The 51,036-nt window shown below is 42.5% G+C and overlaps 1 protein-coding gene across 2 annotated transcripts; it reads right to left on the bottom strand.

Annotated features, from left to right (window-relative positions):
* Nucleotides 1-31,848: 31,848 nt before the first annotated feature.
* Nucleotides 31,849-50,426, bottom strand: HSDL2 (hydroxysteroid dehydrogenase like 2; the record flags this gene model as incomplete). Of its 2 annotated transcripts, none has more annotated exons than XM_080638175.1 (11): nucleotides 31,849-31,961; nucleotides 32,589-32,717; nucleotides 33,200-33,376; nucleotides 34,712-34,783; nucleotides 36,873-37,067; nucleotides 42,519-42,617; nucleotides 43,628-43,731; nucleotides 46,542-46,656; nucleotides 46,769-46,867; nucleotides 47,291-47,454; nucleotides 50,410-50,426. In XM_080638175.1, the coding sequence occupies 11 exons, from the start codon at nucleotides 50,424-50,426 to the stop codon at nucleotides 31,849-31,851; spliced, it is 1,284 nt and encodes a 427-aa protein (XP_080494301.1). The 2 variants fall into 2 exon arrangements, with proteins under 2 accessions (XP_080494301.1, XP_080494302.1); XM_080638176.1 differs by having other exon boundaries at nucleotides 33,200-33,364.
* Between the last annotated feature and the right edge of the window lie 610 nt (nucleotides 50,427-51,036).

Raw genomic sequence — 51,036 nt, 5'->3', positions numbered from 1 at the left:
AATCAGTATGTAACCTTCAAGTCACATATTTCCCATGTGCTGCAACAAGGAATGCAACATTCTGTGTATGCTGCTTCAGTAGTGAAGATGCAGAACCCTCAGTTACAGACTTCTCTATTTCTTCACTGGATCTGATGTGGCATGACTACCTACCATTCTGTGCTTTAGTTTACAAATTCATAAGACAGAAATTGTACTTACTATGAAACTCAGGGAAATTAATTTGTCTGAGAAAAAAGATGTTCAGTCTTTTCAGTGAGCTATTTAGCACCAGGTTTGCTTTTTTCTTATCAGGTTAACAAGTAAACAAAATACGACTTTCTTTTTTCCAGCATCTACTGTTTAAGTCACTCTAAACAATACATGTAATTACTTCAAATTATCAGCTTTCATGGCTATCTTCCAAATTGTACGGTTATCAGTAAATCAATAGCTTAGACATCTTTGTTACATTTGCTTTTTATTTTTGCCACCCAGATGTATCAAGTAATTGCTATATGAGTGCTAACTCATTGGAAGAAACTCATTAGCATATGGTTTTAACTTTTTTTTTTTTTTTTTTACATTAGTTAGTAATTGGCATCTAAAATGTCTTCTAAATCGCTTTTTATTTAATGGAGAAATACCATCTTCTCCATTTTTTTTAGCTCCTAGTTACTCAGAAATTTGATATGTTATTTTCTTCCACGTAATTCTCCTATTAGAAGTTCTCAGTTCTTTGTAACATGTTATGTGTACACAGTCAGATGTGCTATGCTTCTGGTAATGCAATACAATATAACTTCTAGTATGTTTGTTGGTTTTATTTTGTTTTGTTTTGTTTTTTTTTAGTTTCCTGGAAAAAGAAATAGAGCTTTCTTACGAGGTAGTCACTGAGTAGGACATTTGGTTTTGCTCTGACTTGATAACACAAGGCTTTCACTAGCAATTGTAGCTCACGAAGTAATAGTCCTGATAAAACCTGACAATTCACTGCAACTTTCCAGCTCTTCAGCTGTTCTGGCCCAACTACTTGGAAGATCATTCCACAAACTGGATTCGCTTCCTCCACTTTTTTGTGGGGATCAATCCAGTTGTCCGAAGTGGGGGTAGTGAACTCCAGTAGTGGGGCAGAGCATACACCTGGAGAGAGCAGCCGTGGACTTCCATCATCCAACCCTTCTCTGACTTACCATGCAAAGATACAGCTGCCAGCTCCATTTCGGGTATGGCCTCTGCACTAGACTGCCCACTGCACTATGGCTCAGCACTGCAAGTTGCAGCTTTGACTCTACTGGTCGCTTCTGGAGAGAAACTGAACAAGGCATTTTCTCTGAGCAAACCAATTCCCTTGAGCGAATCACTAGAAGTGACAGGTAGATACCATGATTTACCATTCCCTGTCTTTCACAAAGGGGCCTGATGCATTGCAGAAATGATGCAGAATCTTAGCAGAATTTTGCTGACAGTGAAAAAAAGGGAGAAATTGTTTTGCTAGGCTACTGAAAGCTGTTCATTCCAGAATGCTAAATTTAATTCAGACTGAAATCGCTGTGTGGCCATGGTTCAAGAGCAGTTATATCTTTTTTTTTTTTCCTGAGAAGTAAACTTGACAAATTTCCATTCAGCTGATAAGTGAGAGAATGTGTCAAAGTACATGATAACAGGTTACTACTATCGAATTTAGTTATAGCTGCTTCACTTTAAAGTCAGAAATATCCTCACATACAGAAAGTGTTCTTGTAGTTAGGACTTGGCTACCATTCAAGGTTATAGTTTGTCTCCTGATTTCAATGGAGAATCATTCTAAGACCACAGTAGACCTAAACAGCATTTGTTGACAAATGGCAGCAAATTAATATTTGTCTGTCTCAGGGAATTGCTAAGAGAACGAACTAATGATCAGTGATGGAAATGGCATATGTAACCTGTTAACTGTAGCCTTAAGTGGAGTGCATTGCACTAATTTAGTCTAGGGCTGCCAAGATCTAGGAATTCTTTGCAGACAACCAAGTCATGTAGGGTGGCAAAAACCCATGTGAGGACAGTAAAAGGCTTTGTCAGAGTTTGGATGTAAAGAGTGTTAGGGGTCATGTGTGATAGTCAGGAATGGCAGAAATTGAAATATACTTTTTTGTGCCTGTTGATACCAAAGTTTAATTTGTTACCAGAGCTTAAAGTTAACTTTGAAGCAAAATCTAGCAAACTTGAGATGTAAACTTATGCTCCAAAATCAGTATTTGTACATTTAGATAGAAATGCCAGAATATGTAGAGTTGTGAATGTACCCCCCTCCCCCCCCCAAGTATGGTAAATAAATTCTGGTTTAAAAGTTTATATTGGATATTAGGCAGTTCAGAGGAAACTAAGAATGTCAACAAAAATCCAGGTTTAAGTTCAGAGTTAGCCATTTGAATCACAGGGCAGGAGGGTCAGGCATCAAAAGACATGCACAAGATAAGAGCAGGACTTGTTTTTTCACCTCCACAGATAGTAATTTTTCATTGCTGGTAAGACAGTACTAAACACTTCCTGTTGTGTCTGACTGTTCTGAGACTGTTCTGTGAGAAAAGCAAAACATAATTCAATACGATCTATCCAGTAAGTATGGCAACTAAGATCTAATTCTTAGTCCCTTTTTTTGCCATTCTACCAGGATCCAATTGCTATGAATTCTTTGGGGTGTATGTACACATCACTAATACATCACTAATCTAGTGGCTGTTTTGGGGGTATGTGGCATGTTCTCAACCTAATTCATAATACATGCCTGGAAATGGCCAGTGAATATTAACCATTGCTTCTCATTGCATGTTTATTATGCTGAAGTGAGTTATTCACTGCCACCATTTAAAGTTACCAGATGTGGCAGAGGGGAGAAACATTCAAGCAAGTGCTCCTATTAAGGAGGTCTTCCAGAGGCAGAAGCTATTGCTGAAGCTGTAAGGACAAGTGAGACTCTCTTAGGAAGCCCAATCTCATTTTTCCATGGGATGTTCAGGTAGCAGCAAGAGGAGGCTGCTCCCCAAAGGAAGGGGAGAGGCAAGCAGCCATAGGGCAAGTCAGGTGGTGGCCTTGGCAGCACAAAGCAGTCCCATGGCACCAGTGGCAGGTGAGCAGAGCAGAGTGGTGACTGCAGCAGGTCCTATTGACACTCTGGTGAGCATCAGGTAAAGAGGAGGTAACATGCCTGGTCCAAGGTGAATCCAGGAAATACAAACAACGATGCAGGTACAGAGTTAGGGGCAAGCATATATGATGTAGTTCTGGCAGCAACTGGCATGAGGCCCGGGCATGAGGTTAAATGGAGATCTCAGTCAGAGGATGTAGGTGGAGGCTCTAGGAGAGGCTTGTCAGTGCAACCGAGGCCTATTCGTCACCTAGGTTCCTGACAGGGATTTGGCTGTGGGCTTTCTCACTGGCTCTGTGTAGATGAAAGGCAGAAAGAAGGTGGGATATCAAGACAGCCAGTAGAAAGGTGAAGAAGTGATAAACTGCTGTTTAGAAGGAAGCTGATGGTCAGGGCTTCTTTTGAGCAGAATGTCTGTTGGAAAAGTAGACACTGCTTTTGGGTGAAGAAATATTCCTACCTTTTTTTTTAAGTTTATTTATTCCCTGTGGGATACAGAGTGGTGTGAGCATCTTTTATTTAAAAATATCCCCCTCCAAGCCCACTGAGTAACACCAAAACACTGACTCATGTAGCCCATTTTTTTCCCCAGATTGAAGTGGTTTGACTATGTGATTTACTTTGTATTGGAACAGTACTTGGTGTCATGAGGTAACTAAGGAGAATATCCTGATGTAATAATTCTGATAACAGTAATGAATCTCTGAATGTTGGAGATCATTTGGTTTCTTAGTTGACATGGTTGTTGACTGAAGAGAAACATAGGGGTTTTTACTGTATTGTCTATTTTAAGCATCTTCTTTTCAGGACAGAGTCTTATTTCTTGTACTTACATCTCAGCATTCTCTGATCCACATTTCTAGTACAGCATCTGTTCAGTTCAGTAAAGTTACAAATTGTATTAAGATTTGTGTTCCTTTTCTTTCGAGTACTCTTTTTCTCAAAGACATAAATCTAAGTTTTTTGAATTTTTCTTCAACTGAGACCACTGCTGTGCCTAATAATGGATAAATGATCACATCTTTTCCATAGACAGGCCTTTGTGTTTCAGTATGGCAACAGCACCACATGGATGTAATAGATTTGTTACCTCCTCCGGATGCCTTCCTGGTGCAGCTTGACATCATAGGTGTATAACAGATTTGTTAGCACCTCCAGGTGTCTTTCTGTGAGAGCTTCATGTAACAGGACCCTCCAGTGGTAAACTTTATTTGTGTATTTATTTGAGTGTTTTGGAAATGCCAGGGAAACAGCAGAACTTCTGAGATGGCCAATTAGCTGGTAACTGTTACAGTGGAATCTTATTATCACACAACACCTTTTTTTCCTCCATGAAAAATTTCCTTGACATTCTTCCAGTGTTACAGATGAGTTTCTGGTAGTAAGTTTCATTAGTGGACTAAATTCCCCATCAGTATATTTCTTTAGTATATTGAAACACATCTTTATTTTACAGCTGTAGTGTACTTAGGTTCCTTCTTTTCTTTCAAAATATTCAAAACATACCTACTGCTTCTGGTAGGTAACTGCCAATTTCAATGTTCTTGATACAAGATTCTTCCTGTACAGACATTGATTAATCTTGCCTAGCATCATGTTTATGACTTGTTTCTTTCATACATTTTTCATTAGTTATTGTCCTTTAGCGATACTGGCCTAGATCCTCAAATGTGTTTAGGCACCTGTGTCAGGTTTCAAACACAGTTTTCAGAACTTGTCTAATATAAGGTAATAATACCCAGTCAGTTGCCAGCACCTATAATAAATGCTCGGAGCAATGTAGAGATATTCCAGCTGCTCCAGCCAATGAGCTGGCTTCATTTGGAGCTCAGCTCAGATGCCTCTATACAAACGCCCATAGCATTGGGAACAAACGAGGAATTAAAGATGTATGCATGTCTCCAGGGGTATGATACAATAGGCATCACAGAAACATGGTGGGATGGCTTCTATGACTGGAGTGTTGGAATGGAAAGTTACAGGCTCTTTAGAAAAGACAGGCGGGAAGGGAGAGTTGCTATTTATGTTAGGGATAGGCTGGAGAGTATGGAACTCTGTCTGGGGACGGGTGAGCAGTCAGCAGAGAGTTTGTGGATCAGGGTTAAAGGGAGAACAGCTATGGGGGATGTTACTGTGGGGATCTGTTACAGACCGCCTGATCAAGAGGACCCTGTAGATGAAGCACTCTATAGACAGATAGGAACAGCCTCAGGCTTGCAGGCCCTTGTTCTCATGGGGGACTTCAACCACCCTGATACTTGTTGGAGGGACGGTATGGCCCGGCACAAGCAATCCAGGAGGTTCCTCGACTGTGTGGAAGACAACTTCCTTCTGCAAGTAACAGAGGAGCCGACAAGGAGAGGTGCCGTGCTTGACCTCGTGCTCACCAACAGGGAAGGGCTGGCTGGAAATATCACCCTCCACAGCAGCCTTGGTTGCAGTGATCATGAGATGGTCGAGTTTGAGATCTTCAGGATAGTGAGAGGAGCGTGCAGCAGGCTCACTGCCCTGGACTTCAAGAGAGCAGACTTTGGCCTCTTCAGGAACCTGCTTAGTAGGGTTCCACGGGACACAGCCCTAGAGGGCAGGGGAGCCCAAGACAGTTGGTTGATATTCAAGGATCACCTACAACAAGCTCAGGAGTGTTGCATCCGGACTAGACGGAAGTGCAGCAGGAGGGCCAGGAGACCTCCTTGGATGGATAAGGAGCTGCTGAGGAAACTTCGAAGGAAAAAAGAGGCTTATAAAAGGTGAAAGCAAGGACAGGCGGCCTGGGAAGAATACAGGGATGTTGTCCAGGAAGCTAGGGACCAGGTTAGGAAAGCTAAGGCCCAGTTAGAATTAGACTTGGCTAGGGATGTTAAAGAGAACAGCAAGGGATTCTATAGGTACACTGCAAATAAAAGACAGACTAGGGAAAACGTGAGCCCTCTCCAGAAGCTGTCAGGAGAACTGGCTACCCTGGATTTGGAGAAGGCTGAGGTTCTTAATGACTTCGTTGCCTCAGTCTTCACTGGCAAATGCTCTGACCACACCACCCAAGTCTTAGAAGGCAGACGCAGGGACTGTGAGAATGAAGACCCTAGGCCAACTGTAGGAGAGGATCTGGTTTGTGACCATCTTAAGAACCTGAACGTGCACAAGTCCATGAGACCTGATGAAATCCATCCGTGGGTCCTGAAGGAGCTGGCAAATGAAGCTGCTAAGCCACTGTGCATCATATTTGAAAAATCATGGCAGTCAGGTGAAGTTCCCAATGACTGGAAAAAGGGAAATATAACCCCCATTTTCAAGAAGGGGAAAATGGATGACGCGGGGAATTACAGACCAGTCAGTCTCACCTCTGTGCCTGGGAAAATCTTGGAGCAGATTCTCCTGGAAGGCATGCTAAGGCGTGTGAAAAACAAGGAGGTGGTTGGTGACAGCCAGCATGGTTTCACTAAGGGGAAATCCTACCTGACCAATTTGGTGGCCTTCTATGATGGGGCTACAGAACTGATGGACAGGGGTAGAGCAGTAGATGTCATCTACCTGGACTTGCGCAAAACGTTCAACACTGTCCCACACAACATCCTTGTCTCTAAATTGGAGAGACATCAATTTGACAGACGGACCACTCAGTGGATAAAGAACTGGCTGGATGGCTGCACACAAAGAGTTGTGGTGAATGGCTCAATGTCCAGCTGGAGACCAGTAATGAGTGGTGTCCCTCAGGGATCGGTGTTGAGACCGGTCTTGTTCAACATCTTTGTCGGTGACATGGACAGTGGGATTGAGTGCGCCCTCAGCAAGTTTGCCAATGACACCAAGCTGCGTGGTTCGGTTGATACGCTGGAGGGAAGGGATGCCATCCAGAGGGACCTTGACACGCTTGTGAGGTGGGCAGATGCCAACCTGATGAAGTTTAACCATGCCAAGTGCAAGGTCCTGCACCTGGGTCGGAGCAATCCCAGGCACAGCTACAGGTTGGGCAGAGAAGAGATTCAGAGCAGCCCTGCAGAGAAGGACTTGGGGGTGTTGGTCGATGAGAAAAATGAACATGAGCCAGCTTCAGTGTGCGCTCGCAGCCCAGAAAGCCAACCGTATCCTGGGCTGCATCAAAAGGAGCGTGACCAGCAGATTGAATGAGGTAATCCTGCCCCTCTACTCTGCTCTCGTGAGACCTCACCTGGAGTATTGTGTGCAGTTCTGGTGTCCTCAACATAAAAAGGACATGGAACTGCTGGAACAAGTCCAGAGGAGGGCCACGAGGATGATCAGGGGACTGGAGCACCTCCCATATGAAGACAGGCTGAGAAAGTTGGGGCTGTTCAGCCTGGAGAAGAGAAGGCTGCGTGGAGACCTCATAGCAGCCTTCCAGTATCTGAAGGGGGCCTACAAGGATGCTGGGGAGGGACTCTTCATCAGGGACTCTAGTGATAAGACAAGGGGTGACAAGTTCAAACTTAAACAGGGGAAGTTTAGATTGGATATAAGGAGGAAGTTCTTTACTGAGAGGGTGGTGAGGCACTGGAATGGGTTGCCCAAGGAAGCTGTGAATGCTCCATCCCTGGCGTTGTTCAAGGCCAGGTTGGACAGAGTCTTGGGTCGCATGGTTTAGTGTGAGGTGTCCCTGCCCGTGGCAGGTGGGTTGAAACTAGATGATCTTAAGGTCCTTTCCAACCCTAACTATTCTATGATTCTTTGATTATATAAGATATGGACAGCTGTAGTACTGATGAATTTCCCTATTTTTGAGAAGGCTTTAAGGGGCATTGTGTCAGAATGAAGTTAATTAACTGTAAGTTCTGCTTATATGGTTGTAAAAGTGGACAAGAAATACCTTGGGGGTGGGGAAGAGAAGACTAAAGCAATGGTAGCCTAGAGTTATATGTTAAGAGAAACCGAGACAAATGGTCTACCCTTAATTTGTCATGTTCAGGAGGGAAGACCTGGTTATGTCTTTGGTTCTCTGCTGTCAAGAATATCAGTGCCTGTGTGATTTGTTAAACTTGCTTATTGGTGTTAAATAGAAACGAAAAGTATATGTTGAAAACATAAACGGAAAGATATTAAGCTACAGATACTACAACTAGTAATTTTTTTAAGCATTCTGTTCATTTTACTCACTGTGCAAGGTCCATCAAACACACCCTGCAAAAGTGCTGTCCTGGTTCAGCAGTAGCAGTCATTTTTTCTCCTTCTTAGTAGCTGGTGCAGCGCTGTGATTTTGACTTTCGGCCTGGGAACAGAGCTGATAACACCGATGTTTGGTCTGAACAAGGACTTTGTGAGCCTCATGCTCTGCCAGGGAGGAGGGGAAGCCGGGAGGAGGCAGAGACAGGACACCTGACCCAAACTAGCCAAAGAGGTATTCCATACCACAGCACGTCATGCCCAGGATGTAGAACGGAGAGTTCCCGGGAGGTCTAGTTCACGGCTGGGTGGCGGTGAGTTATTGGTCGGTGAGGTGTTGTATTCTCTTCCCTTGTTATTTCCTTTATCATTATTATTATTGGTGGTAGCAGTAGTGATTTGTGTTATACCTTAGTTACTAAGCTGTTCTTATCTCAACCCGTGGGAGTTGCATTCTTCCGATTCCCTTCCCTGTCCCTCCAGGAGCGGGGTGGGGGAGGGAAGTAGACTGCGTGGTTTTAATTTACAGCCTGGGCTTAAACCACAACAGTTCTTTTTTGGTGCCCAACTTAGGGCATGAAGGGTTGAGACAACGACAGATCTGACTGAGGCACAATGCTGATTTATTGGCTCTCAAAGTTGTTTCTCTTGATGTCACAGTTTCAGTATGCTGTAGCTTACTTAGAGCCAATATTTGCTGTGTTAGTGTTTATCAAGTGTGGGCCTTGGGCTAAGGTTCTTGTTTCATTGTATTTTATGGTAATGGACCATAATACGGGCGGGCTCCTGCAGCAGGGTGGGATGGACGTGGCCGTGGACTTGTACCTGGCCGTCCCGCTGCTCTTCACCGTCCTGGCCCTCGTCCTCGCCTCCGTCTTTGTGAGGCTGCGGGAAGCCGAGGGGAAGCGGCCCTGGCAGCTGGCGGCAGCCGAAGCGGCCCGGAAGAGTGGCCCCGGGGACCAAGCGGCGGCGGGAGCGGGGCCGGAGTCCGGGAAGGAGGCGGGCGGGAGGAGGTGGCGGAGGAGTGGAGCCCTGCGGCCGAGCCCAGCCCTCCGGTGGCCAAGAGCATTCCTCAGCAGCTGCCAGCCGAGCCCCGTTAGCCTGATCCCCAGGAGGATGCAGGAGAGCACACAGCATTTCCCAGCAAGGCAGAGGAGGAAGATCTGGACTCAGAAAAGAGAAGCTGATGGTGAGAAAGCCGGCAAGCACAACAGCTACAGCAGCCCCAGTGACAAGTGCAGCAGCAGCATTTGAGAGTTCTGAAGGTTTTGAATGGCCTTTGGGTACCCTTGAGACCTGCCTGCTGATTGTGATGGGGATCACTCACCATGTTGGCACACACACAGAGTGTGTTTTACCCATGACCATTTTGTCTGATCTCGAAAGTTAAGCAGAGTCAGGTTTGGGTCTTGTCTGGGGTTAGACGACGATATAGGAGGACCAAGAGGCTTTCTCCAAGGCTGGACAGTCATGAGTGGCAGGGTGTGTGGGACAGTACGGGCAAGCATCTGGTCCACTGGGCCCCTCCAGTGCTTTGGAAACGTCGGAGATGGAAGGCAGCTGTGTGGAGTCCCCAACAACAAGTTGCAGAAACTGCTGCAGGGGAGGGTGAATTATTTTGAGCCTAGTGGGCCCATGACACTTCAGGCCATCAGGGTAGAGATGCAACATAAAGATGGACTGATGATCGAGGGATGGACTTAGCAATAGACACTATTGCCCATGTTATTCATGAGTGTGAACACTGCACACAGCCTCTCCTGCTCTGAAAGACTGTTACAAGAGATGGAGCCCAACATAATGGACCGAATGGACTCAGCAGCTTTATAGGGATTGATCCGTGCACTAAGATAAGAGTGCACTGAGATGAGAGTGATGGTATATTGAAAATGTGGGATCTGAGCATGACGTGAATGGTATGGAATAAGGGGTGGATACTGTCCTGGTTCAGCAGTAGCAGTCATTTTTTCTCCTTCTTAGTAGCTGGTGCAGTGCTGTGGTTTTGACTTTCGGCCTGGGAACAGAGCTGATAACACCGATGTTTGGTCTGAACAAGGACTTTGTGAGCCTCATGCTCTGCCAGGGAGGAGGAGAAGCCGGGAGGAAGCAGGGACAGGACACCTGACCCAAACTAGCCAAAGAGGTATTCCATACCACAGCACGTCATGCCCAGGATGTAGAACTGAGAGTTCCCGGGAGGTCTAGTTCACGGCTGGGTGGCGGTGAGTTATTGGTCGGTGAGGTGTTGTATTCTCTTCCCTTGTTATTTCCTTTATCATTATTATTATTGGTGGTAGCAGCAGTGATTTGTTTTATACCTTAGTTACTAAGCTGTTCTTAACCCGTGGGAGTTGCATTCTTTCGATTCTCCTTCCCATCCCTCCAGGAGCAGGGGGAAGAAAGGGAGGGCAGGGAAGTAGACTGCGTGGTTCTAATTTACAGCCTGGGCTTAAGCCACGACAAGTGCTTTCACAAATTGCATGGAAACATATCTTCAAATTTCACAGTTCGAGTTGTAGCACAGGATAATACTATTTGTCCAAATTTAACTATATTGTAGAGGGAAAAAAAAAGGCAAAAAAAGCGCTAACTAGTAACTGCTGTAATCATTCTGAATCTACACAATAATGCCACATTTCAAGGGAATGAAGTAAGAAAAAATGCCTCTTGAAAAACCCCAGCCAGAGTTCATAAGATAAAAGAAACTATTGAAGGCTTTTCTAACAGAATTACTACTTTGAAGCACATTCAATACTAATTCTTTTTTTTTTTTTTTTTTTTTGAGAGAGAGAATCCTTGTGGCTCTCATTCACTCAGCTCATGTTTGTGAGTATTCTAAAATTTAAATGCAGTGAGTCCATATATTCAGAAGGAGCTTTGAAAGAATAGTTACAGATAAGGTCAGGGCAAATCTGATAAGCCTAGAGTGGATTTGTTGTTCATCCAAAGTCAGTTATTTCTTGCTATCCACCCACTCATTTAAAACTCCTGAAGAGTGATGTGCGCACAGATGTTCACCAAAAAATCTGCTTTAAAAAGTTAATGTTTTCAAGCCATACACTCTTGGGGTCAGAGCCAACTTTCCATATATTAAAGCAGTGTTACTAAACTTGGTGGGACCTGCATCATGTCACATGAACAGGACTGAACATGTAGCTGGCCTGTTTCTGTACCTATGAAAATTGACTCATTTCAAGAAGATGTCACAGTAGCCTGTGCTTCATCTCCCCCGAGAAGACTTCTCAGGAAAGTCAGACCTTCTGTGTCGTGAACACCCATGTTAATTCCCACTAACATAACCTTGAGTGGGAAGGAAAGTGCCATCACGAATTGTTACTTGTATTGTTTTCTCTAACTCTTGTTAAGTTCCCAGAAGAGAGCTGAACCAGTCCCAACGGTGTCTTGAGGCAGAGCACCATAGAAAAAGGTGTCTGCAAGAGGTGTATGCAAAGAAGTTGTTCACGGTGTTTCCAACACTGATACAGTTTTGGACGTCTTTCACAGAGGCTGTAAGAAAGCTGTGAATTGAACTCTTGGAGCTCAGTTACCTGTGTGAAAAGTAGTAGAACATAAAATTTGCAGCTGCTTTTTGCATGACACTGAAGGCACAGTCAGACATTCTTATCCCCATAAAAGTCACATTGGTTCAAGGGTAGAAAAGCGTGTACTTCTGCTTCTGAACTGCCTTTCAGCTGTCTCCTCTTCCGTTCAATCAAAGGTGAATGTCTATATCTCTTGAACAAAGAGGTAATGAGAGTGGAGAGAAACCGAGGTTTTATTTGGATGGCAGACCTCTTAAGTTCAAAGCCTAAGCTGGGTTCCACAGAACAAGATTTAAACATAAGTAACCTTTGGGGGAGAAGCTGGCGAGGGCTGTCACTGAAGCTGAGGGGGGAACCTTACTAAACCTCTGTATGTAAAAATACAACCTAAGCACATGAAATAATAATTTTGTAAGGGTTTGTAGTGTATTTCACCTTCTCAAGTAAAAAGTATTTCATCTTTAAAGCCCCGCAAAACAGTAAAACATGGCCAGATACACTGCATGACACTCCCTCCTTCACAGATGTCAGAATTGCAAGGTAACAATTTCTGAAAGTAACTTGTGAAGTACAAAAGCCTTGGTTACAGCAAAACACAGGAGAGTGCACAGTTCTAGGTTCTGGAAGTCTTTCTCAGGTGGCTGGATGCATAGTCTCTGGCATGCTCCCTAACAGTGCAGTGGATGCAGGCAGCAGTAACTGCCTAATATACCCTGCTGTGGCTTATTTTTGTAATCAGTTGTATGGAGGACCAGGCACAAGACATCAGTGGCACTCCTGCTGTTTATTATTAATTATTAAGCATATTTCCTTGATTATACATGTTATTTGAAACTGCAGACATATTTGAAAGCCTTGGAAAACTTGGTTTTGAAATATATGGTACCTTTATCTTATGCTTAAGCTTCCTTTTTCCAAAAAGACACTATTTTTCAACCTTTAATGTTGAAGATTCACTTTGTTCCAAGATTTAGGTCCTTCCCCTGGACATATTAAAACTGGTGTGATAGATGATCATTATTGCTTTAGAATCTTCCTACCCTTTCCTAGAAATATGGCTCATTTTCACAATACCTTTCCTAAAACCAGTGTGGAAACATGTCTCTCCTGAAGAGATCACCAGATAGATAGATTAGATAGATAGATAGATAGATAGATAGATAGATAGATAGATAGATAAAATAGGGTAGAAGAAAGTGCATGGAAGTTATTGTCCAAGGTCACACAACTGAGCTGGAACTGACACGTGACAGTGTCCTCCCCACCTCACAGGCCATCTTACATGCCAACTTTGCTTAGTCTCACTGAAATGGAGTTACTCATTTGTACTTGCTTTGAAATGGCATTTCTGAAATATCCTTTACCAAAAAATGCATGGTTATATCATGACCCTACTTTTCCCCACATTTGACAGCATGACAAATGCCAAAATCTGGCCCCTTTTCTGTGCTGTTTTTCACTCTGCTTCTTCTTTCTCATTCCTTGCCCATTTTCTTGTCAATATCCGTATTTACAAGAACATCAGCTACATGGAGCTGTCTGAAGAAAATGACAAGTAGAGGAACACTAGGATTCATCTCAAGGTGTTTAAAGAAAGTGTAATTTGTTCTGCATAAACAGGCACCTGTAATATCTTGCTTTATACTGCATTCAAATAAATCAAAGTAATTAAAAGCCTGCATGATCCAAAGTTGTAAAGAACAATTTTTGGTAGGGAGTGCCTCATTTTTAAAGGCATTGGGAAACTGAAACAGCAAGTTTTGGGCTTGGCACAGGTGATCTGTCCCTGTCTGGAGCTATCCTCAGTCTATCAAATGAAGGACGAATGTAGCAGACGGAGTCTCTTTTAATTAATCTTCATTATTATATTGGCCCTTCAGTTCTTTGTATGCCTGTGTGTATGCATAAAGGGGAGGTTGCACCTTAGTTAATATGTTGCGTAGTGAGATTTTGCTTTTTTTATCGGCTTAGCTTTCATGGTAGTTGTACTCACTGGTAATTTATTACAGACTTATTAAAAAGCTTCTCGTTGAAGAAGGCAATGACTTCATTACAGCTTTTTGTTTTGGTTTGCTGTGGGCTTGTTGGCTTTCTTAAAAACAAAACCTGTAAGATCTGCATCAGCAACATATCAAACAAATAAGAGATTAGACTTGGACACTTGGCTTAATAATTTTTCTAGCCATCTGCATTTAGATGTCCTGTTACAATCGATGTGTTCTCCATATATCAACTTTTTTTGAGATACGGTACCATGAGGACTGGGGGCTAGCTATTGCTTTTACTTTTTTTTCACTGTTTAAGTATGTAGGATCAACAAACTGAATACCACACACAGTGCTTGCCACTGCTTCAACATGGAAATGTAGTCGAAATAGAAACAGCCCCATAATGAGACTGCATGTCATTTACGTGTGATCATTACTGAAAACGTTTTGCTGACATGAATGATGTAGATTGAGAAGAAGCCTGGAAAGATGGCTTACCACCATTGCTGAACACAGGTCAGTTAAATGTAGCTATGCTGGCAAAAAAACCTAGCTAACTAACAAAAGGATTACCATTGGCATGTCTTGCAATCAGGAGAGGATGCTTGCTTTTACCTGCATCAGTAGAGGCCTGCATTGCTTTTACAAAGAGAACTACAGCATACTTTATAAAGTACCAGTTACTTTACAGTAAGCTGCAGCTGTAAAAATAAAGCAGAGGGTTGGGTACAGGTTCACACTCTGTGTATTTGTTTAAGGGCAGCTTCCTGTCCATCCACAGGTCAGTATTTTGGGAGGAGGACTAAGGTGGATCTGGGAGTCTTTCTGTAGAACATATAGAGTTCTGTGGGGGACTCCAGTGGTAGCTGTCAGATTGCCGGTCCCGTTTCAGCAGCTTTGCCTTTTCACTATGAATTTACAGTAAAACTCCACATAGTTGTTGACATAAGACTAGCAATAAAGACCTGCTGACTCCTGCTCTCTACCACAAAATTTGAGCTGGAAATAAACAAGTTAACTGCTTCTGAAGAAAACTTGTTTGCTTGCAGAAAATTGTGGAAGGGGTCTGCAAGGACCCTGTATCAGTCACCTGAGGAGAAGTGAAATGTAGGGTTATAAAAAGAAAGGAGCCAAACTACTTGCTTTCTTTGACAATTTTTAGCATCTCTGGCTAGGTGGAAAGAAAGGAATTCTGCTCCTTAGAAGAAAGGAATTCAGCTTCCAGTGAGCTGGAAGGAAAGAAGCTGCACTAAAAAACTTTTGGGGTTTTTCTAATGGCTTTGTCTTTCCTTCTGGAAGTGAAAGCAATGATGTTTCTAGAAACACTAATCAAACTGACCATCAGCTTTTTTGCCCTTGTGTGCCTAAGGGCTTACATGTGAACCTGAAGGTTTCAGTTTTCTGGGATTCTTCAAAACAGCTTGTTTCCACCAGCAGCAGGAACTGGAGGAACTTGGACAGAACCAAATTCAGCGGGCAGGCAGCTGAACTTCGGAATCCAAATCTCAATAAGAGATTTTGTAAAAACCTGAATGGTAGCCTGGGGAGGATGTGCAGATGCCTGTGGTCTCGGAGGTCCCAGATTAGAGACTGGAAAGTGATCCTTGCTGAGAGCTCAGGAGTGTAGTGCCTTACCAGCAAAGTGGTGAATGGCTAATTGGGGATGCTGCCAGCCACTATCAGAGGCCCTACTTGTAAAGCCCCATCTCACAGCTGTGGGCAGGCCTTTGTGCCTGCACAGTGTTTGATTGAAATCATTGCATAACCTGAGGCAGCTTTTCTTATAATAGCCAACTGGAGCCAGTGGATACAGGCTCCCTTTGACTTAATGAGGAGTAGTATTTTATAATCCTGTAGAGTCGGCTAGGTAGCAAAGAAAACTCTTTTACCAGCTTCTCCTGGATTTTGGGGCTTCTTGTATTTTTCCCTTGTTTTAGATTAGTTTTAATGCCCATTTTATTACCTCTGCTGACTGATTTTTTTCAAAACAAGCATGCGCAGAAAGCCCATGCTAGTATTTCAAAGCATAAGTTTTGCAACATCATTATAGATAAAGTTTTGGGTTTATTCTAATGAGAGTAATTACTAATATTTGTGTAAATTTACCCTGCTTGGTTCTGATTCTCTGTATCTGCCAACGCTTGTCATGTAACTTTATCTCTCTTGCTCCAATAAATATTTCTTCATAAAGAATAGACATAGACTTAAATCATTCCTTCAGGCATTAGCATCACAGCTTTCTTCTCTTGCTGTGTTTCATTGTGACTTATTATTAACTGACTTCCTTTTCCAAAAATAAATAATTTCTTTTTCATATTTGACATGTTTCTGCTGGTATATGATATTATGTCATTGTGCTAGTGCTGCCCTTATATTTATTCTAACAATCAAGGTTTCTTACTTTCCCTTGAATTTCTCTTCTCCTGAATTCTGAATCAGATCTTATTTCATCTTGCTTGACTTATACTCTTGTTTTGGAAAACTTTAATTTCTTTATTGTTGTTTTGTTGTTGTTTTGGTTTGTTTAATTTTGTTGTTTGTTTTTTTTTTTTTAAATTATGTTCAGATAACCATTGCAGTCAGCTGAGGACCTATTCTCACAATTGTTCTTTGACCCGCTTATTAGAATACCACATAACTCAGTGGTATGAATCAGTTTGCTGATTGCTGGCACATTTCCCTTCTTTTCTCTTTGATGTATAAAATAACTGCTCTGTAAACTGACCTCTCTGGCAATTCCTTGTAAATAATATGTGCCTTCCCCCAGAGAGATTCCTGTGTGGATCACAAGGCTGAAGCTGTCTGCCTTGCCTCGTGGAAATTGCCCGGCCTGAGTTTTCACTGGAACTATGATTGGAAGAGGTAGATGTGCAGCAGCAGAAAACGTTTGGCTGGTTAAGCAGTGTTTTGCCTGTCACTTTGGAGAAGTTTGTCTGCTGCTAACAAGATGCATCTCTTAGTTTGGAAACCCCCACTCCTGTTAAGCCATTGTTCAGTTTCTGCAGGAGTGTTGCTGCATAGCCCTTTAATGACTGTGGGCACTTCACACACAGCAGTGTGTCTCTGTGGGTGCAGAGGGGGGGTATTTTCCTTTGCAGTTTCTTGTTCTCACTAACTTCTAGGAAAAAATGGAACTAGTGCAGCCACTGCTCCCACTTCTTTGCCAGATGCCTTACCATGCCAAGATGATTAGCCTTATTTGCTTCAGCTTTGCATACTCAGAATGAAATTAGGCAAGTTATTTCAGTGACAAATATCAGAATAAATCCTGTACTGACCTGTACCTTGTTGAATGCAGTTACTAATGGAATCATTGGTTGATTTACACAATAGGGCTACTTAGAACTGCTTTTTGGCATGGAATATAGCCCCAGTTTTTTTCAGAGTGAGTAGGAATGAAACGTCAAAATAAGAAAGATGTGATATTCAGAGCCTGCAGGACAGCTACAAAGGAGAGCTACCATTTGGGAAAAAAAAACCCAAACCAAACCAAAACAACATAATTATGTTAGAGATGGACTAGTTTGCTGGTCCTGCAGCCTTATTTGTGCCTTTATTTTTATTCTCACTTTCATGATTTGGAGGACTAAGGTTAACGAAGACTAAGATATATAGATGTATGTATAATGCACAGCAACAAGCCAAAGTTTACTTTTTTCCCCACCGAGTATGATGGGTTGTTAAGTTTGTGGTGGGCTTTGTCCTGCAAAATTCTCAGTGTCACTTTCAACGAGGGATTCTCAACAGCTTCCAGGACTGGATCTGGAAGGTGCTGAGCAGTTTGGTAGCTAGAAAATAGAAGCTTTCTTTTTGCAATGTTCCTTTTGAAGCAGTATAAGGAACACCAAAATTCCATTAACATAATGGTTACCAGATCTCCACTATTGTATGCTAGAGAGATAAGGCTTTGAAAAATACATCAGCTGAACCAAGACATGTAGAATTAAAGCCTTTCCAACAGCATCCTAAGAGAAATGGAAGATGGAACCTTCATTCTGCTATTTGTATGGAGAGTCTGGTATTATGATTGAAAACCTGCAGAAGTACAAGGAAACACAAGAAAGGCCAAAACACTAAAGACTGGGTTACTGTAGGAGCTAAGCCTCTAGCAACAAGTGTTCTTATTCATGGACAACTGACTTAAGGTTTCTCTAAGTTACTGTGAACATTTGTGTTTACAGAGTGACCCTATATCTAGAAATAAGCAGTAAATAGTAAAGGATTGGTCTTCCCTCCACTGCTCAAAGATTTAAGAGCTATGTGGGAAGCTTCCAGCCCACTTGATGCCTGTGGCAACCTGTTCAGTCACAAACTGAAGCATAATCCTTACATGTCTATTTTCACTGGGTATTAATTCGAGTTACTGGCACACAGAGAGGCAGGAGTAGCCAGACTGCAAAGATGTTAAAATGTGCATTATTTATCTCTGTATTACTTCAATGAATGGGACCATATTTTACGGTTCACACAGATTCCCTACACTGAGATGATTTGTGTATGGTATTTTCACAGTTAACTGCAGAGGCTGTTTTAGAAGGGCTGTGTCTGTCATTTGGGAAACATGGAGAAGGATGTGATAGAGCAGTTCAGCCTGCTGGTTGACTGCCTAAACAAAAGACCCACTATGACTTCAGTCTACATTGCCAGCCACATAGGGGCCAAAAGTCTGAGTGACACTCAGAAAGTGAAAGGGAACATGTGCTGTGGCAGCTCCCAAAAAAAAGCTGCGGTTGAGCTGGAGCACCCATTTCCATGAGCTGGGTGCAGTCATTTCCATCCCTGTTGGAAGTCAGCTTATGTGCAGACACTGCAGTACCAAGCCTAGCATATGGAAGGTAAACTGTGTGCGTTCAGCAGCTGCTGTGTGAGCACGAAAACCAAAGTCCTGACCCCCTTGCAGAAAGGGTGGGTCAGGTAACTTGGAGGGGGAACCCTTTCAACCGTTCAGGCTTAGGAAGCAGAACTTACAGGTCGTTAGCAAATATTTGAATATGTTTGGAAGTTGAGGTCATTGAAGTTACTTCATGTCAGAGGGAAGTAATCACAAGGAGGTCTTTGTAATTAAATCAGTGTTAAAATGCAGGTAACTGAGCACAGCTCTTGGAAGCATCCTCCTTGAAGTGACAGCTGCCTTTATCCTTAATACAATGTGTGTAGTTTGTATTTACATAAATTCTCATGACCTTTTTGGATATTTTGGTGCAAACAAACCTCTGGAAGTAGTGCCTATCTCATCTTCTTTGGTTTAATTTTGGAAAAACCTTAAGAATTGCCATTTCTTATGTGGCTCTATCAGGCTATTTCGTAACAGTATTGCAGTTCCATCAGGCAAATGGATTATAAAAAGGTGCTGCATAGCAGAATGGTTTTAAACATATAGCAAGCCATTTCTGTGAAATACGAACTGCGTTAACAAAGCTGGCATTAAGCCACAGCTGACTTTTTTCAGGCTGCTGCAACCTGCATCACCTCAAGGCCGTTTACTCATGAAAACAGGCAGAGTAGAACTTTTCCTACTGCTCTCCCAGTAGCCTCATGTAGAGGTGCAGACTACACAGACTGATCTCAGGTTCATGCTGCAAATCTCTTCTGTGATTCGTATGATTGTTATAAAAAGTTGAATCTTACAAGTGTAGTGCTGCAGCAAATTGCTCTGACACTTGGATGCAGAGTTGCAGCTTCCGACTTTACCTTGTCTGTTCATTGGTTTTCAGCTAAGTCAGAGAGAAAATCCAAGTACAGGAGGGAAAGGATGAGGGAAGGCTACTTTCTCTTTTTGAAACTTTCCATTAACATTTTTAAATTAGAGCCTTTTAAAAAAATAATAATAATCCTTTGTTGACATCTTTGAATGAACTGTCAGTATAATGATATCGAGGTTGCTGCGTCCTTGGCTGTCAGGCAGGTATACAGGGAGGATGGGATAATGCTTTCCTCCCTCATTCCTTGGAAAAAGGATTAAGACTATCTAAAATAGTCTTGAAATAAGACTATCTCCATATGAAAATTTAGAAAGGCAAGTTAAAATGGACTTTTACTATGCATCCTAATGACATGCAGCAAATAGGTATTTAATACATTAAAGGTTCTATATGCGGTTTTCTCTTTGATAACTCCAAAATTAAAGCTTCTCTTTCTTAGGTACTGGCAACAACAAAAATTCAACACTGCACATTTCACAGCAGTAGAGAAGACAGGTGTCAGAGTACAGAAATAATTAGCCATTTTATGAGGCTAATATAGCCAAAGTATGGGTAAAAACCAAAATTGGAACAGGCATTATGAAGCACAAAGGTTTCAAAGGGAAGATATCATGATTGATTTACTTAAGACAAAGTCAAGTTAAAAGCTACAACCAAAGGGAAACTTTATATGTTACCCACTGGTTTTTTTGCTAGCAGGTGGTTTATTTCTGCAGTGATGCTTTTGCAAGTAACAAGCTATTAAGCAGGGATACTGAGAGCAAAATCCTGTCTCTGCAGGATTTTAAGCAACAAAACCAGAAAGATCTACCTAATTGCTGCCTTAAAGCTTTAGCTCATCTCCTAAAGAAAGCTAATTCAGATTTTAGAATTAGCAGACAGTTTTAGTCATGGGCTAGAAGAGAAGGAGCAGTGCATACAATCTGTAAAATGTCATGTACAAGAAATATTGCTGGATTTACCAGTTGCCTTTAGAACTATCTAACTTTCAGTAATGCTACTATTTAAGGCATTTTCTGACTGTATTCAATATTTGTCTCACTAATATCCTATGTTACACTGTCTTTGAAAGTTGACTGAGAATTATATTCTGATTTTACTCACTGTAGCCCTGAAATGAAACTACAGGTAACATTGTTTAATAGTCAGAACTTACGCTAATGCTTCAGCTGGCAGCTGAGCTACAGCACTAAAACTTGTAGCTCAGGCCCAGCTAGCCCTTCTGTCTGCCAACAGCTCTGGTCCCAGTGAAGAAGATGAAAATGTAGTATCTTTGCCATCCACGACAGAATGCACCAGTTCTTAATTTTGGACTTCTATAGGGTGTATTCAACCTGGGCTGCATCAAAAGGAGCGTGACCAGCAGATTGAATGAGGTGATCCTGCCCCTCTACTCTGCTCTCGTGAGACCTCACTTGGAGTATTGTGTGCAGTTCTGGTGTCCTCAACATAAAAAGGACATGGAACTGTTGGAACAAGTCCAGAGGAGGGCCACGAGGATGATCAGGGGACTGGAGCACCTCCTGTATGAAGACAGGCTGAGAAAGTTGGGGCTGTTCAGCCTGGAGAAGAGAAGGCTGCGTGGAGACCTCATAGCAGCCTTCCAGTATCTGAAGGGGGCCTACAAGGATGCTGGGGATGGAAGATTCATCAGGGACTGTAGTGATAAGACAAGGGGTAACGGGTTCAAACTTAAACAGGGGAAGTTTAGATTGGATATAAGGAGGAAGTTCTTTACTGAGAGGGTGGTGAGGCACTGGAATGGGTTGCCCAGGGAGGCTGTGAATGCTCCATCCCTGGCAGTGTTCAAGGCCAGGTTGGACAGAGTCTTGGGTCACATGGTTTAGTGTGAGGTGTCCCTGCCCGTGGCAGGTGGGTTGGAACTGGATGATCTTAAGGTCCTTTCCAACCCTAACTATTCTATGATTCTGTGATAAGCTTGGCAATGAAAACATGTGTGCATTAGTTGGTCAGTTTGCACTTGGCTAAAGAGTGAGAGTGAGAAAAGGTCATTCAGAGGTTAAGACATTTTCAATGCAGGAAAGGGTTAATAAATGTAGTGGTTTGCAGTGAGGGAGGAACTTCAAAAAAGAATGGAGCAAAGATATTTTGCAGGCTGTTATTCCTTTGGCAATTACCGCCATGAAGTCAAAATGAAGATCTGTTTAAAATATGGCAATGAACAAACATGAAAACGTGCCATGCTGTTGTCTGCCAAGACACTGCCCTTCTGGGGAAGAAGTGCTGATGGTGCTAGGAGAGATTTATAGCCACACAGCCACACATGGAATCAAAGTGTGACTCTGTCACACGTTCTCTAAAAATGCACAGGTAATCTCATTGCTGTGTTTCAGAAAAGGAGGGAGCCCCTGAAGAAACTCTTGAAGAGGTCTCCAGACAGGAGAGCTGCTGTTCCGGTCTCCCTTGGTATGCCTGCCATTGGGGTCACCATCCATGACTGACTGGGTGTCTCCTCTGTAACAGATTTGTTGCTGCAGGTGCTTGCAAAAGACAACAAAGGGGTTGAGAGGTTTCTCATAATCAGCCTGTTTCAACTGATTTGAACCCAGAGGCAGCCTGGACTCAGACAGGTGCCCTCCCATCAGCCTTGCTTTTAGTGTAGGAAGAACTCTCTCCCTTTGTTGCAACACCGGCACGGGTTTGTGCCTGATTACGTGGGCACCTACACATGTTCAGATAGCAGCAGTCTCTGCTGTGAATACATTAATTGAGCAAATAATTGCCTTTCTTGAGAATATATGAATTCATAAAACCTGTAGGAGATAAAATTGGCAAGTTTCCAAGTTTTAAGTCTGATGGCAGTTTATCCCAGTGCAATCCTTATGAACCGAACAGTTTTGTCATATTTGTAAACTTCTTCTTTACTCATATTATTCAAAAGCTAAATGTTTAACTTTAGAAATCATTCCAGTGACTGTGAGATATTTGAAAACATCAAAAGCAAAGATGTACTTAAGTACTTGCTGGATTAGGCACCATGGATGTAGTCTTCAGCAATTTGCACAATTTGGGCTTTCCTTACTTTGTCAAAATAGAAAATACTTATTTAAGTATTTTAATTTTATATAGTCTTGCATTATTCTTTCCTTACAGGTTTCATGGTTTTAGTTTATTAAAACAAGAGGCAAAACTAAAACACTCAGAAGTATATCTTTCTTCACACTTCCTCTTGGCTTCAAATGAATCTCTAATATATGCTGAATGAATATAACAAGATTTAACCAAGAAAAATATACATCTTACATATTCACCACTGCTTCTGTGTCAAAGTCATACCCTGTAGCTCCCGAATCTGGTACTCATCTCCCGGTTTCAAGTTAATAATAATTAACTCTCACACTAATTTTGAAATAATGAAAGGCTTTCCTTTATCTACTGATTAGTAAGAAGCGAGGAAGAGACTTTGATGTCCTCCCTTTGGAATTGTAATATTTTAGCTTAAGCCTCCTGACCCGATTTGTAAGGGTTCAAGTCAAGAAGGATTACTATTTTCTCATAACTAAAAACCAGTTCTCTACTGCTATATCCTTTTGAGATTCTTCTCTTATCTCCAAGGTCAGGTAGAAACATCAAGGGATTAGGAATATGCTCTGTCTGTGGGATAGCTCGAGACAACCTTGTAGTGTTCTCCCACAAAATATAAAAAAGTTTTTTTATTTCTTCTTAATTCAAGCAATGTTCTCAGGCTCTGCAGAAAGCTGCGCAAACAGCCTCCAGCAGCTTTAAAACTGATAGTCCTCACCAAATTTTCAAACTGTTCCAAACAGCTTTCACTTCTTTCTCTGATGAGTTTTAACAACTAATATTTTTATGGGATGCTGTTGCTCGAAGTTGCTTTCTCTGCCTCTTACACATTTTTAGATTTTCGTGCCTATTGAGCTATTTGCAAGATACACTTTGTGTTTTCCTCAAGAAATAAGGAGGACATCTTCTGCAGGTTAAATCTCTGCCACAGCATTGTTCTCATCATACTAGATGTCAAGAGAACGTTCCCTTTTTGCAGCAGTACACAAGTGAAAGATCTATGGGTATGTTTCTGTGTATCGTGGACTGGCATCCCTCAGCTAGCTCCTAATGAAATCAGGCTGTGCAATCTGTACATTTTGCACTGTCCTCTGTTTGGTTGTTTGGTTGAGTTTTTTTAATTATGTTTGTTATTTTATCCAAGTGATCTTTCACATTCCTGGCATAGTAAAAATCCTCTTGGTCTGACATAGTGCCCTAAGTGACTGCTTCACTGCTTTTTTTGAGCATGAAGTGATTACGCTCGTGCTGTTTAGAATACATATACAGAAATACAGTATGTTGTTTATTTCCGCCGAATGCTAGATGAAGCCAGTAGAAAAAACAGTGAAGATTACAGGGGGGTTTATCTGAAAGTGTCTTGCTCACACAAATACCTACTTCGGTGTCTGCCTTATTCTTACTACTCACACACCCTGCCGTGTAAGCAAATTCTGTATAATTCCCTGTTCCTCCTGGTTTTCTAGAGTAAATCTCTGGGAACAGATGTATATCGCTGTCCCACCATAGCATCCTCTAAAACATGGAGAGGATCTTTGACAAAGAAAATAAATAAATATATAAACAGTGTGAATCTCTCAGTATGCATGCTTCTGCAAGCTGGTGGTGAGATTCAAAGGTTTTATTAATCCATTTGACTTATACAGTCAAGGGAGTTTAGATGGGGGAATACGAGAAAAAGGGTTTTGCCTGTAAACACTGGAGTTATAGGAAAATCAGAGCAGTAGGCCTTAGAGAGACCCTGATTCCAAAATTCCCTAGAGAAGAGTGAAAATTCTTTCCATAGGTGTATTACTAACACAGACTCATTTGGTGAGGGAGGACATTTAATATCATTTAATATCAGCCATTTAATATCATTTAATACAATTTAATAAATGCTTGTGCATTTTACTGTAATGAGGCTCACAGCACTTGCCATTTTACAGCTCTTCGGTCTTCTATCAGTGTATGAAGCTTTCATACATCACTATGAAGCTTTATCTCAATCGTCAGTTTCCTTTCACAGTCTCAGACTTCAGAATATGTAATATATAGAAAAATGTCTCCATTGCAACAAAATTATTGCAGTCCTTTCTTAAGGATTTAAAAAATTGTTTATAGTTGGGAATGAAGTATCTTGCAGTGGAAAATGTAGTCCCTAACTAGAAAATTTAGCTGTACTTTTCCTAACTCAGAATATTTGCTATTAAACATTTTTGTCTGCACAGTAATAATCAGAGGACACCTGCAATCAAGCCAACTTTTTCTGAGCTGAAACTAACTGACCTTGATCCTAATCATTCCAGTGTAACAGAATATCTGAGTCAGACGCGTAGTTCAGTAAGCATCATGAGCAGTGCTGTGATTAGAGGTCTTCAGGACAAACATAAACAATCGAACTCTGGATCAAAGGGAGACACTCAAGGGCAGCAGGTGTTGAGAATGTTCTTTTAGAAAGACAGAACAGATCCTACAAATCCTTTGTTTTACTCAAATAGTTTCATTTGTTCATTGGAGTGAAATCTTAGATGACTGGGAAAAACTAAGGACTTCTCTGCTGACTTCGGATAAATCAGAACCACAAACTGGAAGAATAACTTAAATAATGTAGTGGTGTTAAAATTCACAGATTCTCTGTTCTGCACAAGGATCTTTGTAAGACCAGCTTTACATACCCCTCTTCACTGTTTATTTCCTACTGAACAAATTATATCTGTGTTCCTCTGCTCTTTTGTTTTTTCCTTTCCGTTTAGGTTTTGCTGTAGGTTTGTTTTGTTGTTTTATGGTTTGTTTTGGTTTTGTTTGTGGTGGTATTGGTGTTTGTTTAATTTTTTGTTTGTTGTTTTTTTTTTGTTTGTTTTAGTTTGGTTTTTTAACCGTGAAAAGAAGCTGCAGAATGGATATGGCTTAACTTTGAAGAGAACGGAGGTATTTTTGCTGGTTAGATATCTCACTCTGGTTCATAGCAGGACCACACAGTGTTGTGCCAGCACAGCTGAGCCACAAGCACCCTGCAGGACAGAGCAGAAAATGAGGGAGAGGGCTGTAACTGCATCAGCTGGCAATGGAGGGGTCTTTCTGTTTGTAATTTATCTGTTCACCTTAAGCACAGAGGAAGGGAGATCTAAGCTAATAAAATCAGAGCGCAGCTTTGGCACATGAGAACATCAACCCTATCTTTAAGTCTTTCAACTCATTTGCTCTGTGTAGATCAGAGCATCCCAGATCATAGAATCATAGAATCATAGAATAGTTAGGGTTGGAAAGGACCTTGAGATGTTCAGAAAATCATAGGTCACTCTGAGCCCATAAATACACTTTCCTTGATGGAAAGGTCCTCATAATGCCCTAACACCACAAGAGCAGCTGGCACGGGTGCTTTGTACTGCCTGTACGCAACATGATGTGCCACTAAGGGCTGCCAAAGGCTGTGTTTGCCTGCGTGTAAAGCAGGTTACATTAAACTGTTGTATTGTGGATGTGCACACAAAGCAATAGTGGTCACTAACAGTAAGAAGTAGCTGATAATGGTATTAAGTAGGACTAGTATGGCTATGCTTTGACTTGCTTAATCAGATCTAAGTCAGTTTATGGGCTGAAGAAGATACTGCAGCTCTATGCAAAATATTTAGAGGTCCCCTTTACACAGATATATTGTTTTGAAGAGCCAAGACTGAAGCTGCATTAAATGAAGAAACAAATAATCCAGATTTTTCATTGAGGAAAGGTGGGTGAGCTTATTTGAAACACCTAATGAATTCAACTTCAGTAAATCAGTATAACCTGTGGAGCTGTATTTTACACCTCTCTTCCCATGGATTTATGTTGTTTATTATATGCATTACAAGAGTGCTTTACTGTATTAGACATAAAAAAGTATAATATGGTGCTCTTTCCTCTCCTCCAAAACACTAAGCCATTACATTTTCCAGCAAACCTAATTGCATAAAGTATTCCAACCACAATTATAGAATCATAGAATGGTTTGAGTTAGAAAGGACCTTAAGATCATCAAGTTCCAACCTCATGCCGTGGGCAGGGACACCTCACACTAGACCATGTCACCCAATGCTCTGTCTTGAACGCTGCCACGGATGGAGCATTTTAACACATGGCAGCCCATTCCAGTGCCTCACCACCCTTACAGTAAAGAACTTCTTCCTTATACCTAACCTGAACTTCCACTGTTTAAGTTTGAACCCATTCTCCCTTGTCCTACCACTACAGTGCCTAAGGAAGAGTCCCCTCTCACAATTAATGTTTCCAAAAGAACAGCTGAACTGTAAGAGGAGAGCTGATACTAATATACATCAGATTAAATCTGATCAGTGAGTGTGAAGGAGGCTCCTCACATAAGGTAGCTTAAAAAGACTTAAGCTGACAGACACTTCTTTCCTCTGTTCTGAAACAACAGTCAAGTTGTTCTGAAACAACTTGGATCAGTCAAGGATATTCAAGTGCCCTGGGCTTTTTCCAAGAAATGTTGGAGTATGGTGTATAGACGAAAGGGAGAGAAAGGAGAATCTTAGAGCACACAGACAGTTGACTAATGCCCACATGCATTAGTTATGTGAGTGAAAAACTGTAGGGACACAAACAAGGGATCGTAATCAGTTATTTCAGTCATCAGTAGATGATTTCAAACACTCTTATTTAAATAAACGCATTGTGGCTAAATAGGGTCTTCATTTTAGGAGTTTCTCTAAGGTAAAAAAGGTGGAAAAGATGCAAATGGTAAAACCATAGGGTGGCCCATGGTGTATGCCGAGGATGCATGGAGCCTCTGGATCAGTCACAATGGGGTGCTTTTGCCTTTTCCTCCCAGTCAGGCTGATCTCAGCCTCCAGTACAGTCAACTCTTGGGATCCTCCTGTCACTCCAGAGATATAGATGGGTTCCACCCCTGGGGCAGTTGGTTCCAAGTGTACTGGACGCCCCTCCAAGTAAAAGCAAACTGTGGCCTGCATTCTGCCCTTTCAGAGGCACAGCCTACCCCGGATACGGATCTGGAGGGAGATAACTGATCTGCACACGTTAAATGTACAGCTACAAGAGAAACATCAGTTGAGTTCTACCTTCAACAACACTGCTTCTGGACAATTTTTGCATCATAGTGGGGAATAAAACCCAAATCAGGCTTTTCTCTCAGCAGCAGCAGGAAATACAGGATCTGCGGGAGGCAGCAAAACGTATTGAACTGAAAACCAGAGTGATGCCTCAACAACCTGCCTTTAGTAATGGGCGTGACACCAGCTGCCTGTGGCAAATATAGAGACATGGAATTCCTGCTTTGCTCTATTTCCCATCAAGTGTGTTAATTTCAAGTAGCTGGATACAACTTTAAACTTAATCATTTCTACTGACTCTGCTTAACTCTTGAGATCAGACGTAATGGTTGTGGACAAAACACACTCTGTATGCGTGCCAACATGGTGACCCCCATCACAATCAGCAAACAGGTCTCAACAATATTAAAAGGCCATTCAAAAACTTCAAAACTCTCAAACGATGCTGTAAACGGTCTGGGAGGGGCACTGGGAGGGTAAAAGAATGTCTCCTTCATAGGTTGACCACCCAGGAAGGAGAAAAAAGATGTGTAATTGCTAAGCACTTGTATTATATACTTCCCAAAGTATAAAGGTGGTGACCACACTGGGAACATAAGCCAGATCAGTTTCATGATCAATTTTTCTATTGTATTACAAGTCATTACCATAAAATACAATGAGACAATAACCTTAGCCCAAGCCCCACACTTGAAAAACACTAACACAGCAAATACCGGCTCTAAGTAAGCTACATGTAACTAGTTTCCTGCTTGTACTTTTATCACTGCCCCAAAGAAACCCTAAGGATAAATGCTAAAATGAATCCTGGTAAGCTCTTTGGTAATACATTAAATGTGCTAATAGACAACATACTGGAACTTACTCATGAAACTGCCAGTTTTTTTCTCCTTTTGGTAACAGACATAAAACTTCAAAATACACAGTACAAGTCTTTAACACTTTAATCATTATGAGCTGAAAATGTGTTTGCATTGTGTTAAACAATTTGTGTTTGTTAATGATGTGTTTGTTTGTGATGGTAGCAAATAATGCTGGCTATAGAAATAGCTATTCCACAGAAGATGCTCCAGAGGTAGCTGCTTCACTGTTTAAAGCAGCAGTGGAAGAAATGTATCACCTTTTGCAAATCCCATTTCCCATAAAAGGTGGAGTCTTCTGTGTTACAGAAGCCCTGAGATTGAACTAACAGGAGTTGTACCAGCCACTTGATCTCTTCATTGCCTGCCTCTGAATTGTCTGCCAGAACTGCTGGGCGGGGGGCTGGTGAGGCTTGCTGAAAAGCATGTGTACCTCCTCTGGAGTGGCTGTTGTAGTGCTTAAAGGGATTCAACACACCTCCACATCCTCCAGAGTAGCTAGAAGCCTGTACTATACACTTCTTGTGTTTGCTGTAGTGTCTTTTAAACACTGTCAATTAAATTAGCTTATATAAGTTTATATAATGAGAAAAAAAAAAATCTTTTATGTGGGAAAGAAATTAAGTAATTGGAATCCTTCTTCCTTCCTGAAAACAAATACACTCCAGAGACAGTTGGTTCAATGGTGAGATGAGAGAAAGATTTCTGTGGAAGCAACTGGTGTAGAAAAGCGCCCTATCACTCCGTTTCAATTATTAAATACTGAAGAGGAAAAAGCACTTGAGGGGAAGAAGGCTGAATGTGACGTCTAGGGGCTCCTCCTGCAGGGACTTCTGTGCAGAGCTGAAACCAGCAGCTCTCTACACAGCCACCTCACTTACATAGAGCTCGTGGCAGGCAAATGAGGCTTACCATCCTAGTACTGTCACGCTCGAGCCGAGTTCCTCCTTACTTGGGCTGAGTGGCTGGAGAGAGGCTGAAGGAGCGTCGTGCCTGAAGAAAATCTTCTCAGCAAAATGTTTTTGCTTCCATCTGTGCGGAATTCCACCCTTGGGAAAGCAAGCAGCATGAAAGCTATTCCACTTGCAAAGAGTTCAGACAGCCCTTGGCCACTTCAGCTTGGTCATGCATCATTCCCACAGAAGTCTGCAGCTCTGTGACAGTAGAACAACAGCTAACACTATGTCAACACACAAGGACTGCTTATGGCTTAATATGATTACCGTTCAATTCACTAAACCCATCTGCCTCAATTCTTACAGCGAGGTCATCCCGACTGGGTGATTTCCCCTCCTGGCATCAGCTCGCTGTGAAACCCAAATCCCTCTCAGGATGCTGCTCAAGATCTCTGCATGAAAGGTGGAGGGGGGAAAAGGCAAGCCAAAGGTGGAAGTTGGTGGAAGATCTGCCAACCGTAGCATCAGGTAAGCAGCACTGTAGGGGCATGGGGAGCTTGCTATCAGGCACCAGAGGGAGGAGGAGACAATGTGGGAAGAGTTATGTGCAGATGTGGTCACGCAGGGTTTATAGGCCAGGGCTGACCTGGCAGTTACTGTGAAATGAGAGAGGGGCCAGGGCAAGAGGTGAGGGAAGGAATGGGCATGGTTGGGCGAACAGAAGACAGACGATCCTGCCGCAGGCACTTGGATCAACCGGGAAGGCAGAATGTGAGATGGAGGCAAAGCTCTGGGCTTTGAGCAGGACCAGAGCAGAGCTCAGTTCAAAGAAGGGAATAAAAGGGTGTCAGAAACCTCCCATCTGCACAGATGACAAATGGGCATGTAGGCGCATCTAAAGGCCAGCAGGCTTGAACTGCATCATGGAAAACAAAACCCATACTGTGCTGCAGATGAATGTTGGTCCCTATAGTTACTTACCACTCAGTTTTTCAAGATAAAAAGGCTTCATATTTATGAAAAACATGTAGTCCAGCACGTCAATGCCCCCGACTGGTTCTCAAGCAGGAGACATTCAAATTCTCTCATATTAGTTGTTTCCCAGTGTGCAGTTCTGAGGAAGAGCAGCAGCCGCCACTAAGGAAGGGCAGCCACAAATTCCTCTTTCCATTTGAGTTAGGACCTTATCTAATCTCAGGTTGGTTTGTGTCCCTTAACCCAGCCACTTCACTCTCCTCACAGCCATACCCACCTGTATGTGGGGCTGCTTGTCTGCTGTCCATCCTGCTGGGATAAGCAGCAGTGCACTGGTATTAACTTGAAAGTCTCTCCCCATATGCTTAGCTGTAGAATGTGGTACCATCATCCCTTCAGATTGCACTCAAAAGTTTTCCAAAGGTTCTGTCTCTAGAACTCTCCATCCACTACAGTCTACCTCAAATCCAGGCCAAAACAACCAATAGCTGATAGTTGCTTTCTCCAGGTCGAACACTCAAACCAGGCATTATTTGGCCTTTATTCTTTTTCCTGTAGTGGTTTCTGCTTCATAGAGAAGCGGAGCATATGCACTTCTTTCTGGTGGTGCACCAGCCAGTAGGATGTGTGCATCATTGCACCATCAGTTCGATGTTCACTCTCCTCCAAAAGACTCTGGTTTCCAACACTGGATCTTCTTTGCCTCCTATTCCATGTCCTGGTGCACACCAGCGCTCCTGCTCTCCTTCAGCTGGCAGAACTGTGTGGACTGACACTGCTCTGGAGTCAGCAGGTCAACAGTCAGGGACAGAGCAGTGACCAACCCAGACAGCAGGATGGGAGTGGGAAGCAGGCACTGCCCAGTGGAGACTGAAACCTTTGGGCACAGCCCCATGGGACAGCAGCACTGCCAGCAGGAGCATGGGAAGTCAGTTAGAGCTGCGCAGTGGGCATGTAGCCATCATGGGGAGTGTATTTTGTGTCTTTTGGGGACACTGAACATGTATGTTAAGGGGCTGGTGCATCTGGCTTTGCAGATGCTGTCACACAAAGCTGCAGACCACAGATGCACTTTTCCACTTAGACTGGGGACATGTGTGACCTGCAATCTTTACCAGCCAAAGGGAAGAAAGAGGAAGTGGCTGGTTGCAGTGATGTAGGTTAATCCTCATGAAGTGAGGATTCTCTGTGGAAGACAGCACCTTCTCTGTGGCAGTTCGGGGCAAAAAATTAATTAATGAGATTTCCATTTGCATTTACATTTTTGATGGGACAGCTGTGCAAGCAACTATGTGGAGGAAAAAAACCTCACTTTAGGAGTCCTTCATTGATCCAGAGGAGCAGAAATAAAGAAAACACCAACAAACTGATACAGGTATTCTTGAGAAGCAATTTGTTTAATGAAAAACACCTTCTTGTCTAAATCAAACGGTTATTTCTTCTCTAAAAAAATCTTACACTTCATCCATACTTGTATTATTACATCAGAGAAAACCAAGGACTACCATTTTAAAATAGCATTGCACTTATATATGAAAGGCCACAGTTCTGCTGGTAAGAGTTCCCACTCACAGTTTAGAGTTAAGCTGTGTCAACATCTTCTCAAGCTTTATTGCCAGTGCCATGTTACCTTTAATCCTTAATTTTCCTGTCATGAAGGCCAGGGTTGGCTTTAGTTTACCTAAAAAGAAGAAATAGAAGCATCAAAAATTAGAAGGAATCGGTGACAGCCTGTGCACAGCAAAATATAATGCCACTACAGCAAGACCTAGCAGCTATACTGATAACCAAGTTCTGCTGTTAAAGCAGCGCACACTTAGGAAACCAGTAAAAAACTTCTCTGGAGCCAGAAAAAACTCAGTAAGAGAGCCAAATTGCATCAGATGTCGTATGCTGTCATGTAAAAAAATTATCAGATCATGACTGATTTTAACTGAGACAAGACCATACAACTTGGGGTCTCTGAGCGGAGAATAAACAAACCAAGTTACTTTCCTACCAAATTCAAGCAGCACACATTTAGGAAACACACACTGGAGATGTGCAGGGCAGAAGCCAACAGATTGACCTGATTCTTTCTGAAGCTACACTGGCTGCTAACGTTGCAATGTCTGGTAACAGCAGTTATCAGCTTGTGTGCTCTTCCTGCTCACAGGACAGAAGAGTTCTGAAACACTGAGGAGTTTCAGCTGAGCCGGAAGAAGTCCACAGCCCCTCCACACCAGGACCACAAAGCCCAGAGGCTGCCATCTGCTCATCAGCAGGTTTTCTGGGCACCACCACCCCGGCAAACACCCCTGTCACTCACCTGTGAACATTTTCACGAAGTCGGTACTGGACATGCTCATAACCACATCAGCCTTCAGAGGAGGCTTCCCAGAACCAGCGTTCCCTCCCTTGGTTTTCAGGTCAATGTACCAGGTGCCTCCTTCATCACCTGAACAGACAGTAAGAAAGGAGGTGACGAGGCAGCAGAGCACAACCTTCCCAGCTCCTCCCTGTCAAACAGCAGCTGCCATGCCCATCTGGGAGCAGTTACAGGACGGTGCTTGTGCTGGCCGTGCTTGCCCCATGCGCTGGCAGAGCCAGCCCCATGCAGGTGCCAGCAGCAGGAGAGCCCCAAGGCAGCGTGCTGCTGACAGAGCTGGTGGCAGCTGGTGCTTTCATCACGGCCTCTGAGTGCTCCCGTCTATCATCTCCAGAACCCTGTGCATGGGGCACAGCCACCCCAGGAACCCCAGGAGCAGCAGCAGCTCCCATGCAGGCCGGAGCTGGGCCCAAGGAGCATCCCATGGAAAGAAACAGAAGGTGGTCTGTGTTGGGACTGGCTGGGAAGAGGCGAATGTTCCTGTCTGAAAACACCCCATGCCTTCTGCTAGGAGTGTGAGCACGTGGAGGTTGTGTAAGTGAGAGTCTTACCGGATAACTCAAACTGAAAGACGCCCTGAGTGGTTCTCACATACTCTTCAGTTATTGCTCCCTGAATAACTCTGAATGTTTCTGCAACAGGACTCAACAGCTTGGCTGCAGCAGATTCTGATCCTTCTTGATGGGATCCGCTTAATTTCTTTTCCTCCTTGAATGCTTGGGAACCACCTACAAGACAGTGATTATTTTCCTCTTTCAAATGCAAAACATCTTAAAACTGCATGTAAAAACATGCACAGAAAACTTAATTTGAAAAACTTTGAGCTCCATAGTAAGGAAAATTAGTATTTTAGTAAAGATACTGACAAAGGATGGTTTTTGCACCTAGGAATCTGAACAGGTGTACAGCACTGAACATAATTCTGCAATGTATTTCATTTCCTAGTATGTCAAAGAAAAGTGAAAATAAAACCACAGAAAGGTTATAATTCTCACTGTTCACAGATGCTTACGCAGCACACTGATTTCTAACACAATCCATACACTCCTGACAGCTCCCACATAAAATAAATCAGTGTCATTAATAAACGCCACTTGCATTTCAAAATACTTCTGCTTTGTTTATCTTGCTAAGAATATGGATATCTTCATTCATTCTTCTGCAAAGGCTTCTAAGCTGTAAATCCATTCACTCCTTCAATCAGCATTTTACTGTACTGCAGAGAACACATACACTTTACAACAAAGGACAGCCATTTACAAGGCTGAACAGCCTCTAAAAATGTTGCAGAGAGTCTCTTTGGTGTCTTCAGTATCAAAAACCCAGGTAAGACTATTCTGTGGCTCCCTACAAAGTAACCCGCATTATGAGGCCCAGGGAACCAACAAAATGTGTCCCTGGCAGAACAGCCTTAGTGTGACTGCTCAAATGGCATTTCTAAGGGAAAGTGACTCTGTTCCAACCTTGCTCCTCTGCCTCTCTCTTACTCCTATTTTACCACTCCTATGTGACCTGTTCAGCATTCTTGGTTGCCCTCCTACTTGACACACTGCAATTCTGAAAAACCAAAACCAATGCTTTTCTGTAGAACACTTTTCCATTTCATCTAAGAGATATTTAAGTTGTGTAAATGCGCAAGTTTTGTCTAAGAAGCAATGGAGGCTCTATGTTGTGCTCTTTAATATAAATTTAGCAAGGCAAATGAGACCCTCCCGTAAAATATGCCGTCTGCTATTCAATTTCTTATTCTAGCAGTATTTTTCCATGATATTTACACTACCACAATTCAGATGGTTAAGAGAAGACTTCTCAAAATAAGGCTCTGATTTTCTATCATGAAAGTCCTGCAGAAAGGAACTTTTCTTCTAAAAAAGAACATTTTTTTCCTAGCTTTGGTACAGAGTGACTTCCATTAAATTTTACTCTCCAAATGATAAAAGATTTTTGTCAAATAGCTTCAGTGGAGTCCCAGCTCTTGGGAAAAAAGAAAAGACATCTTGAAATAGCAAGAGGATTCGATATTGTCAGAAATTATGGACTTTTACACACAGTGCTTTCCTTACCATATCCTTCTTGTTTCCTGCCTATCATGTCAGTTTCAAGATCCAAGAAGAAGTCAGGTATCAGGGGGTGACCTAAAACAGAGGAAAACTGTAAGTCCAAGCAAAGGCGGATAGTACAAACAGGAATGCGTTTCATATAAAACTACAGCGAAGTTGTTTAAGTAAATAAACTACAATTTGAAGAAAAGACATAGCAGGAAATAACATGCTTAGAGTCTGTTTCATTTAAAATCTGACCTAAAAGTCTCTTAAAGTTGCAATGAAAGACATTTGAAGAAAAAACAAACCATCTCACTAGCTGCTAAACAGTAACATATACATCTACAGAGCAGGTACATTTTCTTTTCATTAAAAATCGGCAAATAATTCTTTCCATTAAATAGGAACCTGAAGGTGCAGAACTGCATGCAACCTGACAAGATGCACCCGTGGGCCCTGAGAAAACCGGTGGATGTACCTGCCAGGCCATTATGTAACATATTTGAGAAGTCATGGTAGACTGGTGAAGTTCCTGCTGACTTGAAAAGAGGAAACATAACCCCTACTTTTAAATAGGGAGAAAAGAAAGACCTAGGGAACTGCACGCCAGTCAGTCTCACCATGGTGGCCAGCAAGATCATGGAGCAGACCCTCCTGGAAACCATGCTAAAGCACATGGACAATAAGGGGCTGACTGGTGACAGCCAACATGACTTCACTAAAGGCAAATCACGTCTGACAAATTTGGTGGCCTTCTACAATGGGGCCACTGCATTGGTAGATAAGAGCAACTGACTTTATCCACCTGGACTTATGCAAGGTATTTGACATTGCCCACGCAACATCTTTATGTCTGAATGGGAGAGGAACTGATTTGACCATTATAATTCCTTATCCACTGAGATGGACCGCTCCGTGAAAAAGGAACTAGCTGGATGGTCACTCTCAAAAGAGTTGCGGTCAACGGCTCGAGGTCCATGTGGAGGTCAGTGACAAGCGGTGTCCCTGACAAGTTGGTGCTGGGATCGACACTGTTCAACATCTTTGTTGGTGACATGGAGAGTGGGACTGACGCACTCTCAACAAGTTTGCTAACAACACCAAGCTGTGTGGTGCGCTCAACGTGCTGAAGGGAAGAGATGCCATCCAGAGGGACCCTGACACGCTTGAGACATGGCCAATGCCAACCTCATGAAGTTCAAGAAGGCCAAGTACAAGGCCCTGCATCTGCACTGGAGCAATCCCAAGTATAGCTAATGGCTGGGTGGAGAATAAGTTAGCAGCCTTGAGGAGAAGGATCTTATAACAGTATGTACAGGGGACCTACAAGAGTTTGGAGAGGGACTTTTTACAAGGGGGAATTGCTTTAAGCTGACAGAGGGGAGACCGAGATTAGACATTAGGTAGAAATTTTTCACTGTGGGAGTAACGAGGCACTGACACAGGCTGTCCAGAGAAGCTGTGGCTGCCCCATCCCTGGCAGTGTTCAAGGCCAGGTTGGACAAGACCTTGAGCAACCTGGTCTAGTGGAAGGCGTCCCTGCCCATAGCAGGGGGCTGGAGCTAGATGATCTTTAAGGTCCCTTCCAACCCAAACCATTCTATGACAATTTTTTAATTTACTAGGATTTTATGGTTAGACTCTTCAGTGAAGCAAAGCAACTCTTTACAAACTAATTAGTTTAGAAGACAGGCTTAGAAAGTTGGGGCTCTTCAGCCTGGAGAAGAGAAGGCTGCGTGGAGACCGCATAGCAGCCTTCCAGTATCTGAAGGGGGCCTATAAGGATGCTGGGGAGGGACTCTTCATTAGGGACTGCAGTGATAGGACAAGGGGTAACGGGTTCAAACTTAAACAGGGGAAGTTTAGATTGGATATAAGGCGGAAGTTCTTTACTGTGAGGGTGGTGAGGCACTGCAATGGGTTGCCCAAGGAAGTTGTGAATGCTCCATCCTTGGCGGTGTTCAAGGCCAGACTGGACAGAGCCTTGGGTGACACGGTTTAGTGTGAGGTGTCCCTGCCCATGGCAGGGGGGTTGGAACTGGATGATCTTAAGGTCCTTTCCAACTCTAACTATTCTATGATTCTGTGATTAAGAGCCCCTATAAACAAAACTATGTTAGTATTCTCCATACTGCCTTCCCTCCTTCCTGAACTTACTTCTCACCTTAAAGATGTGTATTACCTGGTGCAATTGCATAGACATCAAAATCCTTAACTCCTTCTTCTCTCAGCAGAGCTTCATCAATAATGAAGTTTCCAGTGAAACTTTTTGGTTTTGTTAAAATGCAATATGCAGCATCTGCAATGATGTCTGTTTTTCTGCACTGTTTTTCTATTCCAGATCCTCCTAGCATATCCATAGCAGCTGTATGTATGGCTAGAAAGTTTGGAGGATAAAAAAACAAAGCTTTAACAGTGACGACATGAAATGCCCATTTCTCTGGCAAGCATACAGACTTTTGTTTTCCTTTCATGCAAAAGACTGTATCAAGATAAAGCTATGAAATACTACCGACCAACAAATCATTCTCTAACAGCACCAGTAAAAACCAAGAAAACTATTAAAGGAACCAAAAAGAGGGATAACGAGCAAAACGATTTATGAAATCCCCTCTATCCTTTTACCAGTGAACCCCCCTGGATAACCAGATTATTCTGGACATGAAAACCTAACAGAACAACTATTTTTCTCAAAGTGAATGTTTGGCTCATCAATCATTAAGGGATCTTTCCTTTGGTGATTATCACACTGAAAAATCTTGATGCTTAATTTTAACCATGTAATAACTCTCATGAAATAATGAACTGCTTCTTCAAGATTAATGACAAACCAAAAAGCAGAATTTCAAGTAACTTGTTCCATATTCCACAGAAAGGCTGTTTGGCACAAGAATACAATCCAGATCTCCTAAACTTCTGGTTGTTTTATTAACCAATTCTACTAAGTTCTGCATCATTCCACTACTCTTTGTTATTCTTCTTCTAAAGATGCTACTAACACTGTGGCATGCTCCAGTTCAAGCCTGTTATTTGCTCTTCCAGGTTGAGGTATCTCCCATTTTTCTTTCATCCTGTTCCACAGAGCAGCTATTTCATTGTAGCTTTTGGCATTTGCCATGTTACTGTTTTCTCCACATACAGTTCCGCTTTGTTACTTTTTTCCCATCTGCTAGCCAAGACTCACCACTCTGCCCCCAGGTTTTGGGACAAATTTGCAAACCCTCTCCTACAACTGGGGCTGGCAGGTCCTTGGAGTAGAAGGGTAAACCTGACTTCAAATCAATTCTGTCCTCCTTCCAGTGTTTCCAATTCCACACAGTAACAGCAGCTCTGATTCAGAAATGATCCCAGCATCCCTTAAAAAGCAAAGAACAGGCATTGCGCAGGACACATTCATCTGAGCTGGATCATTCAACTTCCAGAGTAGGGACTGGCAAAAACAACAGCAGTCTTCAATGCTAGCCAGGAGATTCCATCAAATGTTTCCTAGGAAAATGCAAGAGTGGGTAGATGTCCTTGTTGACTTCTGTATTTACTCTTCTGTGGTGTGGATTAGCCCCTAGGTTTAATTTACCTTTGACCAACCTCAGCTTCTCTTCTTTTCCAAATCAACTGAACTGCTATGAACACACACCCAAATAAAAAGCAGCAAATAGATGGACTAGTACATATTCCTAGGTCTCTCTGGGCAGCCTTCCCATTTTTAAGGATAGGAAGTAAATTTGCCTTTCTTTGATCCTCTCAAATGTGATCTGTCCTGAAGGATGGTTGCTGGATTTTTTTCATTAACTACCAACAGTTCAGATAGTATTTCTGCCTAATATTCTGATGAAATTTATCAGGCTCTCTTGACCTTAATATATTCCACTAACCTGTTCCCTTCTCCTGGCCATGCTTCTGCCACTTCTCTGTTAGTATCAACTACTATTATTCTGATCACAGTGAACCTATGTGCACATACTGAATCAAAAATGTTTTAAACTGAGCTACTGCCTCACAGTCTGGCTGCCCATTGTTCCACCTATTTTATATAAAGTGCTTTATATGAAGATAAATGGAGAGTTCCTAGCGTCTCATTACCAGCATACTTTCACGTGTTTCAAGAATCCGGTTAATCAACAAATACTGGCATACATACTAGCACTGAGGCTAATCACACTTGTATGAGATTACAGTGGATTTTTTAATTAGGAGCTTTGCAACTGTATTTTAGATACCATGGAAGCCTGTGTCTCTATCTCTCTGGTGACCACATGAAGTAGTTAACTTTGTCATTTCTGGAAGATAAACCTTTTGAAAGAACATTTTTTTGTGCTGGAGAATTTGCACATTATTATCGTCTTTCATACTTGAGGGCACTTCAGTTTTCAAGGAGGCATCAATGATTTATATAAATTCCGAGAGCTCATCTAATGTTTCTAACAGTCTTAAACCAAATGAGCAAGAATGGATTCCGCAAATACAAAGCTCTATCTGCAAATCTTTGGTTTTATATAAAGCTTAATTACTTTTTAAATTACTTTGCAGCATCCCACATAGAGAAATCATTATTTAAAAAATGCATTTATTAGAATATACTGTTGTCATTTGTAAACTGAATCTGCCTGCACTTCCAAGCCTCATGGTTCTGCATGTTCCTGGGGGAAACAAATATCAGCTGCACTCTGTAACAACTGTCAACTTCTGCAGTGTTAAAGTCTTTCTTGTTTTAGCAGGTACACAGTGGCACTCTAATGCACAAGAGAAAGAAGCTTTTCTTTGGTTTGGCTTTCCCCTCATAAGAACATCAGATTTTGTAGAAGTTCCTTTAATACCAGACTGTATCTGGGACACTGGTACTATTACTGACACTTGGAGTGCTACAGCATACGCAAACGTGGGAAAGAAATCATGTATTCAACTATGCAACATAAGATTTAATGTAACTTCTGCCTGAAAAGTTAGCCATCCTTCTGAAAAATTCTTCATCGTGAGTGGGTAGACAAATTCTTCTAGGTTCTGTTTTCCCTTGCCATGGAAAACATGAGGCTGAATTAATCAGATGGGTGGGGGGAAACACCTACATTGTAAAATGAAGATTTAGTATAACCAACTGGTCTCTGCAGGAAGACAGCTTCCTGCTATCAACACTTCCAGGTTTCAACACTACACTGGGACCCATAAAACCACCGACTCATTTCCACAATAGTAGTGGATGTTTTCCACAGCATATCCAGAATCATAGAGGTGTTTTAAGAATCAGAAAGCTGTGAAGTGTGCAGATAATGTGCCTATACAGCTTGTAAGTATGTGCATTTACAAGACACACGTAATCTTGTAACACCTTTTTGCATTAGAAAAGAAGGCAAATCAGTAAAGTTGTCCGTAGTTTGACACCACACCTCTGTCTGAATGAGATACTCTACATCAATTCCTTTGCTGTCCCTAAATCCCACATACAATTTACATTGCTTAATCAGTGACAAAAAAACCCCACAAAATGGTAGGTAAAAGATTATCTCTGCTAATGGAAAACCAAATTTCTACATATAAGATTCTGAGGAAATATAAAACTCATTTATGAGTTTTAATGCAGCGGCATTTTGGGGACAAGTCAGATGGAATGGACATGAGGTCTAGTGAGCTAAAGGCTTTAAAAACCAAGTTTTGTGGCTCTATTCCAGATAACAAAGATCTTGGGAAATCTCCACTGAAACTTTTCTGAGTTTTTCCTGGAGCACTCAAGAAGCAAGTATGTGAAAACAAGCACATATTTCTTCTATCTCCTGCAGAAACAGAAAAATACACCAGACCCAAAACCTGAAGGGCGAGCTTTCACTCCACTGCCAGGAAGGCAATCCAGACCCTGAAGTAATATGCGCAGTTGCCTTCAACACATCAAACACTAAGATCTTATCCTCTTCAAATTAGACAGTACAGGTTTTGTGATGATATAGTTATCATAAATGATACAATTAGCATTACAAAAGTCAATCCCTTATCAAAATATTTCTATGGATAAAACTGATGGTGCAAGCAGGATTATGACGCACCCATTTCCTCGGAGAAATCAGGATGCAGGCATCCAGACCTATGAAAAGGAACCAAGTCGGTCACAGATACTAATCCAAGTGTTCAACTGAGTATTCCCTAAAGCATTTAAGCAAAGAAACCCAGCTGCTTTTATTCGAAATAAATAATTAAGTTTTGCTCATATTCCTCACTTCAAAGAAAGCAAATCATAGAGTTCTAGGTCACAACAGAAGTTAAAAGGGGCCTGCAACTCCTAACAGGAAAACACTGAAAAGCGTCTGGGGACAAACACTTCTCACACTGGAGCTCCAGGCACAGAAGAGGATCTTGCTCCATGTTTCGTTTCTTCTTCCTTGACAATCCCAGGCACAGCTACAGGTTGGGCAGAGAAGAGATTCAGAGCAGCCCTGCGGAGAAGGACTTGGGGGTGTTGGTTGATGAGAAAATGAACATGAGCCAGCTTCAGTGTGCGCTCGCAGCCCAGAAAGCCAACCGTATCCTGGGCTGCATCAAAAGGAGCGTGACCAGCAGGTCAAAGGAGGTGATCCTGCCCCTCTACTCTGCTCTTGTGAGACCTCACCTGGAGTATTGTGTGCAGTTCTGGTGTCCTCAACATAAGGACATGGAACTGTTGGAACAAGTCCAGAGGAGGGCCACGAGGATGATCAGGGGACTGGAGCACCTCCCATATGAAGACAGGCTGAGAAAGCTGGGGCTGTTCAGCCTGGAGAAGAGAAGGCTGCGTGAAGACCTCATAGCAGCCTTCCAGTATCTGAAGGGGGCCTACAAGGATGCTGGGGAGGGACTTCATTAGGGACTGTAGTGACAGAGCCTTGGGTGACATGGTTTAGTGTGTGGTGTCCCTGGCAGGTGGGTTGAAACTTGATGATCTTAAGGTCCTTTCCAACCCTAAGTATTCTATGATTCTGTGATTTTATTCCTTCTTTCCTCCCTTCACTAGGTAAGGGAATGAAGTGCTGTTGTAGTGTTTCATAGCACAGTGACTGGGCTCCCATCATTAAAGGGCAGGATTATCCTTTCTTTGCTGATATTAACAACAGTATCATTTCTGTACAGAGACGAATTTGAGGTAAAGAGACTGGCCTCTTCAGCAAACAGCTGACCAGATGTTTAACAGCAGCAGTGATCCTAACTGACTCATAAACAACAAACTTAAGTTAATACAACATGGGAGCATCAGGTTATTTTTCTTCCACAGAGCTCTTTAATTTCCTGATGCTTGCAAGCAGATGGTTCTGTGAACAAAATTTTGCTTGCCCACTGCGCTGAAACTTCCAGGAACAGAATTATTTCTGCATTTACAGAGGCACATATCTTGTTAGTTCTACCTATGTTTTGGCAATTTAACTAGCAAGGAATTCTTAATAGTATTACATAGACAAATACGTAATTCCTACCAATGAAAGCATGCTAGTACTGTTGTGATTTTGTTCAATCAAAACTCCGAGTGCATCATAAAGAACACACACAACCCATGCGACTATGCAGATGCTTCAGCCAACTGAAAGGGTTGAACGGGTTGCAAACTAGCGTTTATATCAAAGTGGCAATGGTCTAGTGTGAACAACAAATGAAAGCCAGCACCAGTGCAAGATGACAAATATGCATAAAAGAATACGTATGTTCTTATGCATATTCTTTGATATGCAAAGAATATGCGTAAGAAGTGCTTGGTCTCCTGAATCAATTACAGAAGTTTGAAGTATATTCAAAGTCAAATAAAACATGCTGTAGAGCACAAAATACAGAAAGCCATTGTTTCAGTACCATTAAAAAAAAAAAAAAAAAAAATCACCTGTTTTAGGCCATAAAGCATTGACAGCAACTTCTCCTCTAAATTCTTCTGCCATTCCCAAGACGCACATGGACATTCCATATTTTGAAATGGTATAAGCTAAGACAAGAAGTTTAAAAAAGGAAAGTTACAGTCTATCAACAGAACTTCAATGTGAAGGAGAAAAAAAAAAAAAAGAAAAAGAAAGAATTATTTTTGTCATAAGGAAAATTAAGTTTTGGGGGACAAACCAGTATCTTCCTAGAGTCAAAATCTCTCCCTTCTCACCACCACCCCAGCAGATACAAGCTGTAGTCTGCCAGATTTTCACTACAAATAAAGAAAGAGCTAAGATAAGATGCTGTGGCAAAAACAACAACTGAAGCCTAGCTGTAGGGTCATTTTGTTGTACTTTTTATACAGCACATTGACAAGAATGATGAATTTTTAAAGGTATCCTAAGGCATACTAGCTGCTAACAACCCAAGTTGTATCCTATGGAAAACAAAAACAGAACGAAAAAATAAATTAAAAAATAGAAAAATTTAAAAATAAAAAAATCTAAATCTTTGTCATCTACCTCTTGTGAGATGGGAAACATTTCTGGGAAAGAACTGGGACTTGCTGGAAGATTTTAACATGACAACTGTCCAAAACTGAAAGGTTGTTTTACAGTTTCAACATAAGCAACATTAATGTCAAGAAAAAATGGGGTTGCTTTCCAACTTCAAAATTAATTTCCGTTTTAAAAGACAACATTCAGCTTTATCTCTATTGTATCAAGTGAGAAGCTGAGTCAGTAAGAAAATAAATTTTGGATCTCATTCTCTATTTGGAACAGAAAACGTTTTCTAGTCTTCAGAATTTCCATGAAAAAGCACAGACTCTTACCTTGAAAATATTCTTGAAAATGCAAAGGATGTATTAGGCCATGAAACTTGCTATATATTTTCCCATAAAATAGTTTATTTATGTTAGGTATGAAATACTCTGAGGAACCATTAGGGCCAGCCTGTATATAGTGCTAAAAATACAAGACCTGGAATTCTGGGCTGGCACTCCTGCACATTTCACCAAGTATTTACATGGTTCTCAAAAAAGTAACAACAAAGGTTCCAAAAGCTACTCACCACAATGATTTTTGAACCACATGGGATTCATATTCATAGGTGGGCTGAGGTTCAGAATATGGGGGTTCTTACTCTTTCTCAAGTGGGGAAGGCATGTTTTAGACCTGAAAGGTAGATTTAAACACATCAGTCACCTCTTTTTTTATGAACACCTATAATTACAGTAAAACCATACAAGTAGACCAGTATTTTCATTTTCATGAAAGTCCAACACTACACCAAGACCCTAACTGCATCACTTATTTAACTGATATAAACAAACAAACAAAATCTGTCCTAGTTTACTTATCTCAGGCGTAGTATTCATTCCTGCTAACAGGACCACATTCTCCAAATAGTGCAGCAGCATCTACTAAAGCTGATTTTCCAGATGCTCAGAAGCCACAATCTCCTTGTAATAGTTTTGACAGGGACAACAAAACACCGTGAGGCAACAAGTGAAATTAACAGAGCACCACTGAGTCATACATATATTCTCTTCTGATCCCATACCTATTTCTCCTTTAAAACCATGATAAATAAATAATATTGTACAGCGAAAGGCTATTACAAGTATTCCAAGCAAAACTGTAAACCTATTATCTGCTGACTGGACAAGTCACTATTTCGTTCAACACAGAACTTACACACTTACACACGGATGTGTAAATCACAACCATCATTTGGCTTCACTTGTAGCACTGAGGTAAATGTTTGCATTTCAAAGGGTGAACAGCAACACATTAGTGACCTACTCTTTACACACTTCACCAGGACCCATGCATACTGTCAGCCACAGCAGGAATACCTTCAACTGCAAAATCATTACAGTAAAGTAAACTATTTACCACCTGCTTAAACATTCTGGGGTTTCAACTCCCTGTAGTGTCAGTGTGAGAGGTTCACTAAGACACATCTCAATTTCCTAATGTAAAGGAACCAAGAATATGTCAACAGGTATACTCTGTAAGATGGGACATCCTCCCTACCTTATTCCACTCAGACAAAAAATCCACACTTCTTTTATTTTTTAGCTATTGTAACTTATTAAACATTATTTGAAAACAGATCTCTACAAATTACAGAGGCAACATACAAAGCAAGGGGAAGAAAAGGTTGAAGTCACAGAATGGTCTGGGTTGGAAATGACCTTAAGATCTATCTATTTCCAATCCCCCTGCCATGGTCACGGATGCCTCACACTAAACCATGTCACCCAAGGCTCTGTCCAACCTGGCCTTGAATACTGCCAGCAATGGAACATTTGCCACTTCTTTGGGCACCCTGTTCCAGTGCCTCAGCACTCTCCCAGTAAAGAACTTCTGTATGTCTAACCTGAACTTCCCCTGTTTCAGTTTGAACCTGTTACCCCTTGTTGTACTGCTACAGTCCCTAATGAAAAGTCCCTCTCCAGCATCATTGCAAGCCCCTTCAGATACTGGAAGGCTGCTACAAGGTTTCCATGCAGTTTCTTTTCTCCAAGCTGAACAGCCCCAACTTTCTCAGCCTGTCTTCATACAGGAGCTGCTCCAGCCCCCTGATCATCCTCGAGGCCTTCCTCTGGACTTGTTCCAACAAATGCTTCACTAGGTCTTTCCAACTGACAATTTATTCCCAAATAAAAGCAATGACAAAAGGCCATTTTAACTTCCCTTGAGAGGTATTAATATTTCATACACTCTTCCATTCACAGCAACACAGTGATCTTTTTGATCTTTTTAAGGTAGAGTAAGTTAGGTCCCTTCCAACCCAAACCATTCATTCTATGATTCTGTGAGAGTAGCAGCTAAAGAAAATACGACTTCAGGAACTCTGCATCAACTGTGAACAGCTAAATGTGCCATCAAGAAAGTGACTGTCCATTCACAGATTTAACAAGAGATATCACAGAGTGTTTTCTGGAATGCCAAGCTCCAAAACCAATTTTCCTTTCTGAGCACAGAACTGCTTACACATACAGGCTTTCAAAAGTAGAAATCACAGGGTGGAAGCCAGAAACACCACTCTCCAAGCAGTCTTTCTTCCACCCTCCTTCTCTCTCCATGTCAACTACAAGCTATGTCTCTCCAATTAAGAAAGCTTCTATTTATGTGTGGTTTTATACTATTCTAATAGCAAATAGCTTCACTGATTCTTAGCAATAGAAAATGAAGGAATATAATCGTATCTGACAACCAGATTCATCTGCACAAAGGGGAACAACATTCTTCTAGGTAAAACTCTGATACAAAAGCTACATCAAACAGCTAATTTAGAATTTAGAGATTCTGCATCATCCTAAGGGTCTGTGTTTGTTGTTATTAACAAAACCCCATCAAAATCAATGTTTTCAGTTTAAAACAGAGCAATTTTGAATTACATCTTGTAAATCTAAAGATGATCCCACCTACTGAATCCATTTCAAAAAATGAGCAAAGTAAGGACTACAGGAACTGTGAAATCAAATATTGGTGCATTAATTTAAATAGATGATAGAACTGGTAAGCTGAATGTAGGCAGGGAACACTTTAGATTGCTTAGTTACACCTTTAATGGTTCTCTTGTAACTATGCAAAGTTGTATCACGTCTGTAAAGATGAGAAAGAAAGCCAGCAAACAAGATGCTACACTTGACATATGCAAAGAGTTAGTCATTTGCTCGACTTGAAAGAGCAGACAGCATTTAGCAAAGCCAAGCTGCACCTCTGTTTGAAATAAACTAGTTTCTGCTTTCTACCTGCATGGGGGGGGCTTGTGAACACTTAATAACTGCAATTTGCAATTAATTCCTGGAAATATTAATTTCAAATCAGTTGGCCAATAACCAAGCAATTTCTGCTTAGCACACATAGAATACTTGCTCTCCAACTCTAGGGCAGCAAGACAGCTACACAATTTCTTAGGGAAACTGAGGTATACATTTTGTTACAATTTGCTTCCTTCTCTCAACACTTACGTAAGGTAGGTTCCCCGTACATTGACATCCATCATAAGATTGACCTTCTTCATTTCTGTTTCCAAAGTGCCAGTCAAAGAGATGGCGCTTGCATTGTTCACCAAAATATCAATCCCTGGTTTTAAAAGAAGCCATTTCACATTAGCATTTAAAGACAAAAGCAGGCTGTTCTTTTCTCTTTTTGTTTGAGCACTGCCTGTTAATGTCAACCCCACACCTTAGTGTACCTCCAAAAGTCTTCACAGCTTTCTCCACAGCATTAATAATCTGCTGTTCCTCCCTCACGTTAACGACACATGGCAAAGCCTTTCCTCCAGCCGCTTCAACTGCACAAATAAAAAATTAAACATTTAAAAACTTGCTCTCAGATGGAATAAATGCCATGAAACTATTGAAAATCTCTCATTCAATGACATGCTTCAAGAAGGCATTGAAAATCGCACTCACAAATTGCCGCCTTTTTACATATTGCATAAATAATAGGGAAGCCAAACCCAAACCTTAACACCGAGAATGTGTATGGTTCACATATACATCTCAATTAACACAGCACTTTCACATCTACACACATACATCCTCATTACAGTAATATTTTGATAACTCCCAGCATTCCTGGAGGGCAAGAGAAGCACTAGATTTATTCTATTAAAGGTGAATTGGAGCTAAGAGAGTCTATTCAGTTTTCCACTCAGGTACAACAATTAAGCCAGGGCCAGCAGCTGAAGCCCTCCTCATTTGTTACAACTTACTCTCTGCTGCAGCAGTGTAGATAGTCCCTGAAAGAGTCGGATGGGGCTCAGCTGTCTTGGCTGCTATCACAATGTTTGCACCATCCTTGGCAGCTTTCAAAGCAATGGCTTTGCCGATGCCACGGCTTGCGCCTGTGATGAAAAGCGTGCATCCTGCTAGTTTCCTAAAGATAAAGGGGGAGAGCAAAGCAAAACTTGTAAACCATTGACTTTTAGCAAAAGTAATTAGCAGAGTCTTCAAAACAAGTGCCTTCATCATTTTACTAAGAAAATAGCCTCTAAGTACAAAAAGAATGGCTACCACACAGCAAAGTACAGTAGCACTGAAGGTAAAACCACTCCCCAAATCTGCAATCACCATAAGGCAAGAAGGTTACATAGGTCAATCAATTACACTTCCCACTGTAATGTTGGGTCATTTGTAAAATGACGCAACACACTGTTCACAACAGAGTTGCTACATTCTCCAACAATGGAAAACGAGTAAGCTGTAAAAATGAAATGCTGCTTTCTAATGAGACAGCACACCTCTGTAATTTACTAGTCAATGCCCTCTAAACACAAAAACTCCTGCCTCAATGTGGTATAAAGTTCAAGTCCAGAACCACAATGCCAATGCAGGGTGCCACACACAAGTGCCAAAACCCTCCATTTTCAGAAATGGCAATCATTTCTTTTAAAGGTTTAGCACTAAACTCAACAGTTCCCTGGTAAGAAGGTGACAAAATGCCATGGGGGTGGACTACAAGAGGTTCAGAAGCTATCCAGAGGATCCCAACAGACTAGGTGAACAGAAGCCTTGTCATATTCAACCAGAACAGATGTAAAGTCTGCGAAGAAAAGTCCCTGCAAGGATACAGAATGGGACTGAATGTCTAAGGAGCCCTCTCCGGAAAAGGCCTTGGGCGACTGGCAGAGTACAATTTGGGCATGACACAGCAGTGTGCTGGGCAACAGAGGCTCCAGCATCCTGGGCTACAAGAACATCATGACCAAAAGGTGGAGGGAAGGGATTATGGCCCTCTGTTTGGCACTCATAAGACCACATTCACACCCCATAATGAGCTTTGGGTCCCTCAATAGAAGCTATATGCTGAGAAACAGGAGCAGGTTCTGCCAGTGGGAGACAGAGATGGCCGGAGGCTCAGCACTTGTGTGACATGCTCAGTTCACCCTGGAAAGCAGCTTTGGGGGAAAGAAGAAGCAGCAGCCCCCCAATACCTATGCAGGAATGGAGGAGATGGAACTCAGCAAACATGCTGTGGTGCAGTGCAGGAGGATGAGAGACAACAGGCCCTTTCAAACTGGAAGAAAGGATTGAACAGCAGAGGTTTGGACTGTATTCCCCAGGATGAGAGTCAGGCAACAAAGCAGTAAAGAGCTGCTTCCAGCCTTGGAGGTTTCCAAGACCAAAACAGACAGCCTTGAGCTATCTGACCTCTCCTAATTGACCTGTCTTTCTTCAAGAGGCAGGGCTGGAGACCTCTTGAGGTCCCTTCCAACTGGATCTATCCACTGATGCAATCTGGAAGAGACCACCCAAAGATTCAATTCCTTTCCCCAAATTACTACCCTATTCAAAATGCCAAGGAACATACACTACTCACTCCAGTTACACTCTCTAGTTTTCCTCTCCAACCTTTCCTACACTATCTATCTGGCTATCACCCTCAAATTTTCTTTTTTCTTGGCACAACTGCATCTCCAGCCTACAGAAGCCTCTTTTTCCCCTAGGCTTACAATCACCACTGACTACACACCCTCTCTGGAGCTCCTTTCCTTCAATTCTAGCTCCACAATCTCCAATTCTGTCTCTACAGCACACAGAAACAGTGTTCACCAAAATAACCAACGCCCTACTAACAGGAAAAATTAATTTTCATCTCTTCTGAAACATTGAGCTGACTTGATACCCTCTCACACACCCCTTTTATACCTTTTTGTGTCAAAAAAAAAAAAAAAACCACAACCCAAAACATTCTCTCTTCTTCCTTAATTTTACTTCTAATCCTGCCTCACTCCAGAAGCTTCATTTATCCTCTGCAAACTGGTGTGACAGCATCCTCCCAGCAAGATGCACTAACCTCTTAAAATACTTATTCCGTGTTCCCAAATTAACTGCCCAGAATTTGAAGCACTTTACTGTCCTGAGCAAGTTATGTTCACAAGAATACTTCAATACTTCACGAGTTTTAAACCTATGTTTGTCTAAAATTGCTTACACCCTGTACTGTGAAGATTGCACCATTATTGTTTCCACCTTAGCTGGTTAAATTCACCTCTGTGCCCTGCAGCCTCAGGGATCTTGGAAAACAAGAGAGGCAAGCTCCTTCCTCACCAAGCACGAGTGCTGATACAGAAACCTGCAGTTCACATTAGAGATGCTTTTTGCCACTTGCTTACACATACATTAGGAATTTAATGAACAATCCTGTTTATAACATACAGGTGCAAATACTACTATCTTATCTTCCTGGCTGTTAGCAGTGCTGGCTCTGAAAAGCCAAAGGGCAGGAAATGCCTTTAAATTAAGATCCTCTATTGGAAGAAAATTTGATTGGCAGGTAAAAAGGTACTGGCTTAGAATGAGCAGGGAAGAGAGAGAACAGGAGAGTTTAATACCTATAAAGTCACAGTTACACTACCTAATTTGGATTCAAGTCCTCCGACAGCTATTCCGCTCCGCTCAAGGACACCACTAACGATACTCACCAACACTTCCAGGCCCTCTGCGAGCCCCTACCTGCCCCTTGCCTCCTGGACCCGCTGCCAGCCTCCCCGACCCGCTGCCAGCCTCCCCGCTGCGCGGAGCCCCCGACCCGCACCGCGGGCGCGCTCGCCCCTCGCAGGCCGCCGAAAGGGGCCGGGGGCCGGCAGGGCCCGCGGGGCGAGCGAAGGCCGCTCGCAGGCCCGGGGAAGAAGAGCCCACGGCCGAAGTTCACCTCGCCCCCCGCCCTGAGAGGCTTTCGGTGTCGGGACAGAGGCGGCTTCCACCTCAGCCTTCCCCCATCCCCCGCGGGTCTGCCCGCCGCCGCCTGAGGAGCTGGAAGCGGCGGCCGGGGCCGAGAGGAAGCAGTGTTCCGCGGCGAAAGCGCTGACAGGAGCGGCGGGGGCCTTACCCCGTGTTGGGCAGCATGGCACCGGAGAACGGGCCCGGGACAGTAGACAAGCCCTCCCCGTTTCGCGCAGCCGCCTGGATGGCGAAGGGCGGAGCGGTCGGGCAAAGGTGAAGGGCAGCACAGGGCGCGGCAGCCCGTGTGTGCGGCGCAGGGAGGCCGGGCCTGGGGGAAGAGGCGCGGGCCGAAGGGCGGAGCGGTGTGTGCAGGCGGGCGGCTGGGGGGGCCCGGGGTGTGTGAGTGAGGCTGGCAGGAGGCAAGGGGGGAGCTGGCCGGGGACATGGATCGACCTGAGATCAGACAGGGGCGTCCGTGGGGTGATACAAATGGTGCTGAGAGGCTCCCAGCACCCTTTAGTTCTGTGCTGTGTACGAAGTTTTGCTTTGACCTGAACTCTGCTCCGGAGCTTGGAACAGGAGCAAGTAATAGCACTCTTCCATCTCACTCTCTGCCTCCTCAGTTGATCCGAGCGCCTATGCCAGGATCGTCCTGTCTTCTGCTGGCCCAACCGTGCCCATCCCCTCCCTCATCTCCTCTCCTGGCCCCTCTTACCTCACAGTAACTGCGGGGTCACCCGTCGCTCACACGTCCTGAGCACTGCTCCGACCCCTCGTTTATCAGCACTGTTTT

The sequence above is a fragment of the Psittacula echo genome, assembly GCF_963264785.1.
Source record: "Psittacula echo genome assembly, chromosome: Z".
Taxonomy (NCBI): domain Eukaryota; kingdom Metazoa; phylum Chordata; class Aves; order Psittaciformes; family Psittacidae; genus Psittacula; species Psittacula echo.
This window is presented reverse-complemented; position numbering and strand designations above follow the sequence as displayed.